Source organism: Homalodisca vitripennis, chromosome 7 (assembly GCF_021130785.1).
Source record: "Homalodisca vitripennis isolate AUS2020 chromosome 7, UT_GWSS_2.1, whole genome shotgun sequence".
Lineage (NCBI taxonomy): Eukaryota > Metazoa > Arthropoda > Insecta > Hemiptera > Cicadellidae > Homalodisca > Homalodisca vitripennis.
The window spans coordinates 36,932,341-37,004,429 of record NC_060213.1 but is presented as its reverse complement, the minus strand read 5'-3'; the positions used below and the strand labels follow the sequence as shown (position 1 = coordinate 37,004,429).

Here is a 72,089-nt window from a genome sequence, read left to right as displayed (position 1 = left end):
TATAAAATTAATACAATATATACTTGAAAACGCTATGGTATGTTTTATATATAATATCTTTTAGCTAGGTGTTAAAATGCGAATATAAGTATTAAAAAGGAGTATATCAATGCTTCAAATTCAAATCTTGTAATAAAATTATAATTTACATGTAATTAACATTTATTTGCCAATAGTTTAGAAATTATGAGTTTATTATTTACAATAATTAAAGTACTAATATAAATAGAAAAAAGAGGTTTCTTTACGAAATAGTTTGTGTTTATGATCATTTTGTGTTAAACATTCTATACTAGTCGTTGTAAACTTGGCTAATTCATAAATATCCCCCAAATATAGGATGATTTTAAAAAGGAAAAAGTGCTTAACGAACTACGAGTGGTGTAAAAACTAATGTTTAGGCCTATCAATTAACCTCATCACACATAGTGTAGGGTCCATCAATCAGAACAAGTTACTTTGGCTGATTTATTACTAGTACCGGTTAAACCTTCGTTTAAATGGCGTGGTTATAAAAAATAATCAAAAAATAATATGTTTTTAGAAAATGCAACAGTCATTCGAAAACGTATAGTATAATATAATTCAATTAAATTTTAATTAATAAAATTATAACAATATAAATTAACTGTAAGTTTTATGACTAATATAAATTTTTTTAATTAGGCAATATATAGCGACATTGCAAACCAATTTGTTATACCTACATTATCGCAATCGTATTTTATTAAGTTGAGTGATTTCAACTAGATACTCAGGTTCTTGAATAGTTATGGAAGGGATAAAGAATTGATAGGGTGGGAGGTAGAGTGATAACGATGTGACAAAACAGTTTGTCACTACAGCGCTAAGACTTCAATAATATTTTTCTTTTTACTAAGGGAGAGATAACGATGTAATACCGTAGTAAAAAGAATATTAATAACGATGTGAAAAAGCAGATTAGTTTACGTCTTCCATGGCATTTGTCACTTCAGGGCTAAGTTATCAGAAAGATATGCTGATTCTCGGTGGTCTAAAGAAGAGATAACAATGTGATACGGTGAAAAGTATGTGAAAATAGTGACAATAATTTGACAAAGCAGTTTAGTTTACATCGACACAGGCAATTGTCACATCAGGGCTAAGACATGATCCAGATACTTGGATTAATGGTTAACTAGATGAGAGATAACGATGTGATACAGTAGACAACAGAGTAGTGATAACGATGTGAGAGAGCGGTTTAGTTTACGTCGACACAGGCAATTGTCACATCAGGGCTAAGACATGATCAAGATACTTGGATTAATGGTTAACTAGATGAGAGATAACGATATGATACAATAGACAACAGAGTAGTGATAACGATGTGAGAGAGCGGTTTAGTTTACGTCGACACAGGCAATTGTCACATCAGGGCTGAGACATGATCAAGATACTTGGATTAATGGTTAACTAGATGAGAGATAACGATGTGATACAGTAGACAACAGAGTAGTGATAACGATGTGAGAGAGCGGTTTAGTTTACGTCGACACAGGCAATTGTCACATCAGGGCTGAGACATGATCAAGATACTTGGATTAATGGTTAACTAGATGAGAGATAACGATGTGATACAGTAGACAACAGAGTAGTAATAACGATGTGAGAGAGCGGTTTTAGTTTACGTCGACACAGGCAATTGTCACATCAGGGCTGAGACATGATCAAGATACTTGGATTAATGGTTAACTAGATGAGAGATAACGATGTGATACAGTAGAAAACAGAGTAGTGATAACGATGTGAGAGAGCGGTTTAGTTTACGTCGACACAGGCAATTGTCACATCAGGGCTGAGACATGATCAAGATACTTGGATTAATGGTTAACTAGATGAGAGATAACGATATGATACAATAGACAACAGAGTAGTGATAACGATGTGAGAGAGCGGTTTAGTTTACGTCGACACAGGCAATTGTCACATCAGGGCTGAGACATGATCAAGATACTTGGATTAATGGTTAACTAGATGAGAGATAACGATGTGATACAGTAGACAACAGAGTAGTGATAACGATGTGAGAGAGCGGTTTAGTTTACGTCGACACAGGCAATTGTCACATCAGGGCTGAGACATGATCAAGATACTTGGATTAATGGTTAACTAGATGAGAGATAACGATGTGATACAGTAGACAACAGAGTAGTGATAACGATGTGAGAGAGCGGTTTAGTTTACGTCGACACAGGCAATTGTCACATCAGGGCTGAGACATGATCAAGATACTTGGATTAATGGTTAACTAGATGAGAGATAACGATGTGATACAGTAGACAACAGAGTAGTAATAACGATGTGAGAGAACAGTTTAGTTTACGTCGACACAGGCAATTGTCACATCAGGGCTGAGACATGATCCAGATACTTGGATTAATGGTTAACTAGATGAGAGATAACGATGTGATACAGTAGACAACAGAGTAGTGATAACGATGTGAGAGAGCGGTTTAGTTTACGTCGACACAGGCAATTGTCACTTCAGGGCTGAGACATGATCAAGATACTTGGATTAATGGTTAACTAGATGAGAGATAACGATGTGATACAGTAGACAACAGAGTAGTGATAACGATGTGAGAGAGCGGTTTAGTTTACGTCGACACAGGCAATTGTCACATCAGGGCTGAGACATGATCAAGATACTTGGATTAATGGTTAACTAGATGAGAGATAACGATGTGATACAGTAGACAACAGAGTAGTGATAACGATGTGAGAGAGCGGTTTAGTTTACGTCGACACAGGCAATTGTCACATCAGGGCTGAGACATGATCAAGATACTTGGATTAATGGTTAACTAGATGAGAGATAACGATATGATACAATAGACAACAGAGTAGTGATAACGATGTGAGAGAGCGGTTTAGTTTACGTCGACACAGGCAATTGTCACATCAGGGCTGAGACATGATCAAGATACTTGGATTAATGGTTAACTAGATGAGAGATAACGATGTGATAGAGTAGGCAATAGAGTAGTGATAACGATGTGTGAGAACAGTTTAGTTTACGTCGACACAGGCAATTGTCACATCAGGGCTGAGACATGATCAAGATACTTGGATTAATGGTTAACTAGATGAGAGATAACGATGTGATACAGTAGACAACAGAGTAGTAATAACGATGTGAGAGAACAGTTTAGTTTACGTCGACACAGGCAATTGTCACATCAGGGCTGAGACATGATCCAGATACTTGGATTAATGGTTAACTAGATGAGAGATAACGATGTGATACAGTAGACAACAGAGTAGTGATAACGATGTGAGAGAGCGGTTTAGTTTACGTCGACACAGGCAATTGTCACTTCAGGGCTGAGACATGATCAAGATACTTGGATTAATGGTTAACTAGATGAGAGATAACGATATGATACAATAGACAACAGAGTAGTGATAACGATGTGAGAGAGCGGTTTAGTTTACGTCGACACAGGCAATTGTCACTTCAGGGCTGAGACATGATCAAGATACTTGGATTAATGGTTAACTAGATGAGAGATAACGATGTGATACAATAGACAACAGAGTAGTGATAACAATGTGAGAGAGCGGTTTAGTTTACGTCGACACAGGCAATTGTCACTTCAGGGCTGAGACATTACTACTATACTTGTATTAATGGTTAATTAGAAGAAAGATAACGATGTGATAGAGTAGGCAATAGAGTAGTGATAACGATGTGTGAGAACTGTTTAGTTTACGTAGACTCTGACACATGTTACATCAGTTACATCAGGGAAGAAGAAGAAGAATAAGAGAAACACTGGAAAAGGACCAGCTGATCAACCTCAAAGTGATGGATGTGGGCCTACTTCTCCAAACGTTAAAAACTGTGACACTAAAAGTATAATTAGTGCAGTGAAAAGTGCTAAACCGTGGAAACCACAAGTCTTGATAGGTACTGCTGAAGCAAAAACAGACTGCGGACTAACAGGGGCCAAAAAAAGCGTGGTTTCACATAGGTAAAGTATCAAAAAATACGGAAGTGAAAGACGTAGAAAGTTTCGTTACCAGGACCTTTCCAAACATTGATTTTGAAATAGAAAAGTTGGATACAAAAGGACTAAATAACAGTTTTAGGCTAGGTGTTGAGTACATCCATAAAGACCAAATAGCCCAATCCTCGCTATGGCCTAAAAACATTACTATTAAGCGTTTTTTATTCCGGAGAGCCAAACAGGATCAACTAGGTTAAGCAATTTACATGACTCCTGGAATAATAAAGACAGTTTTGTTTGTGTTTGTTTAAATGTACAGTGTTTGAGTACTAAATTAAATGCTCTTACACATTATATGGAAGAAGCTAGGCCTAGCATACTGTGTTTAACTGAGCATTGGTTAAGGTCTGAACAATACCAATATTTCTCAAAAATAGACACATTTTCCCTCTCTAGTATATATTGCAGAAAAAATTAAAAAAATGGTGGTTCAGCAATCTATGCGAATGAAGGACTAACTACTCGTGTTGTAGATCTGGAACATTTTTGTTTGGAAAAAACCATTGAACTCGCTGCTACTGAACTAAATTTTGTAGGTCTGCATAGGCCTATTGTTATAATTTCGGTTTACCGATCCCCGGATGGTGACTTGGAGCAATTCCTTCAGCTACTGGACAATTGTCTGGAAAGCCTATCACTGAAAAATAAAGCTATTATCCTGTGTGGTGATTTTAATATACACCTGGAAACAACTTCCAAGGAAGAGGCGGCCTTCACTAACCTACTGCGGTGTCATAATATCTTCATAGCAAACCGTAAACCAACAAGAGGAAGTGTCTGTTTGGACACCTTTGCCACAAACCTCGACCAGTGGGACTTCGATGTCAGTGTGGAAAATCCTCTCATTGCGGACCACTGCGCAGTCGTCTTCAAACTTAAGGCAAGATCCGTTATTGTGAGTAAGGTTGTACCTCCAATTTCATGGCACAAAAATTACAACTTTTATAAAAGGCACATTTCAGATGACAAGGTTCAACTCTTGCTTAGGGCTCTATACCAAATTGACTGGAACAGTGAACTGGTAAGAAACGGACCGGAAGTTTTTGACTCCCTTTTCACATGTATTTGTCATAAGTTCAATGAATTTTTTCCTCTTATTCCTACTGGTGCTCCTAAACCTAAAGTAACTCTGAGGCCTGCTGCGAGGAGTTCTGGCAAGAAATGGTTCACTAATGAGTTGAAACACCTTAAATTGCATGTGTTAATGCTGCATGACCTTTCTAAGAAAGTAACTCTAGCAAGCGTAAAAACCATTCTTGACACCCAGTACCGTAAGTATTTTAAAATTTACAGGGGTAAATTGAAGGCGGCCAAAATAGCCCAAAACGTCTCCTACATCGATTCTGCGCAAAATAGATGCAAGGCGGCTTGGCAAGTTATCAACCAAAACAAGGTAAAATCTCAACAATTTTCATATCCAGGTAGCCCTGACGATTTTAACACCTTTTTCATCAAATCAGTCGAAGATATTGTATCTAAGTTTCCGCAGGCTGCAGATGTGAGCCTGGACCTGGGTTTTTTACCAACACCTAACTGCACACTTATGGAATGGGAAGAGGTAAGCCCCAAATTAATTACCGCTTTAGTGAAGAACTTTAGGTCCTCCAAAAGTCAGGATGTTTACGGCATGTCGGGTGAAGTCTTGAAGTCCGTCATCGACGCTATAGCTGACCCTCTATGCAAAGCCATAAATTGCTGCCTAAGATTTGGTGTTTTTCCTGACTACATGAAAATATCTAGAACGATCCCCATCTACAAGAAGGGCGACCATCAAGAACTGGCAAATTACCGCCCGATATCGATAATCCCGGTATTGGCCAAAGTCATGGAAAGTGTCATGAAAATTCAGCTATTGAAATACTTTGAAGAAAACAACCTGTTCATGGTGGGGCAGCATGGTTTTAGGAGATGCCACTCCACTACTACGGCAATATTATCACTAGTTGAAGAAATAACCAAGGCATTTGAGGAGGGTGAATCAATGGCGCTTACACTCTGCGATCTCAGCAGGGCGTTCGACTGCGTATCACACCAACTACTGCTCCAGAAGTTGTCTCACTATGGAATAGGTTCTACGGTCCACAAGACATTAGCATCGTATCTGCTAAACAGGAAACAGGCCGTTCTTTCTGGTCGGGGATCTTGCTGGTCAAGCACGGAGTGTCTCAGGGTTCTGTTCTGGGGCCCTTACTCTTCCTAATACTGGTCAATGACCTGGAACTCGAGGGTCGCTCTCTCCTATTCGCAGATGACTCAACCTTAACAACAAGAGGGAAAGATTTAAACAGAGTGAGGCAGGATGCAATAATGTTACTGGACAGGGCAAAACAATGGTTTGAAGTCAACCATTTGCAGTTAAACCCAGACAAAACCCAGCACCTGATATGCACACTCAAGAGAGACATAGGCTCCCAAACCAATGATAACGTAAAATTGCTCGGTTTTTATCTGGACCGAAGAATGACGTGGACGGCACATGTTTCTCATGTCTGTGTCAAACTCTCCAGAGTGCTCTGCCTCCTCAGGAAATTAAGGAACCAGGTAACGGAACCCTATTTACAAACAGCATATCATGCACTCTTCCAAAGCCACATTATCTATGGACTGATACTATGGGGTCATTCTGGAGCCTGTGAAGACGTGCTGAAGCTGCAAAAGAAAGCTGTAAGAATTATAACCTCTTCAGGATACTTGGAGCACTGCCGGCCAATTTTCATCCGCCTGAATATCCTTACAGTCTACAGCCAGTACGTCTACAACTCCATCTTGCAGGTACGGGAGCAGTCTTTCAGTATTCCCTCCAGAAGCGACATCCGCGGCTATGACACTCGCAGAGGCCGGGACTTAAACATCGCACGATGCTGACTCTCCGGTACACTAAGGAGTTTCCCTAGGTATGGTCAAAAGCTGTTTAACTTGCTACCGATAAGTGTGAGACATCTTGAGCATACCAAGTTCAAGACAGCCTTGCATGAAGAGCTCATAAGGAGGCCGCTTTATTCCTTAAAGGAGCTGGAAGAAAAGCCACTGTTTGGGTGACCCACCGCCACAAATGTAAATATGTAAATATTGTAAATTTTATAACTATTTGACATGAACATTTTTACTTTTGACGCAGTCTATACGGGAAATCCGTCTATTGACGAAGAATACAAGTATCAAGTATCAAGTAAGTAAGTAAGATACTTGGATTAATGGTTAATTAGAGGAGAGATAATGATGCGATACAGTAGACAGCATATAGTAGTGATAACGATGTGAGATAACAGTTTAGTTTACTTCGACTCTGGCACTTGTCACGAAACGTGTTTAAGGAAATATTTCAAATAAATTAACGTCAACTAGTTATTTTCTTTTGTCCTTTGCGTACGAGTAAGTCATATGATATGTTATAATGAAAGTTGGAATATGTCTAAGGTATAAATGAATTTGTAAAGAAACAGAGAGACATATTAGAGAAAAGATAAAAGAAGTAATAGTTTATATATATATATATATATATATATATATATATATATATATATATATACAGGGTGTATATTATGTCTGGAAACACCCAAATATATCCTTTAATAATTTAAATATAAATTTGAAACCTCTTACAATCGTGATAGAGATTGGGCATCTACTTTTTGGAACAATGTTTTGTTATGTCACACCAACGGGGGACGTCCTGCCGAGGGTATCGTGAATATTCTTAATGGAAGCCTATACCTTGTGATACATAATTTTAAAGGTAATAGCTTACTGAATTGAATGCCACAAACCGCATCTCAAAGGAATTATTCTATCAGAAAATAGAGCATTTTTAGTATTGAAAATTTACTGATGTTCAACAATGTAATTTTAACATGGTTCTTGCCACAAAATGTGTTACACTAATTTTTTAGCATTTTTTAAATGTTCAATTAAAATAAAATAAACAATTTATTTTTAAGCTGGTTTCATTAGTACAAATTTACCAGTTTTTATTACAATGAATAAAACTTATGAGTCACTTTCTCTGATTACTTATGAATCTGTACTTGGTGTTTTCCAGTCAGCAGGAAGGTTTTAAAGAGACAAAGGTCACTAGCCTATGAGAAACATTATTGTGTTATTAATCATCTGGTCTACAGGTTTCAGTTTGTTGAGCATGGAGCTTTCACTAGACAGGTCTAAGCTTGGGAATTACAAATGGACAAAGGTCATATCATTCCTGTCGAGTTAATCAGTGTCTCTGAAGCATTGCTGTCAACAAGTTATCTAATTACAGTAGTTCAGTTTTTATTTGGCATTTTAATGGAATTGTCTGAAAGAGAACGAATTACTCTGTTGATGATGCGAGGATATGGCGATCGTCAAAGATCTTATCGGGAAGTTTGTAATTTGTTTAATGACACTTTCCCAGAAAGGAATCCCATAAGTGTTTCAACAATATCAAAAACTATTGAGCGTTTTGAAATGACAGGGAGTGTACGTAATCGGCCAAAGTCGGGTAGGATACAATCTGCAACAGATGAAGAACATGCACTAGATGTTTTGCAAACATTTATTGAAGACCCACATACATCGCTCAGAAAAGCTGCACAGCAACATGATATGCACCCTATGTTTGTGAGTAAGATTTTGAAAATTAATAAATACAAACCATTTAAAGTTCATTTAGTCCAACAGTTAAGTGAGGATGATTACGACAGAAGAGTTGAGTTTTGTGAACTTGTGATGCGCAAATGTGATGACAATAGAGATTTTCTGACCAACATACTATTTTCTGATGAGGCAACTTTTTTCCTAAATGGCAATGTTAACAGGCACAATTGCCGTTACTGGGCTAGTGAAAACCCACATTGGATTACTGAGTCCCATTCACAGCAACCACAAAAACTGAACGTATGGTGTGGAATTTTAGGTAACAAAATTGTTGGACCCTTTTTCATCAATGGAAATTTAAATGCCGAACTTTACTACAATATGCTCCAAAATGAAATAATCCCAGCTATTCAAATTGCATCAGGAGAATACTTTGATAATGTATGGTTTCAGCAGGATGGTGCTCCACCCCATTATGGGAGACAGGTAAGAGAGTATTTGGATTTAAGGTTTCCTCATAAATGGATTGGCCGAAGAGGAGAAATCGAATGGCCTCCAAGATCTCCGGATTTGTCACCAATCGATTATTTCCTATGGGGTCATTTAAAATCCAATGTTTATAGAAGAAAGCCTCATAATTTGGAAGACCTAAGAAACAGGATTATAGAGGAGATTGCTTTGATAACTGAAGAAATGTTAGGCAACTCTGTCGAATCATTTTACACAAGATTGGCTCATTGTCAAACCGTAGAAGGAACACAGTTCGAACAATTGCTTTGACACCAAATGCAGGTAAAACGTTTGTTGTAAGACATTTCTAACAGCATACATTATTTTTTATTTGTAATAATAAATCAATAACATAAGTATTTCCATAATTGTACTGTAATAAAAACTGGCAAATTTGTGCTAATAGAACCAGCTTAAAATGAAATTTTTGTTTTATTTAATTGAACATTTAAAAAAATGCTAAAAAATTAGTGTAACACATTTTGTGGCAAGAACCATGTTAAAATTACATTGTTGAACATCAGTAAATTTTCAATACTAAAAATGCTCTATTTTCTGATAGAATAATTCCTTTGAGATGCGGTTTGTGGCATTCAATTCAGTAAGCTATTACCTTTAAAATTATGTATCACAAGGTATAGGCTTCCATTAAGAATATTCACGATACCCTCGGCAGGACGTCCCCCGTTGGTGTGACATAACAAAACATTGTTTCAAAAAGTAGATGCCCAATCTCTATCACGATTGTAAGAGGTTTCAAATTTATATTTAAATAAATTATTAAAGGATATATTTGGGTGTTTCCAGACATAATATACACCCTGTATATATATATATATATATTTATATATATATATATATATATATATATATATATATATATATATATATATATTTATATATATATATTTATTTATATATATATATATTTATATATATATATTTATATATATAGATATATATATATAACATATAAAGTAAAATAACACTTAATGGTTAATATTTTTTCAACAGCAACTAATATATTGGAATGTTGTTAACTGTTACTTGTTTTATGTAATAGTAATATGACATTTACTGATTATCTACAACGTATTTACGGCACTTCGCTATATCAAATATTATGTTTTTCCAGTTATTTGCAAATATGTTTTTCATTTTTTTTAAGCTTAATACACTTAAAATTGTGTAGGAACTTGCACATGTACAGAATGCTTTTACACTTGATATATCAATTGTTATAAAATTATACTTCTACGAGGAAAAATGTTTAATATTTAAAGCCAACCCCCTATTCGGCGCTACTTTTCTCCTACCCCAAACTTTAAAAAAAGGCAAATAGAAAAGTTGTCTATGTAACATATCAAATTAAAGAGGATTAAATGTTTAACTCTTTGGTTAAAACACAAATCTAATAAGATAATTGGTATTTGAGATATTAGGATGTAATATATTTGTATTTTAAAGCTAGTAATTCAATTGTCATTTAAATTTTTTGCGTTGGTTATGAGAAGAAGGAAGGGTAGAATATAAGGTTAATTTTTCCTATATAAAAAATCCCTACATTGAAGTAGGTTTTTGTCACGATCCCGGATTATATGTACATGTTATGTTTAGTAAAAAATAAATAAATAAAGATGCAAGTTCAAAAACAATCCTGTAGTATATTACCCTGTAGTTATGCTTAAGTTGGCATTACTACTACTTCCCATTCTTAAAATTAAGTTTGACAGGTATCAGGCTGATTTAGAAAAAACAGTCTACCTGTTGCGGTCAGAATCATGGCACTGAACAATCTCATCACGACTTCCCACTATTCATGACCCTGTTAAATGAAAAACACCCCAGTCAATATCTAATGCAATATGTGTTTCCATGTACACATTACTTTCTATTGACAAGACGCAGCAATTTGAAAGATACTCAGACAACCAAACTAAATTAAATATCTTTCTGTAGGACTTAAACTTCCGTCAAGTTCCTTAATGACAAGAAATTTTTTCAAAAATATTTTAAATGAAACATAATAACTATTACATCCGTGTTTCCTGGGCAGTTGGGTTAAAAGTCGTGGAAGGCAATAATTAAACCTAAATCAAAATATTTAATTATTGGAAAATCTTAATTTGGTGGGATAGAATTCTTAAGCATAAATCACTATAATACGAGAGGAATAAACATAAAACAGTAATTCCATACGTTTAAATAATTCAGGCAAAATACGTGTGTAAACATAAGTTGCATGAAGCAAACCATAAACACTATTGTATTTTGTTTAATTCTTTACTTATACTATAGTAGTAAAGAATGGGAATTATAATAGGAATTCATTAGTTTTTCCCTATCACATTGTTATAAGAGGGGAACTGAATACGTTCATTTATTACAGAGCGGAAATAAATACGTGAGACTTCATAAAGTAATTGAATTGAATAATTATAAAATTAGATCACCGTAGCCTACCGAAGTTTAGTGACAGGCAGAAGACGTTCCTAATTTATATTCAGGGAGTGTGCGGTCAAGTCAGGCAACTTATCTAATACAACTTGTCTTGAGTTTGGAAGAGAAGGTAGCGATTAATTAAAGCTGTTATAACAAAAATATGTTTTTATTTGAATAAAAATAATAAGTTTTATTTTTATTTATCATCATCTATCTTTATTTTAGTTAGAGATCTATAAGGATCTACCAATAAGAATTTTCAAAAATGTAGACGCTCGAATATCTATTCTCGTATGCTTTGCTATGCTTTTCCAAAACAGTTATTTGAAAATCCCTCTTTACAATACAATAAATAAAATTATAATTACTCGTATAATTGTTTCTTATATTTTGTTTATATTTTATTATGAAACCCTTTTGAAACGATGTATCGATTCCAGAAACAGTAGCAGAAATGTTTGATTTATATAAGGCAGCCATCTTTAAAATCAAATTGGTTTCAGGAAAAAGCTGTATAGTAAAATCTTACTAGTATAATTACTAATATTTTCCATGTTAATGTATGATTTCAAAAATGTAGACGCTCCACATCTGTGCCTTTACTTAGTTATAAAAGAGCAAATTTAGTTATTCTAATATATTAAGACCCTACATGAGGTATATCCTACATAATATAAAAAATATTGTATTAATGTCAATTACACCATTTCAGACAAACTCATGTAATAGTTTATATTGTAAATTAAAAGATGATGGATATGTTACTACTTAAAAATACGATCGTGGTAATGCGTTTTGTTGATTGCGTAACTCTCCTGACGCTCTTTGTTTGGAGATTATTTTTGACGATGGAAGTATTTTGAAGGAAAAAGGATTTTTCCGGACATTTGCCATCGTTCAGTGCAACAAGAAATCGGTATCACTACGTTTCGAGATCTGCAATCTGATCTCTTCTTCAGGTAAAAAACTAACCTAATGCATAATTACAAACTAGGTTAAAATAAACAAATCATACCAAAGCGTTATGACTCGCCTAAGTCATGAATCAATATTCTGTAGTTCAGTTTTAATGATTAGTGTTGTGTAAACTTTTTTATCAAGTGCATGTTTTTAGTTAGTGAAGTTGACAAACAACATGGTGGTTGTGATTTCTGGCTTAGGCGTGCCACAACGCTTTGGTATAATTTTTTTATTTTAACCCAGTTTGTAATTATGTATTAGGTTAGTTTTTTACCTGAAGAAGAGATCAGATTGCAGATCTCGAAACGTAGTGTTACTGATTTCTTGTTTCACTGGACGATGGCAAATGTCCGAAAAAATTCTGTTTTCTCCTGACGTACTGAATACAACTATGAAATATGAGATTAGTTAAAGAATTGTTTTCTTATTATTTCGCATTTTTGCATTGGCCGTCTACATGTGAATATGCAGTACGGCTGCACACCTTACAAAGTATGAAAGAATTTAAAATCACTTTTTTGTAAATTAAAATTATGTTAAAAACTCCTTTTCTTTCTTTTGCTCTGTATGTGTGATTGTGATTGAACAGCCACCATCTTCAAACATTAAGAATACCGAAATCTGTAATGCTGAAATTTATTTTATGATAAAAGTTTCAAAAAGAGTTTATTATCGGCATGTGACATGTAATAACTGAGTTGAAAGAATTACACGAACGGCTGGGTCTTAAAACATTTAATTGGCTGAAACTAGCAACCAACTTATTGAAGGCATATACAAGTACGTTGCCATGTGCATAACTTTGAATCGAAAAGTAATTACAGAAGTTATCACATATACATTTTTACGTTAATATGTTAAACCCTGTATATAAAATATTATAAGATGGCAATTGCTTTAGCTTATTGGGAAAAAGTATAAATACAAATTTTCAAAACTCCATCTTGACCAGTGATTGTCAAATACTTGAAATCGATATAGCTTTGAATCGATAAGTAATTATATAATTTATCACATATACATGTCCACGTTAAAATGCTGACCCTGTATATAAAAGGTAATAAGATAATACTTGTTTTCGCTTATTGGGAAAAGTGTAAATACAAATTTAGGAAACTTCGTCTTGACCAGTTATTACAATACAAAAACTTTTATAGCAAGAGTACCTACATAAGTAATTACGGCAGTTATCGTATGTACATGTCCACGTTAAAATGCTATATCCTTTATATTAAAATAGTAAAAGATGATAATTGTTTGGATGATTGGGAAAAGTATTGGATAATTGTATAGACAATTATAAAAACTACAATTATTGTCCTGAGCTATACAATTATAAAAACTGTTTAGCTCAGGACACGTAAAAAAGTAATAGTACCGCTAAAACTCTCTCCAAAAAAGTGCTTCTTATTTATAGTATTTATTATTTAATAACAAACTGAGATACAATATTAAACCCCTTTTTGGAGTTCTTTATTTATATCCTAAAGACTGTAAGTTTATTAGTTGAAATGTGAAAGAATTAACTAAAAATAGTAATAGATATTTCAACCCGTGGTTAGTTTAACCACAAATAGTGAAGTTTAAACATTAAAAAATTCATAGGATTTATTTACACACGTCATTTCCATTAAATCCCATAAACACACACTGTAAGCTATGACACCACAGTAATATTCACTTCAGAAGCTGTCAAAGGACCCAGATTAGCTCTTGAGTATCCTCCATGATCCATTAGTGTCATGGTAATTCTAGGACATAAGTAACTGACATTAAAACCTTAAATAAAACTTTCAATCTAACTTTTGGTTAAATCAAACTTTGATTTAATTGAAAATTAAAATATATGAGCTATGATTGACGAAAGTGTAACTGGAAGATTTTACAGAAGATATAATGAAACATTTAACCCCTGTTTCTGTTAATAATATTAACGGTGACGACGTTATTATCGATAAATGTACTTAAAATAAGTAGCAAGCTTCAACTGAACAATGGTTGATTCTATTTTTCAACGTGACATCAAGGTATGATACCCATACCTGTGTTCTTTTAAAAAATACAGTAACTTTGGTTCAAAATCAATTCAATCAATTCAGTTCAATTTCAAAGAATCTTTATTCCACAACTTTGATTACGGTTTATACATTTACACACATTTGATATACATATAGGATATAATATACATTTCTTAAAATAAACAATAACTAAAATAGACAATAACATAAAGAGAAGTTAATTTGGTTGATTAATTTATACAGCTTTACTTAAATTATAAATACTTTTCTAGGTATCTACAAAGCTGTGAAATAGTAGAAATACCCCATAGGCAAGCCTGTTTGGAGTAGCCATCCCTATTATAAACAAAAAAACGAATTGGAGGATGGCTGAGCTACAAAACACATAACTTCAGATATAAAAGTTTGTGCATACAATTTCAAAACTAATAAACATACTTCGCAAAACAACTAATTGAATTATAAATACATTATTAAAAGTAATAAACCCTTTTTATAATATATAAAGTGCTTACAGACTAACAGCCTAACAGTTCCTAGAATACCCTATGCCAATTTATGACAAAGACATTTCTCTTAAGAAATTACCCTGAGAAAGCTTTCACAATCTGATAAACTTAAAAGGAACGATTTTAATTTTTTAAGATATACATTTAAGGAGACATTTTTATCAATATATTTAGAAATTAAATTGAATATCCTCGGTACACTCCACGAAAACAATTGTTGAACCATAGTTAGATTTGATTTAGGAACAAACACAGAATTGCTTCTTAATGTATAAGGTAAATTCCGTTCGTCAACAGTTTTTAAATTCGGATAAAAATATTTTTATAACTTTATAAATATACAAATTACGAAAGGGAAGAATTTTTAACTCCATGAATAATGGCCAAGAATTATCAGTAACACGGGAATTGGTTATGATTATGAGGAAGGACTTTTGGAGGATTATGATAGGATATAATGTGCTGACGTAAGTGCCTCCCCAGCATTCTAGTCCATATCTTAATCGAGATCCAACTAAGCCATGATATATGTTAATCAGGACCTTTTTTGGAAAAATGTTCCTTAACACGTAAAAACTCCTAACAGTTCTCACCATCTCTTTCTTTAATTTGTGTACATGGCTCTTCCAAGAAAGATTTGAATCTATGATTAAACCTAAGTATTTCATTTGAGTCACCGATTCCAACTTTAAGAAATTACAGTTGCTACTATTTTTACATTCTAAGACATGATAACATAGTTTATTTTCAAAATTAGTTTGCTTTTTGTATCAAAAACAATGTATTTGGTTTTTTCGCTTAATATTATAAAATTCTTATCGAACCAAAAACGCAAATAATTTAAATCTTCCTGCATAAAGTTGCAAATTACTAGTAGATTTACGATAGTACGATAACCCAAAAAACACTCATTTAATGCCCTCCACTGCATCAATTTTAGGTCCTTTGCAAAAATGGATAGTCATTATTATTGGAAGTTGTAAGTGACGTAAATTCAATTTTCAAAAATGTCAGAAATATATATAACATAAACCAATTTTGATATATTCTGATATAAGTAAAAGACAATATCGAATTTTGCTAAGCAATATAAAAATCATTATGGTTATTCAATCAGAACATAAAATATCCATGGCATTACTTGAGTGTCTTTTAAATCTGACCACGGAAATATGTGGTCCATTGTGTCTACAATAAAAACATTTTCTGTCTGGCTGTGAAAAGATTACAAATTTATGACAATAAAAATTATTCCATTTGAATGCCAGCTCATATATTATGTAGATGAGCCAATTAGATTTCGTAAACGAATAGTGGTTTTAAATTACTAATAAAATACATCCCCTAAATACATTGTTATAATTCAGGACAATACGATAAATGCCATGGAAAATTATGGCTTTAAAATGTGAATTTATACAAACTTAAATAAAGCTTTTTATAGTTACTGTTTTCCAGGCATTGAATGCTGTATTTTATCAATGAAAGACTATACATCTGTTACTAGTACAATAGCATCAGGAAGATATAGGGTTTAGAACAAGAGATTCTGGCTTTTTTGTAACTTATGAGGTTTCGGTCTATTGAAACCTTGGTAATAGCATTAGTTTAAATTTTTACGTGTACAATTTCATATGATTTACTCATTTTGCTTACAAATTTGATCTGCTAATTTCTTTTTGATATTATGGTCACCCATGAATGAAATCAATATAAATATTTTTGCTAACCCAACTAAATCATATGTACCATTGTCAAACTTAGTATTGTGTGTGTATGTATATATATATATATATATATGTGTGTGTGTGTGTGTGTGTGTGTGTGTGTGTGTGTGTGTGTGTGTGTGTGTGTGTGTGTGTGTGTGTGTGTGTGTTCATTAAATTAAAGCCTAATTTAATCTCAATAAATATTGAATCACAAAATGTACTTGCTCCGCCGGGACTCGAACCCGGATCTCTCACTTGCCGGGTGAATGTGCTACCACACCACAAAGCCCCCACTTTTTACGATTCAATTATTTTGTATTTGGCCGTATCTGTTACATATGCGTTTAAATAACTAAACTAACATATGATCTGAAGAACAAATACCTGTCAAATGACTTCTGTTTATATTCATTAAATTTGTATAGATGGCAATAGCCTAATTTAATCTCAATAAATATGGAATCGCAAAAAGTACTTGCTCCGCCGGGACTCGAACCCGGATCTCTCACAATTCGTTGTAACTAAAACTGTCCACGCATTTTCAAAAATGTATATGCTTATAATGATTTTTATCTTGTGCGGTTTCAACATTAAGTAATTTCAACACTCAAGTTTTTAAAAGTGTTACGAATTTATTAAAGGGTTAACATTGGAGTAATTGCCGCATCAGTAATTAGATATCTGAACTAATAATGCATCTTCAGTTTGATATTTAAATATGATGGATGGGCATAACTGAATTCTACCTTTCTTCTGACATATCTAGAAGGGATATTTTAAAATTTGCCGGAAAATTTCTTGACAGAAAGCCTAAACTATCAAAACAAAAAGGTGTAACATTTTGGATAATTCTGAATTAATAAACTTTATTAAATGGTTGAATAACATTATTGCCATTTCTATTCAAAATTTTATATTTTAAGCTTTTTTGTGGATAAGAATTTAGAATGAGCAGCGTGATAGGTAAGGGCAGTACTGCAGTGTATCAGGCCGCGGGCTGTGAGAACTGGTTGCTGTGCAGTATTCGTTGGACAGGTTTGCGATAATATCCGGACTCTGCTCTGCACAGACTTTATCTTATCTGAGTTATTTGTATCCTACAATTTTTTATATGTCAGGTAATTTTTAATTCTCCACCGTTACATACTATAATAACATTACAAGCGTGCTCTTGGAAACACTTTTATTTAACATTCGAAATTTTGGGGCTATGATTTCATTTAAATCTGTGTCGTAGTTTTTAAATAAAGTCTCAAATTTTTAATATTAAATAATTTTTTTAGAATTATTTAATTTATCCATAAACTTTTTGTTATAGCCTTTTGATATTTTTCTAAATTTTATTTTTTTCACTATTATATTGCTCTCAATCGTCTAGAGTTAAGTAAAACAATCAAACTGCTTTGTAAACATCTCCTGATTTTAAAATACATCTCTTTCAGAAACCATACTCAGTTCTCACTCTCATAATTTATTTCATTGGGTATATTTTGTATGGTAATATATTATTATTATTATAATTGACGTAATGAAAGAAGTTAAACTGTGGCCTATTATATTTAATTGAAAACTCGTTCGTGTCTTAACTAGAAACCGAATAAGATTTTAACTAGTAGATTATTATTTTGTCAATCTGGTAACGTTTTGTATCAAATAAACAAACTGTGACGAGCTATTCTGTACATAAAACCATTATTCACATTAAAATTAAAAACTTTCGTAATATTTGGTTATGCATTGGTATATATATATATAATGTTTTTCAACTTAAGAGAATAATAATTTGTGGAAAGTACTGAAGTATTCGCTAAACTTATGTAGAAGTGTTACCACCATTGCCACAACTATAAAACGGCCTTAACCATTACTGCAGGGCTGGCAACTGTCCAACTGTAAAATCAGAGTTGTGCATTCCTAACACATTCCTACTTCCTTAGCAATTAACGTTTATTGTTGGTGGGCAAATTTGTTCAAAATCCCCTTAATTAAATTTAAATTACTTTTTCACAATACATGCTAGCGACAAAATAAATAGTAAATTGAGTTATTAGTATGTAAAAACCATAAATGAGCAGTGGATTCAATAACCGCCTGTAGTGAAATGCCCGTAGTTAAAATCTATAATTCATGCATGTCCACACATTTTTAAGTTTTTTGATATATTTCAAGTTTTTTATATTCAAAAGCAAAAGTACAAAATATAAGTTTTTATGAGTAACCTATAAAAAAATTGGAAGTGAATTAAATTTAGTTTTTATTAGTTTTTGAAAAAATATGTCTTACACTTTAGTTTTAAGGAACACACACACACACACACACACACACACACACACATACACTCAATATCAGTCGTATAATTTAATTCCTTTTGTTCTTACTTCTTATGTTAAAGTTTCGGCAGAGCAAGCACTGTTTGTTCATTAATCTTTCTTAAAATAAATAAGGATAATGCAGGGAATAAACATTTATATATTCATTTCCTAAAATCATTTATACAAAAGCGTGTCATAGACTAAAGTTGTTCCAAAAACCCATTAAGAGCATAATTAAACCTCAGGATGACATGATCTCGACGACCTAAAAGGAATAACCATTTCCTTTATGTCAGTGAATGTCGTGTTTCTGTTTACTCCTGCTATTAAGGAAGATGTAATTTCCTCTCAGCAGGTCACCAGCTTTACAAAGTCATAATCTCTTTCTTCGTTGTTAATTTGCTCAATAAACATTATTTATACATTTGAAACATTGCTAAACTATGTGCTCTTTTATGGATATCCTTAATCGTTTACTACAACGCGTTATTATTATAATCATTTATCAACGTCTCTAACATATGTTGTTAGTGTAAAACCGATTTTGTTATATTTTTAGTTATTAAGGATTACCTGCAATGTACAATTGATGTAGTTCCTAAAATAACTAAAACGAAAAAACCATCCATAATACATTTCTTACTGTTACACTGATAAATTTTACACTAATCACTGTTACATTTATCACTGTTAACCTAGTAACTGTTACGCCATCGAGAAGCTTCACCGTTACCTTGTCGTGTTCAGCGAATATAAATGTATAGTGAGGCAAGTACAATTCCAGCAGAGAAGCCTTTTGTAGATTCAGTAGGAATTAACAGTGACAGCTTGTGTGCTTGAATATGATAAGGTGTGTTATTAGGAAAAAAGTGGACACAAATATGAAGAATATCTTTTTTTCAAACTTGAATTAAAGTGTGTCATTGACGATTGAAGGTTTCTAAAGGTAAATTAAAGTAACGTAGTATCGCAAGAAACCTATATTTTATGAACAGAACTCTAAACCCTTACAAGTATTAACTCGAGAACCTTTGTATATAACACATTAATAAATTATACGTTACTCCTTTGAAAGTTAGTAAGACATTTCTTCAAAACTTAAGTCAAGTTCCAAATACCGCTTCACACAAGTGAATAACTATTTATTTGATTTGTTGAGAGTTACCTTATTCCTTTATAATTCACCATTAGGAATTATAAATAATGGCCCAGAGCCTTTATTTATGTTGAGATTGAGAAGCTCCTTTCTGACTTCATCTTCACTAAAATTACAATGAGAGATAACATTGCAAGAGTCGACACTGTTTAAACTAGTAGGAGGTTGTTGTTGAGACGTGAACACCGAGGAGAAGAAATCAGCAAAAATTTCGCATTGTTCATTCACACAGGTCGATGAAGTGCCATTATAAACCAGAGCTGACGGAGTTCCATGGTTCTTCTTTAACCCATCAACGAAGCTCCAGAACCTGTTGGGATTAGAAGGAAGGATATTTTGGACATGGTTTATGTAATTGTCGAAGCATTCTTGAGAAAGCCGTTTACAATTTGACCTGGTGCGAGAGTAAGAATAGTATGTGCAGTCATTCAAAGTTCTCTTATATTGTAAGTGAAGTCGTTTCTTTTCAGTTACCAGTCTCTTCAACTCCGGACTGAACCACGGTGGGAATGATGATCCAACTTTAATCAAAGGTGTATGTTTTAAGACAGAGGTTTTTTAACGTTCAGATGTTCAGATAGTTAGGCAACAAATGTTAATATGTTACATATTTGAATTTCTTATGGATTTATTGAATTTGTTTCTTCTGCTATTTTCTCATCATCGTCATGGTTACATTTAAGATCAATGTAAACGTATTCTTTAACTCTCACCCAGTCACAAGAGTAGAGTGACATGCAACATCCTACACTTAAGGGTTCTTCATGCAAAAATGAAGCTTCATGTACAAATTAAAGTCGATAGGTCAGGCATTTTCTAGATATTGTGCGGACAAACATAAATATAGATAGGCAGACAAACAGACTGATAGACACTAAATCTTAGCCAATGATCTATTTATAAATATTTAATTTGTTCATATAGATTTTGTTATATCTTCTGAATTAAGTACCAAATAAACAATAATTACATTTTGTATGTATTTTTGCTATCTTATTTAAGGTAATATAATATTATAACTTTTTTAACACTTTAATTTTTATGTGACTAATAACGCGTATTTATTTCTTATATAAGTCAAGTTTTAAAAATTAAAATTGTAACAGTTAAATATTGTATGTAGTAACTTTTATTTAACCCAGAGAATATCAATTTTTCAGGAAAGAGTAATTTCATTTCACTTAAAAATCCAAGAAAGGTGCAGTTTAATGTCAGACAAAGGAAAGTTTTCTTTGTCAATAAAATATATGGCAAAGCACTCTGTACTAACTTACTGACCTCTAGACTGGTATAATCGAAATATTTAGTGTCTGTTGAATAAAACACAAAATTTTGACCTTATCGAACAACTAATATAAGACCACAGAACTCAGGAGTATATAAAATCTCTTACACGAGTGACGTAGTATATCGTCACTTCTCATTAAAAGTTGGATTGAAGAAGTTGGCACGGCTCTTACGGTAAAAGGTACTGAGTTATGAACTTAATCTCAGTTCGCTTAGTAACAATTTTTGTCACTCATGAGCGTTATTATATAGACAGTGGTTTTGCTACAAAATGTATTTGCCCAAAAAAGGATAAAATTACTGTTCAATACAGCTTGCTAAGTTGCTATTCAGTACGTAATTCTTGTCAAAAAACATAATAAATTAAATGTAACAGTACTGCCACTTAAATAAATTATGTAAAATGTGGTATCCACAAGTATGTCCACCAATCATAGATAAGCATATAATATTAATATTACATTTCAACAAGAAATATGAAAAAATAAACTATTCTAATCAAAAAAAGTCTGGTTACAACCAGCAGTTAAGAAAATTTAACAATTTATTAACCACACTAAGAGTATTCTGTTATCCATCTTTAATCAAATTGTGATCGCTAAGCTTTGCCATATAGAGTCCTTAGACGGCTGAGCGGGCAAAAGAAATATACAAGGCCATATAGATTTGTATGCATTGTTAATAATTTATTATTCCTGATTTAATTTGAAAATATAAAGCGTTATTATCTGTTAAAAATATTTAATACATTTTTCTAATGTATTTATAATAATATATATACTTAGAAAAATATTTACATTTCTTTTATGTTCCTATTGATTACAAGCAAAAACAGACAAATACATCGGCGAGTAGCAGAAACGGGCAGAAGCCAATTTCAATTTAAATGCCTGGTTTTATTTTAAACTAATGTTTAAGGCTTATTATCTAAATTAATAACTTTATATTTATTATTCATTGTTTCCATAAGGCTGTAAAAATGAGTAATATAATTTTTGAATTTGGTTTTATTTTAAACTAATGTTTAAGGCTTATTATCTAAATTAATAACTTTATATTTATTATTCATTGTTTCCATAAGGCTGTAAAAATGAGTAATATAATTTTTGAATATGACGTATGATATTTTAGATAAACACTTATTGTTTCCACTAAAACATTTTTAAGTCTGTTTTTTCTAGACACCTCTAAAATAGATTTATAAAATATATCGACCACGTTAACATAAAAATTATTCTCAATATATGCATTTTTCAGAAGGATAAACACGTTTTACATACTTCACAGTTTCAAAACACTGTTTTATTTCTGAAACATGAGCCTTTCTGTATTTACGCTTAAATAGTGAAAGCTACTTTAGTCAATTTATACATAATACAGTAGAACCATATTATCCATAGTTGTAAATATACAAAGCTTCTTAATTTAAAATGAACGACACTTGTTCTTTATAATTAACACGCCTGGACTTGAATTTTTGCACTGCTATATTATGACAGCCATTTTCAAACCTTTTTGATGCACCAAAATTTATTTCATTGACGTCCTAACTATTTTTAGTAGTTGGGAAAAAAACAAATAGACCAAACAACAACCAAATTTAACAAATTGAACCTTTTTATCTATACGATTAAATTTGTCGATACGATCACTGGAGTTAAATTCCCCCTTATAAATTCGACCTGGCTTCTCTATTGTGCACTCTTCACACCATTTCTCTCTTACCTTTATATCATGAGCAAGGTTATGGTGAAAGAATATACAGCATACTTTTTTCATACTTACAAACACCAAGATGTAGCTGTCAATTAAATGTATGGGTATATTTTACCTGCACTGTTACATTTATTTCTAAAAAAAACTCTTACCTTGTCCAAATAAGAATTTTTAGAATTCGCACAACTTCTAATGCTATTATAAATTTTTGTAATATACTGCTCGTTGATTTAGTGTTATTTTAATTCTGTGTAAAGAAGGAGAACAGTTAGTATTATTTACTGTCCAACTACAAACAGTTGTTTGCTTTATTTCTTATCTTTACTTATATTATTTACATTTTTTTTACATACCTTAAGACCTACATAACAGACAGCCTGCACCCAAGTTCCCTGATTTTACCCATTTTATTTTAAACGGTAATCTAGGTGTTATAAACCTTATTTTGAAATCTTTCCTAATTTTCTAAGTAAATATTCTCTTCTCAACGTAGCTCCGAATTTTCCAAATTCAACTATTTCTTCATATATTTAATCTAAATTAAATTTATTTATAATACTACGAAAACTGCGACAATATGGATTGCAAGGAGTGTAAAATATTACTATACTATTTGACATTAAATGAGTTAAACTCTAATGAAAACATTAAAACCTACTTTTTAAAATAAAAAATATTTTAAGACTTTTTTAAATCAAAAATTATTTTGTGTGTGTAACATTAAGAAGAATGACGCAGCGCTAAGTGATTTACTTAGTTACACCAGATATTCTACATTAACATAAATTTACTGAATATCCTTGTGTGTTCGAGCATGTGGAAGTCAGGTTTTATAAAGGAATTTCCTTTCTGATTAAATACAGTTCTCCACATCCGGTTCCTGTACCGTGACAGGTAATTCGTGATGTGCACCACTTCCGGTGGATGTGAAGCGAGAAATTGCATCCTAACCCAATGACTGCATTTCCTCCACTTGTATGTGTATAGAAAAAATACTGACTGTATGTGTATGATACAGTTATTGTATACAAGAGCAACAATTAGTTTAAATGATATTTCGGGCAGAAAATTGCAAATATGAACAATATACTTAATAAGAAAATAATAATCTGTTTCTTTATGCAACAGGACTTATAGACGTGAAGTAAAATTTATGAAGTTAGTATTGACTGTTTTATGCGAACCAAAAATAAAACTCCTTATTGAACGTTATATTATAATTATTAGTAAGACTTATATAAAGTTAGCATGGCATGAGGCTGTCGTCTAAATACACTCTGAACGTACTTTGAAAAACAGATTTCCTAACAATAGTATTTTAAAATATAAATTCTGGAATTCTGCTAATTTTACAGGCTAATGAACTGAGATTTTGTTAAGAGAAAACAAACAATTATACTTTATAATTGTAAATATGCACTTCTAAATGAGTTATTGTACGTAACGTAAATATATAAAGTAACGTCATTAGTAATTTAAAATTAGCAGGTATTTCAAAACTTGTAAGGCAAATGTTACGAATAATTTAAAAATTATAATTACTCAAAATTACTATATCAATTAATACTGCTTAGTAAAAGTAAAACATAGGTTTACTCTTTTGATCATGGAAATAAGCGTAAAATAAAGAATTATTTTAGCAAAAAATATGCGATTTATGTCTTACTTTTCATATTATTTAACAAACAGATGCCGCAGTACGAAATAGTAGTTCCCAAAATGTTACGGTCATTTATAAAACATATTAAATATTCATTCAAAAAAAAATATATTCACAAATACCAAAAGACAAATGGGAAGTCAGTGTATCAAATTGTTTTTTGGACAGCCATTTTATATTATCCTACATTTATTGAACCACATACATACATCTGCCAACCTTTGTTAAATGTATTGGCTGCGCGTTTAGCTAAGTATCTCCCCCCAGGTGCTGATGAACGATATCCAATTTCTCTTTGTGTGTACGTACGAAAAGCGTCGAACAATTTGACTTACGGAGTTAAAATCTTTTATAAAACTTACATCGTCAGAAAAACCCATCTACTTGTTATTGAAAATGGTAAATATCGGTTTATTGGAAGCCTTGTTTTCTGTTTGTCTCAAAGTTAATATTATTACATTTTTGTTATAGGTAAATATATAACGAGACGATAATACAAATGCAGAATACACAAATTAGTATAATGTTAAGATTAATCATAAGACATATTTCAATAAGTCATTGACGGACTTTTTAAGAGTGCTCGATTCAATGCAAATCTTGAAGATTCTAGTTTAACATGCAATATCATTTTTATAACAATCAAAATTGTTAACGTCTTCTTTTACTGTGTTATGTTTACTGGGATTAGTGTTAAGAGATGGAGTATGGATTTGATCTCATGTATGGTAGTTAAAGGTGTCTATATAACCACCATAGTACCTATAAGTATGTAAATTTCTTGTGTATACTTATATGGAAACTTATGTGTCAACTGGAAACTTTCCTGAAAGATGGAAAAAAAGTATTGTCATACCACATCCTAAGATTTCTGCCCCTAAAAGTCCAGAATTTTAAAGCCTATTTCGATTTTACCGGCTATATCAAAGATATTGGAGAAGATTGTAACTCAACAGGTTGTGGAGTTCATTGAAATAAACAAGATACTACCAAAAACTCAATCTGGCTTCAGGAAAAATCATAGTACTTGCTCGGCTTTGGTAAACCTATTTAGCGATTTGATAGACACTAAAGATGCAGGAAAATGCAGCTCATTAGTCTTGCTTGATTTTTCACAAGCCTTTGATGCGATCAACCACGAACTGCTGATAGCTAAGATGAAGTCCTACAGTTTTGGTGAAAATGTAATTGAATGGATTCAATCTTACATGAATGAAAGAAGCCAGGTGACAAGGCTGGGGAGTGAGACATCATCTCCACTTTATAAGCAGCGAGGAGTGCCTCAGGGCAGTTGCCTTGGCCCAGTGTTGTTCAATTTTGTACACCTCTGATTTTCCCAGTTGTGTGCAAAACTGCAAAGTGCACCTGTATGCGGATGACTGCCAGCTGCACTTGTCTTATGACGCTTCCTCCGCTGAGGACGCTCTGTTTCGAATCAATGCTGACCTGGAGGAAATATTCTCTTGGTCGACTGCAAATGGTTTGAAGCTGAACGTAGACAAGTGTAGTGTTTTTTGCATATAGCACCACGTGATCTGTAGAGACACTGAGGGAGAGAGGTGTGGGTGGTTGTGCTCGGGGGTGCGAGTTTGCAAAGTCCTGCGACCAGGTGAAAACACTCGGTGTCGTACTTGACAGCGAACTCTCATTCTCCGACCATGTCACGCATGCTACTCAACGCGCCTTAGGGCGACTAAGGGGTCTCTACAGATTTAGATTATTGCTTCCCGAGTCTGCTAAATTGCAGAATCGTGTTGTCCTTGGTGCTCTCTGTATTCTACTACTGCTATCCGGCGTATGGGAACAGCATTTCAAAGGGTGATATTGCCAGAATTCAACGAGTTCAAAACTCGGCTGTGCGCTTCGTGTTCTCACTCCGCAAATTCGAACACGTATCACCCCAACGAGAAGCTGCGAAACATAATGCCTATGGACACAGTTTGTAGAGTACTGTCCTCATGTATGGTCCACAAGATCCTTACCATTGAGGAACCTCAGTAACTCAGGGAAAGACTACTGTATCGGGATCAAGTGTCACAAAGGGCCTCTCGACATGGAGGAAATCTTAATCTTCCAAGAGTAACTTTAGAGCTCGGAAGGAAGAGTTTATCTCTTATTTCGGACCAAAGGTGTACAACGACCTTCCTGATGGCCTAAAAGGTCTTGTAAATATTGTTAAATTTAAGAAAAGGGTTAAAGAAAGATTTTGTACATAGGAACTAGCATAATAAGTTATGTGTTTCAAATTTAAAATATTCCATTATATGATTAGCTCTGTTAAGTTTAGTCGTTTAGAATGTTTGTGTAGTAACTTGAGTAATTCTGTAAAACAGAAATGTAACTGAGAAACGCTCCAATAAAAAGGCATTTTGATTGATTTGATTGATTTTATTGATTGATGTTTGCATATTCCTAGGATAATGTTCTAAAAAATATAGTATATAAAATATACTTAAATTTAGCCACCATTGTATTTGTTTTTCCTGCATGTGAATTTACGATTATCCTCTATCAAAAGACTTGGATGAGGTCAAGTCTTTATAAAAAATCAAACAATTTTAAATTAAATACACGTCCTTTCTGCAACAAGTAAATATATTATTTACCTTTTTCCCCATTAAAATATATATTTCTTTATACCAACAACACGTAAATTATGTTCATGACGAAAATATGAGAATAATGAAAATTGTGACTTTAATACAGAATGAAAAACATTTAATATCTTAGGTTCCTTGCATTCTACATAATTATAAATATGGATAGATTGTACGGAGTCGGGTAGATTTGATTGGCCCAACGTAACCCCCATCTATAACCCAACTAAACTTGTAGTAACATTATGTTAAAAATTCGTTTATAATAGCGTACGTCAAATGGTATAAAGAACATATGGATTCTGAGTATTAAATTGCTTGCATCATTAAAACCTTCTGAGTGTTGTCGTTTAAAACAATACAGAAATTATATAAAGTGCAATCAAACTAATAACAAATCGCTAAACAAAAAAAATTTCATTAATAAAACAAGGTAGGATTAAAACACACAATGTGTCGCATAACAGGCTTCGCTGAGATTGTGGGCACAATTTCACGTCTACAATTCATTTTATTCCACTAAAGGTGGTATACTATGCTACACTTTAAACGTTACAAGTTTGGAGTAAGTTTGTTTACAAATTTATTTATTCTGCTTTTCTCGTTGTCATCACAGTCACCTACAAAATCAGTATAGGCCACATATTTTCGCTAACGCTCAGCTAAATTCGATGGAGTAACATGTATCATCGTCTATCATCATCAAACTCAGTGTTGCCTATATACAAACGAAGCTTGATGCAAAATTTCAAGTCTATACTTTAGTTCTTTCTCGAGAAATCGTGATGACAGAAAGAAACTAAATCTTGTCAGTCTCTCGAGCAATAAGCTTCATTAACGTTAAAGCTAATACGCAAAGAAAAAGACAATTATGGCACAGTCTTGGAATACAATTACATGGACCGTAGTTTTCAGAATGAGTTTATAGTTTGGTAATTATCTAAAATTGTTACTACCATTAATACATATTACAGTAGACATACATTATTACACATTATATTATTGGAAATTTCAAAAATTGTTCCGAGAAAGGAGTTTTACATTTAATCGGTCCCCTCAATGAACGCGCCAGAGATCTGAAAGGTGGGAACTCGTGGAATGTCAGCAATTTTGCCGCCTACCATTGTGTTCCACTAATGAAGGGTAAGGACTGCCATTGCGTGCCTGCAGTTATTGTAGAGTGAGCTGTGGATAATAGTGCTCAGCTTTCTTACGGGAATTTTAAAATGAACATTTTTACGATATTTATTATTATTAATTTGTATTATTTTTATTTTTAGTTAAAGTTACTTAAAGTTATATCATATATTGGGTTAATATTATGTTTATGACCAACAGTATTTTATTAAAATCATGCGTCATTATGACAATGTTATTGAAAACAAAGAAAGATTATTATTGCGCTTACAAGGTGGATTATGATAATTCTTAAAAAAAGCGTGATTTAAAAATTTAAAGAATAATAATAAATTGCGAAATATTTAATTTGATTTCTCTTATCCCACTAACCCGTTAAACACTGAGAGAACCAATAAGGTACATCAATCACATATTTAAAAATACCTGACATATAAGAATTGCTAAGCATTGTTCTTTAAAGTCACGGACAGGAGCTTTCTGTGTCCATTTAATGTAATTCTTGTACTCACGTGAATGGTACAAAGTATTGTTTAGGGAACCGATCTAACACACCTATACATATATATGTATCACCTATACACCAGTAGTGAATTTATAGTATACAGTATAAGGATATTTGTAGCAAAGATGTGATCTTATTTAAAAGCTAATTAGGAAAGGAATTTATTAATGAGTAAACCAATCATGAAATACGGCAATGATGCAATATAGTGGGCGACCAACTTCCGTAAAGCACCAATATGTGGTATAATGATTAACATTCATTAGCGTATGTTTTGACCTCATAATACTCGACATGATATAACAAATTATAAATAATTTTATACAAAAGAGCATAAATGTAATATTTTAAACTCTAGATTAATTTATTAAACTGTTTAGTTTTACATATGGATTATGATTTGATTATATATATATAAATTGTGGATATCTTAGAAAATGTTGATGGAAATAATAGGGGTTAATTGAATTTTTATACCTATTAGATACTAAAAGGATAATAAGATTTTGGATATTTTCCATCGTTAAATTTGAAAAAATGTGTAACACAAGTTTCGAGGATTGAAAATCATCCTCTTCGTCAGATATCAAGTGTCTTACATAAAAAAGAAGAAAAAGAAATAAAAATATAAAAAAAAGGATACATCATCCAATAACACAAAATGTAAAAAACACAAGCAACGAAGTAAAACATTTTTCTAAACCTATATTAAATTATATTTTTTTAGTCCTTTTAAGAGTATTTCTCTCTTAGTTTAAAATATTTTTTGTAATAAAAAATTCTTGCCTTTAGTTTCAAAACCTGAAGCCAGTTTTATGAATATTTATTTGCACTTTTACAAAAGAATTTGTGAGGGAAACATTGTTTAATTATCGTTTATAATTAAAAAAACATCTTTACGATTAATCCAGAATTTCTGTGTTGTACATGTAATACGTAATATAAAATTAATACAATATATACTTGAAAACGCTATGGTATGTTTTATATATAATATCTTTTAGCTAGGTGTTAAAATGCGAATATAAGTATTAAAAAGGAGTATATCAATGCTTCAAATTCAAATCTTGTAATAAAATTATAATTTACATGTAATTAACATTTATTTGCCAATAGTTTAGAAATTATGAGTTTATTATTTACAATAATTAAAGTACTAATATAAATAGAAAAAAGAGGTTTCTTTACGAAATAGTTTGTGTTTATGATCATTTTGTGTTAAACATTCTATACTAGTCGTTGTAAACTTGGCTAATTCATAAATATCCCCCAAATATAGGATGATTTGAAAAAGGAAAAAGTGCTTAACGAACTACGAGTGGTGTAAAACTAATGTTTAGGCCTTTCAATTAACCTCATCACACATGGTGTAGGGTCCATCAGAACAAGTTACTTTGGCTGATTTATTACTAGTACCGGTTAAACCTTCGTTTAAATGGCGTGGTTATAAAAAATAATCAAAAAATAATATGTTTTTAGAAAATGCAACAGTCATTCGAAAACGTTTAGTATAATGTAATTCAATTAAATTTTAATTAATAAAATTATAACAATATAAAGTAATCGTAAGTTGTATGACTAATATAATTTTTTTTTAATTAGGCAAGATATAATGACATTACAAACCAATTTGTTATACCTACATTATCGCAATCGTATTTTATTAAGTTGAGTGATTTCAACTAGGTTCTTGAATAGTTATGGAAGGGATAAAGAATTGATAGGGTGGGAAGTAGAGTGATAACGATGCGACATGTTTGTCACTACAGCGCTAAGACTTCAATAATATTTTTCTTTTTACTAAGGGAGAGATAACGATGTAATACCGTAGTAAAAAGAATATTAATAACGATGTGAAAAAGCAGATTAGTTTACGTCTTCCATGACATTTGTCGCTTCAGGGCTAAGGTATCAGAAAGATATGCTGATTCTCGGTGGTCTAAAAAAGAGATAACAATGTGATACGGTGAAAAGTATGTGAAAATAGTGACAATAATTTGACAACGCAGTTTAGTTTACATCGACACAGGCAATTGTCACATCAGGGCTAAGACATGATCAAGATACTTGGATTAATGGTTAACTAGATGAGAGATAACGATATGATACAGTAGACAACAGAGTAGTGATAACGATGTGAGAGAGCGGTTTAGTTTACGTCGACACAGGCAATTGTCACTTCAGGGCTGAGACATTACTACTATACTTGTATTAATGGTTAATTAGATGAGAGATAACGATGTGATACAGTAGACAACAGAGTAGTGATAACGATGTGAGAGAGAGCGGTTTAGTTTACGTCGACACAGGCAATTGTCACTTCAGGGCTGAGACATTACTACTATACTTGTATTAATGGTTAATTAGAGGAAAGATAACGATGTGATAGAGTAGGCAATAGAGTATTGATAACGATGTAAGAGAACTGTTAAGTTTACGTAGACTCTAACACATGTTACATCAGTAAGATACTTGGATTAATGGTTAATTAGAGAAGAGATAATGATGTGATACAGTAGACAGCATATAGTAGTGATAACGATGTGAGATAACAGTTTAGTTTACGTAGACTCTGACACATGTTACATCAGTAAGATACTTGGATTAATGGTTAATTAGAGGAGAGATAATGATGTGATACAGTAGACTGCATATAGTAGTGATAACGATGTGAGAGAACAGTTTAGTTTACTTCGACTCTGGCACTTGTCACGAAACGTGTTTAAGGAAATATTTCAAATAAATTAACAACGTCAACTAGTTATTTTCTTTTGTCCTTTGCGTACGAGTAAGTCATATGATATGTTATAATGAAAGTTGGAGTATGTCTAAGGTATAAATGAATTTGTAAAGAAACAGAGAGACATATTAGAGAAAATATATTAATATAAAAGAAAAAAGAAGTAATAGTTCATGTATAAATTTTTTTAGGTAAAATTTGCTTTAACAGTGAAAACTAACTATAATATATATTGAAGTGAAATAACCCTTAATGGTTAATATTTCTTCAACAGTAATTTATATATTGGAATTTAGTTAACCGTTACTTGTTTTATGTAATAGTAATATGACATTTACTGATTATCTACAACGTATTTACGGCACTTCGTTATATCAAATATTATGTTTTTCCAGTTATTTGCAAATATGTTTTTCATTTTTTTAAGCTTGATACACTTAAAATTGTGTAGGAACTTGCACATGTACAGAATGCTTTTACACTTGATATATCAATTGTTATAAAATTATACTTCTACGAGGAAAAATGTTTAATATTTAAAGCCAACCCCCCATTCGGCGCTACTTTTCTCCTACCCCAAACTTAAAAAAAGGCAAATAGAAAAGTTATCTATGTAACATATCAAATTAAAGAGGATTAAATGTTTAACTCTTTGGTTAAAACACAAATCTAATAAGATAATTGGTATTTGAGATATTAGGATGTAATATATTTGTATTTTAAAGCTAGTAATTCAATTGTCATTTAAATGTTTTGCGTTGGTTATGAGAAGAAGGAAGGGTAGAATATAAGGTTAATTTTTCCTATATAAAAAATCCCTACATTGAAGTAGGTTTTTGTCACGATCCCGGATTATATGTATATGTTATGTTTAGTAAAAAATAAATAAATAAAGATGCAAGTTCAAATACAATCCTGTAGTATATTACCCTGTAGTCTATTATTATGCTTAAGTTGGCATTACTAATTGCTACTACTTCCCATTCTTAAAATTAAGTTTGACAGGTATCAGGCTGATTTAGAAAAACAGTCTACCTGTTGCGGTCAGAATCATGGCACTGAAAAATCTTATCACGTTTTCCCACTATTAATTCATGACCCTGTTGAATGAAAACAACCCAGTCAATATCTAATGCAATATGTGTTTCCATGTACACATTACTTTCTATTGACAAGACGCAGCAATTTGAAAGATACTCAGACAACCAAATTAAATTAAATATCTTTCTGTAGGACTTAAACTTCCGTCAAGTTCCTTAATGACAAGAAATTTTTTCAAAAATATTTTAAATAAAACATAATAACTATTACATCCGTGTTTCCTGGGCAGTTGGGTTAAAAGTCGTGCTGGAAGGCAATAATTAAACCTAAATCAAAATGTTTAATTATTGGAAAATCTTAATTTGGTGGGATAGCCTTAATTCTTAAGCATAAATCACTATAATACGAGAGGAATAAACATAAAACAGTAATTCCATACGTTTAAATAATTCAGGCAAAATAAATACGTGTGTAAACATAAGTTGCATGAAGCAAACCATAAACACTATTGTATTTTGTTTAATTCTTTACTTATACTATAGTAGTAAAGAATGGGTATTATAATAGGAATTCATTAGTTTTTCCTATCACATTGTTATACGAGGGGAACTGAAATACGTTCATTTATTACAGAGCGGAAATAAATACGTGAGACTTCATAAAATAATTGAATTGAATAATTATAAAATTAGATCACCGTAGCCTACCGAAGTTTAGTGACAGGCAGAAGACGTTCCTAATTTATATTCAGGGAGTGTGCGGTCAAGTCAGGCAACTTATCTAATACAACTTGTCTTGAGTTTGGAAGAGAAGGTAGCGATTAATTAAAGCTGTTTTAACAAAAATATGTTTTTATTTGAATAAAAATAATAAGTTTTATTTTTATTTATCATCATCTATCTTTATTTTAGTTAGAGATCTATAAGGATCTACCAATAAGAATTTTCAAAAATGTAGACGCTCGAATATCTATTCTCGTATGCTTAGGTATGCTTTTCCAAAACAGTTTTTTTGAAAATCCCTCTTTACAATACAATAAATAAAATTATAATTACTCGTATAATTGTTTCTTATATTTTGTTTATATTTTATTGTGAAACACTTTTGAAACGATGTATCGATTCCAGAAACAGTAGCATAAATGTTTAATTTATATAAGGCAGCCATCTTTAAAATCAAATTGGTTTCAGGTAAAAGCTGTATAGTAAAATCTTACTAGTATAATGACTAATGGTTTTGCATGTTAATATATGATTTCAAAAATGTAGACGCTCCACATCTGTGCCTTTATGTAGTTATAAAAGAGCAAATTTAGTTATTGTAAGATATTAAGACCCTACATGAGGTATATCCTACATAATATAAAAAATATTGTATTAATGTCAATTACACCATTTCAGACAAACTCATGTAATAGTTTATATTGTAAATTAAAAGATGATGGATATGTTACTACTTAAAAATACGATCGTGGTAATGCGTTTTGTTGATTGCGTAACTCTCCTGACGCTCTTTGTTTATAGATTATTTTTGACGATGGAAGTATTTTGAAGGAAAAAGGATTTTCCGGACATTTGCCATCGTTCAGTGCAACAAGAAATCAGTATCACTACGTTTCGAGATCTGCAATCTGATCTCTTCTTCAGGTAAAAAACTAACCTAATGCATAATTACAAACTAGGTTAAAATAAACAAATCATACCAAAGCGTTATGACTCGCCTAAGTCATGAATCAATATTCTGTAGTTCAGTTTTAAATGATTAGTGTTGTGTAAACTTTTTTATCAAGTGCATGTTTTTAGAGTTAGTGAAGTTGACAAACAACATGGTGGTTGTGATTTCTGGCTTAGGCGTGCCACAACGCTTTGGTATGATTTTTTTTATTTTAACCCAGTTTGTAATTATGTATTAGGTTAGTTTTTTACCTGAAGAAGAAATCAGATTGCAGATCTCGAAACGTAGTGTTACTGATTTCTTGTTTCACTGCACGATGACAAATGTCCGGAAAAATTCTGTTTTCTCCTGACGTACTGAATACAACTATGAAATATGAGATTAGTTAAAGAATTGTTTTCTTATTATTTCGTATTTTGGCACAGTGGCCGTCTACTTATGAATATGCAGTACGGCTGCACACCTTACAAAGTATGAAAGAATTTAAAAACACATTTTTTGTAAATTAAAATTATGTTTAAAAACTCCTTTTCCTTTTTTTGCTCTGTATGTGTGATAGCGAAGTTAAAACTTTTCCATTTTAAATCTTTGAATAGCCACTATTTTCAAACCTTAAGAATACCAAAATGTGTAATGCTGAAATTTATTTGATATTGATAAAAGTTTCAAAAAGAGTTTATTACCGGCATGTGAGATGTAATAACTGAGTTGAAATAATTACACGAACGGCTGGGTCTTAAAACATTTAATTGGCTGAAACTAGCTAACCAACTTATTGAAGGCATATGCAAGTACGTTGCCATGTGCATAACTTTGAATCGAAAAGTAATTACAGAAGTTATCACATATACATTTTTACGTTAATATGTTAAACCCTGTATATAAAATATTATAAGATGGCAATTGTTTTGGCTTATTGGGAAAAAGGTATAAAAGTATAAGTGATTTTCAAAAACTTCTATAGCCTTAATCGATAAGTAATTATATAATTTATCACATATACATGTCTACGTTAAAATGCTGACCCTGTATATAAAAGGTAATAAGATAATAATTGTTGTCGCTTATTGGGAAAAGTGTAAATACAAATTTAGAAAACTTCGTCTTGACCAGTGATTACAATACAAAAACTTTTATAGCAAGAGTACATAAGTAATTACTGCAGTTATCGCATGTACATGAAAACTCTCTTCAAAAAAGTGCTTCAGATTTATAAGTATTTATTATTCAATAACAAACTGAGACACAATATTAACCCCATTTTTGGAGTCTTTATTTATATCCTAAAGACTGTAAGTTTGTTAGTTGAAATATGAAAGAATTAACTAAAAATAGTAACAGATACTTCAACCCGTAGTTAGTTCAACCACCAATAGTAGAGTTTAAACATTACAAAATTCATAGGATTTATTTTCACACGTCATTTCCACTAAATCCCATAAACACACACTGTAAGCTATGACACCACAGTAATACTCACTTCAGAAGCTGTCGAAGGACCCAGATTAGCTCTTGAATATCCATTCCATGGTCCATTAGTATCATTATAGTACCAGGACATAAGTAACTGACTTTAAAACCTTGAATAACAATCTTTCTTTCTAACTTTTGGTTAAATAAAAATTTAATTTAATGACAAATTAAAATATATGAGTTATGATTGACTAAAGTGTAACTGGAAGATTGTATAGAAGATATAATGAAACATTTAAGCCCTGTTTCTGTTAATAGTATTAGCGATACAACGTTATTATTGGCAAATGTACCTAAAATAAGTAGCAAGCTTCAAATGTACAATGGTTGATTCTATTTTTCAACGTGATATCAAGGTATGATACCATACCTGTGTTCTTTTAAAAAAATACGGTAACTTTGGTTAAAAAATTGCATGTGATGCCCTCCACTGCATCAATTTTAGGTCCTTTGCAGAAATGGATAGTCACTATTATTGGAACTTGTATCTGACGTAAGTTCAATTTTCAAAAATGTCATAAAATATATACCATATAAAGAAGTTTATGAAACTAATTTTTTATATATTCTGATATAAGTAAAAGACAATATTGAATTTCGCTAAGCAATATGAAACATCATTATTGTTATTTAATCAGAATATAAAATATCCATGACATTGCTTGAATCTCTTTTAAATCTGACCACGGAAATATGTGGTCCATTGTGTCTACCATGAAACATTTTCTGTCTGGCTGTGAGAGAATTAAACATTTATGACAGTAAAAATGAATGCATTTGAATGCTAGCTCATATATTATGTAGATGATCTAATTACATTTCGTAAACCAATAGTGGTTTTAAATTACTATTAAAATACATCCCCTAAATACGTTGTTATAATTCAGGACAATACGATAAATGCCATGGAAAATAATGGCTCTAAAATGTGAATGTATACAAACTTACATAAAGCTTTTTATAGTTACTGTTTTCCAGGCACTGAATGCTGTGTTTTATTTATGATAGACTATACATCTGTTATTAGTACAATAGCACCAGGAAGATATAGGGTTTAGAACAATAGATTCTCGCTTTTTTGTAACCTATGAGGTTTCGTTCTGTTCGGAATTTTGGTAATATCATTAGTTAAAATTTTTACGTGTACAATTTCATATGTTTTACTAATTTTGCTTACAAATTTGATCTGCTAATTTCTTTTTGATGTCATGGTCACCCATGGATGAAATCAATATAAATATTTTCGCTAACCCAGCTAAATCATATGTACCATTGTCAAACTTAGTATTGCATATATGGAAATTATTCTTCGTGCGTGTTTCAAGTCAATAGGTCAGTTCGTTTTCAAGATATCGTGTTGACAAACATACAGACAGAATTGAAATTTGCCAGCCCCTCAAGTGATGGTCTTCTAAAAAGTGGATTTGACAGCTCAGGCAAATATAATTGCATCAAATACAAGTTTCTTAAAAACCTATGTTGTCAATGAAAACAAATCTTAGATTTTATACATTTTTAAATATATCCATTTTTATTCTTAAAATACAGTGGCACACAACAGTGTGCTAATATATTTATGTAGCTAATAACAGAAAAAATATTGCTGCGAATTTTCTGCTGTCTATTATTCAAGAGAATGATCAAGGAAAAAACAGAACAATATTCTAATGCGTATTTAAATTTCAACATGGACCTGAAGTAAGTTGAATAATTTAGACATCAGCTTAGATTATTCTCTAGCGTGAACTGTTGAGGTGTGCACCTTTCGCCAATGAGTTGTTTGCGTGTTTTTCGATGATAAAAGTGTGCGAATGTACACCAGCGAGGAGAGGTTATGACGTAGTAAACACTGTAATGTACAACTGTGTTGTTGATGACGTAACAAAGGCCACCTCCACTCTCCAAACGTGACTAACTGAAGTTCTATTAATAAAAACCACTTTATAGAATTTCGTGAATACGAAAGAGAATGCTTTATTATATGCCAAGTTTCTAATACATAAGTTAGGTAAGAAGACTAGCTGTCTATACAAGTGGCGATGGCTAAAACAGTTGAAAGGAACTGATTATATACAGTAGTCGACTGACGCTAGGCGTTTTAGTGCAACACCTGTGGGAAAAAATATATACTACACAAAAATTATTACAAAAAAAAAAAAAACAAATTCTTTTACCGAATGACTTTAATTTACTTAGACAACATATAAGATATTTTTGACCTAGGAAAACGAATGAGTTTCCTAAATTTTTTTTGCCTCAGGCCTTATAAATATTCCTTCTAACGCAGCACATACACCTAAACATCTAGGTAAACTAGATAGTATGGTCATTGCTACTTCCAACATAAAATATTTAAGTTAAAACAGATTAACATTAACAGTAAATTATAAAACAGGAACGTTAATGTTAGTATTTTTTAAGTGTACAAAAAGAGGAGAATGTGATTCACCTTTGCATTTGAAAGTCATAATTGTAATAAAATGTTTTCGTACTATTTCAAGTGGATATAAAGCTATGCTACTAGCACTACCCCAAAATTTTATACCGTAAATAAATACTGAGTGTACAACACATAGTAGATATCAGCATCAAAGTTTCAGGCAGAAAGATTATTAAAAAGTAAAACTTTCTAATACATTGCCGCAACTTACATGTATGTAAAATTTTAATGCTTTATCAAAAGAAATTATTTTAAAAATTAACTAACTTAGTTTTATTGGGATTTACTGCCATGTTATTATTGCAAGACCATGCCTTGAACACCCGAGTACCTTTCTTAATATCTTCCTGTATGTTGAACCAGTTCACATTTGTAAATTAAAGAGCAAAGTCATCAGCAAACCGATTTAGCTCTTCCTTTGTTTGGCTCAAGTAATAAATCATTTACAAATAATAAGACTAGACTTAGTACAGACCCCTGTGGAACACCTTGTGTTATGGGCTTTTCATTACTGATTGAATTCAAGATATGTATTTGCTGAGTTATGTTAGGTAGAAAACTTTTGAAACCGTTTAATGCTACTAGTTCTACTTCTGAGAGTTTGATTTTTTAATAGGAACCCTGCAATCTAGTATATTAAATAGTGTAAAAAATCTCAGAAATTTCCAGATAATTTATTATTATTATTACAAAGTAGGAGTACGCCACATCTCGTGTCTTATAACAAGCTTAGCTGAAGTAACATGTTTAAACCTACGTCTCATTTAATTCTGGGTATGTAGGATGAGCAGATACAGACAGGTTATAAAACAGAAAATAAATTTTAATATCCTCCTGCAAATAAAAGAGAAATTAGGTAAGATTATTAAGCGATAGGCTTCAACGAATATCAGCCGATTCTATGGTTGGATATACACTATCATAGATCTCATCCTTGTCTATGTAAAAATTAATTTCATGCAAACCTAAACCTACAGATAAGATTTTGCAACATGTTACATTTACATTTTATTCCATTTCTACGTCTTATAGCAGTGTTCTAATAATAAATTTTACGGCTGAGCTAGGGAGGGTACTACAATTCATGAGGGCGCTAAAATAAAATCTTGCCAATTTCTGCATTTACTCTCACTCTATTATTTGTCTTGTTAGACTATGAATAAAAATGGTCAAGTGTTGGATTCTCATGTGCTAATCGGGTTCTTTACACATTTATTAATTCTGCTATTTCCTTATTATTATCATGACCCGTACAATCAATATAAGCATATTTTAACTTACGCTCAGCCTATTGCAACTACCTTCATGGTGGAATATCTGAGTGTTTTTTTTTTTTTCTACGTTCATAGCGCCCTGAATCCAAAACTACCATAATCCGCAAATTTATACATATGTATTTACTTTATATACTGTATATATGTATGTATGATGTGTAGAATAGCGCAAGATGTGTACACGATAATTGTTTTAATTTTTAAAGAATCCAGACTATATTTTATATAAAGGGAATATCTGCACACAGTTAGGATGAGTTCATTATTCAGTCTAAAACAATAAAAATATCTGTATATGATTGTGGACTTTCGTATTCAAGGAAAAATTTTAACTCATCCAATGCCAAACATTACCCAAAATCAAATAGTTATTAAGAATATATGGTAGTAGTAAACATCATTTTATTCTTTCACTTTTTCATGTTCTCTAAAGATTTTAATATGGTAACTCTTACTTCAATAGTACTGTTATAGGCATACAAGTATCATTATATCGAATTCGTTGTAACTAAAACTGTCCACACATTTTCAAAAATGTATATGCTTATAATGATTTTTATCTTGTACGGTTTCAACATTAAGTAATTTCAACATTCAAGTTTTTAAAAGTGTTACGATTTTATTGAAAACGCTAACATTGGAGTTATTTCCGCATCAGTAATTAAATATCTAAACTAATAATGCATCTTCAGTTTGATATTTAAATATGATGGATGGGAATATCTGAATTATACCTTTCTTCTGACATATCTAGAAGGGATATTTTAAAATTTGCAGGAAAATTTCTAGACAGAAAGCCTAAACTATCAAAACGAAAAGGTGTAACATTTTGGATAATTCTGAAATAATAAACTTTATTAAATGGTTGAATAACATTATTGCCATTTCTATTCAAAATTTTATATTTTAAGCTTTTTTGTGGATAAGAATTTAGAATGAGCAGCGTGATAGTTAAGGGCGGTACTGCAGTGTATCAGGCCGCGGGCTGTGAGAACTGGTTGCTGTGCAGCAGTATTCGTTGGACAGGTTTGCGATAATATCCGGACTCTGCTCTGCACAGACTTTATCTTATCTAAGTTATTTTCATCCTACAATTTTTTATATGTCAGGTAATTTTTAATCCTTCACCGTTACATACTATAATAACATTACAAACGTGCTCTTGGAAACAATTTTATTTAATATTCTAAATTTTGGGGCTATGATTTCATTTAAATCTGTATCGTAGTTATTAAATAAAGTCTCAAATTTTTAATATTAAATAATTTTTTTAGAATTATTTAATTTATCCATAAACTTTTTGTTATAGCCTTTTGATATTTTTCGAAATCGTATTTTTTTACTATTATATTGCACTCAATCGTTTAGAGATAAGTACAACAATCAAACTGCCTTGTAAAAATCTCCTGATTTAAAAATACATCTCTTTCAGAAACCATCAACTCAGTTCTCAGTCCCTTATAATTTATTTCATTAGGAACATTTTGTATGGTAGTATATTATTATAATTATAATTGACATAGTTAAAGAAGTTAAACTGTGGCCTATTACATTTAAGTGAAACCTGCAGACTTAAAACTATTAATTAATAAATTATGCTATCGTTCGTGTCTTAACTAGAAACCGAAATAAGATTAAAACTAGTAGATTATTCTTTTGTCAATCTGGTAACGTTTTGTATCAAAGAAACAAACTGTGACGAGCTATTCTGTACATAAAACCATTATTCACATTAAAAATTAAAAACTTTCGTAATATTTGGTTATTCATTGGTATATATAATGTTGTTCAACTTAAGAGAATAATAATTTGTGGAAAGTACTGAAGTATTCGCTAAACTTATGTAGAAGTGTTACCACCATTGCCACAACTATACAACTGCCTTAACCATTACTGCAGGGTTGGCAACTGTCCAACTGTAAAATCAGAGTTGTGCATTCCTAACACATTCCTACTTCCTTAGCAATTAACGTTTATTGTTGGTGGGAAAATTTGATCAAAATCCCCTTACTTAAATTTTAATTACTTTTTCACAATACATGCTAGCGACAAAATAAATAGTAAATTGGATTATTAGCATGTAAAAACCACAAATAAGCGGTGGATTCAATAACTGGCTGTAGTGAAATACCCTAGCATTTTTACTGATGATAACAATGCTAAAAACTGGTTCAATTTTACGCCCTTATTTTCATTGGAGCGTTATAATATGTGTCTCATTTAAAATCTATAATTCATGCATGTCCACAAATTTTTAAGTTTTTTGACATATTTCAAGTGTTTTATATTCAAAAGAAAAAGTAGGCTACAAAATATAAGTTTTTTATGAGTAACCTATAAAATCATTGGAAGTGAATTAAATTTTGTTTTACTAGTTTTTGAAAAAATATGTCTTACACTTTATTTTTAAGGAAAAATGATTTCGTTACACACGCACGCACGCACGCGCGCGCACACACACACTCAATATCAGTCATACGAGTATAATTTAATTCCTTTTGTTCTGACTTCTTCAGTTAAAGTTCCGGCAGAGCAAGCACTGTTTGTTCATTAATCTTTCTTAAAATAAATAAGGATAATGCAGGGAATAAACATTTATATATTCATTTCCTAAAATCATTTATACAAAAGCGTGTCATAGACTAAAGTTGTTCCAAAACCCATTAAGAGCATAATTAAACCTCAGTATGACGTGATCTCGAAGACCTCCAAGGAATAACCATTTCCTTTATGTCAGTGAATGTCGTGTTTCTGTTTACTCCTGCTATTAAGGAAGATGTAATTTCCTCTCAGCAGGTCACCAGCTTTACAAAGTCATAATCTCTTTCTTCGTTGTTAATTTGCTCAATAAACATTATTTATAAATTTGAAACATTGCTAAACTATGTGCGTTTTTAAGGATAGCCTTAATCGTTTACTACAACGCGTTATTATTATAATCATTTATCAACGTCTCAAACATATGTTGTTAGTGTAAAAACCGATTGTGTTCTATTTTTAGTTATTAAGGATTACCTGCAATGTACAATTGATGTAGTTCCTAAAATAACTAAAACGAAAAACCATCCATAATACATTTCTCACTGTTACACTGATCAATTTTATACTAACCACTGTTACATTTATCACTGTTAACCTAGTCACTGTTACGCCATCGAGAAGCTTCACCGTTACCTTGTCGTGTTCATCGAATATAAATGTATAGTGAGGCAAGTACAGTTCCAGCAGAGAAGCCTTTTGTAGATTTAGTAGCAATTAACAGTTTCAGCTTGTGTGATTGGATACGAAAAGGTGGGTTATTAGGAAAACAGTAAACACAAATATGAAGAATTTTTCAAATCAGAATGGTTAAAGTGTGTCATTGATTTTTGAAGGTTTCAAAAGGTAAATTAAAGTAATAGTATTGCAAGAAACCTATGTTTTATGAACAGAACTCTGAACCCTTACAATTATTAACTCGAGAACCTCTTGTATATAACACATTAATAAATTATACGTTACTCCTTTAAAAGTTAGTAAGACATTTCTTCAAATTTTAGGTCAAGTTCACAAATACCGCTTCACATAAGCGAATAAATATTTATTTGATTTGTTGACAGTTATCTTATTCCTTTAGAATTCAACATTAGTCTATTTAAAAACATCTCCATTTATAGATTACTGAACCAAATTTATGAAATAAACAAAAGAGACATCAGTAATATAACCAAAAGAGCCAAAAATGTGCTCGAACTCCTCCATTGTCTCCAATACCTACTCCCATGAGCCAGCGTTGATAGCAAAGTAAACCGGTATAACCTGCTGCAAGATAACCACCTCCAAGTCAAGATGTTTTATTTGATTGGGTCTATCAATGATACACCTATCTTGTGTTCTGTTGTACTTATCTAGATATCTCTTAATGCTCTGCAGCATTCTGAGGCACGGGACGAAGTGGTTACTAAATCATGGAAGAAAGATTTACAATATTTCACACAATTTCAAAATCTATTACTTGATTTACCATGCAGCTTTCTATTGTAAAAGACTTATTTTTTAATCTCTCCTGTTAGACATCTCTTGGCTCAACCTTTCCCACCATAGTTGTTATATGTAAGACTTGGTTGCTCTACCGCCCCTTGGCATCGTGTCTAAAACAGCGATGTGCACTCAATTGTACAGCCTTGTCCAATGCAATAATAAAAACACCCCTTCATCTATATTACATTGGATAGCTTCTGAGTAAACTTTGCAGAGCTCTTATCTAGTTTGGGTGTCTCTGATGTTGAAAAGATGTAAGACATTTGTATTACACGTCTTCATCACCGATTTGTATTTTAATATCTTCGGATTGACATTAGTTCTGTGACGATGCCATACTTCAAACGCTGCACTGGACAGATGGTGAAGTAGAGCTACATTCAACATTCATATTGAAGTAACTATACGCGTTTTTAGTTATTAAATCAAATTCCTATTAAATCAAACATATTTTATGTTACTTCTTTGTCAATCATAACATATTAGATATTCGTTACAGTATTGTGTAATTACATATTGTATACGTTAGCCGTATTATTTATATAGCAAGTAAAGATATCTGGAGAACAAAGAAGAGAAAACCCCACCAGATATTACGTATACTTGGAAACAACATAATATATAAAAATAACTACTTTGGAAACAGATTATAAAAATTACGTGCCAAATGTGTCACAGTTAGAATCAAATCAAAGTGAAGGACGTTAAAAAGTATCCGATTTGACTTTCATCCAAATACTGATTCATAAAGTTGGCGAAGTCATATGACATATTCACGTCTGCTCAGAAATTTAAGTTTTTCAGACAAGTGAAAGACACGATCCTGTCTGGAGAACACTAGATTCCATTCAGACCATGATATATGTATTATAAGAAAACAACCAATTTGTTAAGAAAAAATATTAAAACCTATAATTTTCTTAAGTTACATTTGTTAAAATCATTACTTCAGCAACAAATAAAAAACATGTCAATTCCTGAATGTATGACTCATGAGCATACAGTATAAATTTGACAATTTTTATCCTCAGCAGTTTTTTTTCTTTTTTTAAAAAAAGTCTAAATTTTCTACCTTGAATGCATATAATTTTATTTTAACAAAAACATAAATATATACTGATATTAGAACGTAGGAAAGTATACACAATGGGATATTATGATAGGTATAATGCATTGTTAATCTGTTCTTCCAATCTGAGGCACAGTGCGACATGAACAGGTTACAAATTTACGTTTTGTACATGTTAGGTAAATCAACTTGTGTATCGCAAACATCCATCTAAAACGATTTGGTACAAGGAAGTTGCTCGTCTCAGAAGAACAAACTGTGTAACGATATGAATGTCCTTAATCAAGGTTGGGTTGTTGCCTTATGGCTTCCGGTGTTTTTTTAACTAACGGAAGTTCCTCTCGTGAAACAGCTTTTTCAGGACATTTATTTATAAATATACTAGAATAAATCGTGGAATAATAATTGTTACATTCCATTACAACTGTATTACCTTTTGCCACATTTTACCAATTCAATAGGATAGTGTGCACGATCTATTTATATTATACTAAAACCTTAAGTTCATTAAATATCATAATCATAATATGACAATCTGTATGATAATATAATATGATAATCATAACATTATTTGTGTAATGTTATATATTTGTAGGAGTACCTAATAAAAGAATATATCGTATAAAATTAAACTAAGTGATTTTTAAAATGATTAAAGGATATATTTGTTTACCAAGCGAAATAAGGGCTAAGAAGACCTCTCTAACAGTTAACCTGGGAATCAAAGGATACATTTATTATATGATTTTCTCGTTGCCATCATGGTTACCCATAAGTCCAAAGTATAAACTCTTTATTTCATTCATTAATTGAGTAATCATTCTAAATTATGTTTATTTTAATGACATATCATGGGAGTTTATATTTAAAACTTCACCTCAATCTAGTGATAAAAATTTGTTTAATTTAAGCATTGTATTTTTTTCAAAGATACTGTCAGTTTTGTCAGAAGTTAGGTTAGCCACGGCCTGCAATTACCACAGCCAGCATTATAATATTGTATGTACCTTTATTAAGCACAACCTGAAACTTTCCACAATTATTAAGCACTAAAAAAGATAATTTTCCGTTACGTTCCGTCGAGACCTTCGATACTGCAATGCTTCGAATGTTTATCTACTATGTATACATCCCAGGAATTGGAGAAGATCAAGTTAGTAAAAACTATTAACCCTGCAACACTCGCGCAAAAAAAATTTCAGTAGTACTCGCGTGGGGTCAATATGACCCCATCTTGGTTTTGTTTTGTTTTTATTATATCTATGACTATTTTTGGACTTAATCTATTCTTTTACTAATTCTGTGTTGTTTTATAGAAAATAAATGATATTTTTGGAAAATAAAACCAGTTAAATTGTAAATAATATAATTGAACATAGAAAAGTTATAAGCTACTAAACATAGAATAAGTGTAGGCTATACGTATCGGTAATAAACGTATAAGAGTGACAAAAGATCAGTTATTCCACACAATTATTACACACAGTCATCGCAAACAACTTTCATGTGCTCCTTGCAAACATATTTGTAGCACTCTTCACAGATAAATGTTGTTTTCCTGTCTTGAAGTCGAGGGCAGAAATTGCATCTCCCTCTCGCGGGGGGTCTCTCTCTTGGGGCTACTACTTCTTCTTCAGGCAGAAACTTCTTAATACTTGATCGAAGTTCTCTAGGAAGACTCAGAATCTGTACTCTTATTTGCATGAATGGCCTTACAAGACTTAGGCCAATTTCTTCCAAAAATTTTCTTCTGATTATTCTCCTCTCAAAGTTGTGGTTTGATGAGTGAATTACCTGAGCATTTATGCCTACAGTATTCAACAAACAGAAGAAGATCACTAAAGGCCATCTACGAGTTTTCCTTGATACAGAATATAAACTGCACATTTGATCATTTGTGTCCACCCCCCCCCTTTGTTGAATTATAAAATGTAATAATCTCAGGCTTTCTTTGTTCACCTGTCGTTTCATCGATTGTTGGTGCATCATGCATTGATGACAGTAATATTACATTTTTGTTTAACTTTGGAGTGTAGCTTACCATAGTGATTTTGTTATCATCAAAGCCAAACAAACATGAGTGTATTGGCTTTTTTGCTACAAACTCTGGAGGTATTTCACCCTTGTTTTTCCTGAGGGTTCCAACTAATGTTATTTTTTTAGCCAATAGTTCATTAGCTAACGGAACACTAGTGTACCAATTATCTGTAGTTAGGTTTCTTCCTGAATTTTCTATTGGCTTTATCATTCTCATAGTAACATCTTTTGCTGCATTTAAAACCTTAAATGGGCCCTCATGCTGTTTAGCGGCATACATTTCCAAGTTGAATGTATATGACATTCTTGCATCAACCATCGCAAATAGTTTGATGCCATACTTGGCCGGCTTGTTGGGGATGTATTGCCGAAATTGGCATCTGCCTCTAAATGCCTCAAGTTTCTCGTCCAGAGTCACCAAATGACCAAGTGAATAGTACTTTTGGAAATTTTCAACTAAGTCAGTAAAGATTTCTCTGATAGGTGCAAGGTTATCAACTTTTATTCTTTGATCTCTGGTTGCGATGCTATCAAAACGTATAGCAGTCAACAAAAATTCAAACCTCGGGAGACTCATTACACAGCAAAATAATTCAAAGCCCAACCCATTTCTTGCCCATAAATCTTTCAAGTTGACGTGTGAGCTTTTCTTCATACCAGCTAAATATAAAAGACCAATTACAGCTTTTATTTCAGCTAAGTTAGTACTTTTTGCAACACGTTCCCTATTATAACCACCTCTCAGTTGATCAATTTTTTCATTTGTATAATCAACAATTTTGCCTAGAATTTCATCAGTGAAATAAAGCTCAAAGGCCTGTATAGGTGTAAGAGCATTTTTACCTGCTGGTTTCACTCCTGGTGCGTGCATTGCAGGTATAACGTTCCGATCCAAAACTCGAACATTTTGACGTGGCGGTTTGTTCATCCACAATGTTAGTTGATTCTTGCCAATATAAAAGCGTAAATCTTCATCCATTCCATCATCTCCATTTACTTCTAGTTCATCAGCACTTTGTTCACTTTCACTATCTTCGTTATTTATTTCCACATTATCTTCTTCAGAATCGCTCCCACCAAATTCTTCCTCAGATTCTGATTCATTGAAAATGTCATTTACAAATCTTTCAAACACCTCCCCGGTGGCCATATTGCCAAAAGAAACACTAACAATAACACCAGTTATCTGTAGGATAGCATAAATGATGCTTAATCACACAAAAAAAGACACAACTTGTGAAAAAAATTAGTTACACTAATACTCGCGTGGAGTAAATCTGACCCCAATCTCAAAAGTGAGGTTATGGCTGTCAAACGCTAAATAACAAACACGTGTGGCATTGTCGGCCTTCAACTAGGCTAGGAACCCAACAGCTACTGAAAACAACAAGGAATGGGTGCCAACTGCTGAGGAGTTATGAACGAAAATGCCCGCGTGGGGTCACATTTACCCCACGCGAGTGTTGCAGGGTTAATTCAGTAACCTGTCCATTTAAAGTTCGTAAAAGATTAATTTTTTTATTAATTTATTCGTAGAGCGTAGTTTGACACTGTATAAAACAATTTTCTTTGGTTAATGGAGACTAAAAAGGGATGAAACTAAAGATTATCCACTACTTGTTCATTCATGTCATGTGTTAAGGCATATACCTGTGTATAACTCCTTTTATAAATGTATAGATCTAAAGTATTATATTCGTTAGAAAGGCTAAAAAGCCAATCTACCAAGTAACCGTTTAAAATTTTATTCATCACTAAAAAGTATTTTAATATGTTTTTATCACTAAATTTGTATTATTACTATGCTCTAGATGGAAGTATAATTCGTTCCTTTCTGTTGTGATAGTGATTCTAACAGGAATATTTAGGGTCATTTAAAAAACGCGAAGTAAACAAATTATTTAAATACTCATGTAAACATTTCCGTACACAGGCGTGTGTATTATAAGAGGAAAAGGACGCAATAAAAGTGTTCTCGGAGTTTTTACTTCCCTCGACTGTCGTGCACATTCCACACCCGTGGGAATGTTGAAATATTTCCGCTGTGTGCGTTTTATTTGTGTTGAGATTTTTCTACCGTAAAAAATTATTGGTGTTTCTCTTTTTAAAAACCCTTTTCGGCTCATTTGGATAAAGGTAGATTTCACATGTGGCCGTCGTGTCAAAAAAACAAACTGAAGATGCATTATTAGTTTAGGTTTTTAGTTTGTAACATTTGAAACATTTAGAAACTCAATAATATTGAAACCATAGATGACAAAATCGTTATAAGCTTGTACATTTGTTTTTAAAAACGTGGACTTAATATAAGTAAAAATTAATGCAAATTATGTTTATAAACATATTCACTTATACCGCTTCAGTTGCATATTTCTAAATCTTTGAACGGCCAACATCTTGAAACCGTAAGAGCATGAATAAATGTTTTAATTTTGAATTACTTGATAGTTTTATGAAAAATGTTATGTTGCGAAATAACTAGACTCAACATTTTGTTCGAATGCCCACATCTTGAAACGCTTTATTTGTTAAGACTGGATAATGAACTTAACCAAAGTATGTGTAAATACTGCCCTGTACCATATTTAATCGAAATAGAGTTCGAGTAGTTATCGTTTTCCCAATTATTCCCGCAATTTTGCATACTACTTAAATTATTGTAAGCCTGCCGTCTTAAAATCTTACGAAATACCAAAAAAATATGTAGGAAAAGACCTAAGAAACATAAACGTAACGTGACCTGAGAACTCTGAAAACATTTTCGTTTTCAACACAACGTATAATATCTTATATAACTATTCCTTTTGAAAATGTTAAAACGGCAGCGATCATTAAACCTCAAGAGATAACATAAATGTTAAAAAAAACAAGTGTAAATGCGGAAAATATTTATAAAAATATAGAATAAGGCTTATATAGGTAATTAGTTAAGTAAATATTCTGCAACGAATGGGAATTGACACCATCTTGAAATTTGTTGTTGGTGTTTAAATGGCAAAATAACTCAATCCAAGATACTGGCTAATATTGGCTTAATATTGCATTATTAATAGAGATGTTAAAAATGACGTCATCGTGTTCTCAAGCTCGTGTTATATTGCATACGCCAAAACATGCATAAATACATCTCGTAATTACTTATAAAGATTAATTCAAAAAGAACGCCGGTATTATTATATAAAATTAAGAGATTTATTTTAACATAAAACTAAAAATAAATACGTCAATATGTTCATATAACATTCCGATTTCACGTATGAAAAATAATGTAATTCATGTGGCCTTCTCTACTGAACTGTTGCGCAACAACTCTATGAATGAAATTGAATGAAATGAAACATACGCACGACGTTTCCACTCTAATTTCGCCGACAACTCCCCGAATTTCCTCCTTTAATCCACTGATGTTATGCATGTGGCCTTCTCTACTGAACTGTTGCGCAACAACTCTATGAATGAAATTCATTACGACCGCACAACGTTTCCACTTCCATTTTGCCGACAACTCGCCGAATTTCCTCCTTCAATCCACTGATGTTATGCACGAAGTTGATGTTTAGAAAGTTGATGATTAAAAAGTTTATCGGCAACACCAATGACTTCACATAACCTAAAAAATTAAAGTCACAAGGTGTCAAGTCACACGATCTTGGTAGCTATTGATGGACGAATTCCGAGAAATTAATTGACCCCAGAAACAGCAGTTCTGCTTATTAACAAACTCACTTAAGTGGAAGTTTTTTTTGTTGTGATTTTGTTTGCGAAGCTGTCATCCTCCTGATGTTTTCTCAATACTTAGTCAACTGAGTGCCTTCTCTTCTGATGATCTGCCAGATAATCAGATAATATAAAATTCAGTTTATGCAACATTTTAAAGTGGCAATATTAAGATGAGTAACGAGGAATTCTCCGTAAATAGGAACATCTTAAATTCAATTTTTGAGAACGTATTGATGTCGCTAGGGTAACAGCCACACTGTACCAACCAACACAATGTTCTGCTCAGTGTGGCTGGAACGACCACGTCCAGAACTTTTAAGGTCGAATGGTAAACCCATCTCAAGAAAATGTTTCATGAGTCTGCGAACTGACGACACATTCGGTGCTTCATTACGCCCTACATTAACACAAAAGTCACCTGACACTAGCTGCGTATCTCTCTCGACTCTGTTTTGACGATAAACACACGTTGCGCACAGTTAAACTTATTCATGATTGGACACAGAATGCAAGAACTAGAGCATGTCAGCTGCATCAACAATCGGAATGTTCTCGGAAATAATAAAGAAGTAAAACATTGTTGATAACCGATAAAAGAGATTTTATCAGCCGTTTCAAAGCCGGCACTCTTATTTTGAATCACCCTATATATTCCGTATATTGTATATAACTATGTATCTATATAATTTTCTTATTTTACGGTTTTGAATTGTTGGGTAATGATCGGAGAAATGCATCAAATTTCATGAAAATTCCGCCACTTGTTTGATAAAATACTAAATGTCACTAGACAAGGAAATACCTTTGAAGTAGAAGAATATGGAAATATGATTAGGTTTTGTCAGTAATTCTATTCAACCACAGTAATGACTTAGTGGTTCAGAACGCAAGTATTTGTATTATTAGAAATAATTAATAACTCTTAATAAATAATTAGTATACTAGCAAAATAGTACAAACCAAATTATTCACATTTTAAAAATGCCTTCAAAGCTTCAATATTAAAAAGCATAAACTCGGATGGTATTTATTTACAATACCGTGACCATGAAAAATGGACTTTTTTTCATAGGTTGGGCATTTATAGCCAAGTATTATTATCACAGGTGCATATAAACTGGGGGGAAAGTATATTATTGTATTATATTGATGCCTTTCGGGCATTATTGCGTTAAAAATGGAAAATAACCGACAAAATTTTGTCGAACAACACTTGGAGGGTTAAGGATCAGGGGCATCACGTGATCTGGGATTCGACTTTTGCAAGCTCGAGTTAATTTTTTTTCTAAAAGAGCAAGCAGTGCGCAGCACTGCGCAGCGGGCAGGCATCGTTGACAGAATTAACGTACTTGTCAGCATCATTTCAGTAAAATTGCCAGAGATACTGTCAAAAACAGAGTTTTCAAAAAATCGTAACTCCTTTGATTTTCGTTGCCTACGAATTTTTTCTTCACTATTGTTTTCAGGAAAAATTGTAGTTTTCAGGGGAAAAAAATGAACATACCTTTCCATGGTCACGTTATTGTAAATTGATACCACTCGGATATTTCGACTTAACGTATATTTTTAATTGAATCTTTATGGAATTAAAATCTAAAAAGTATAGTAAATATTTATTACATATTACCAAAAAATGCAAATAAAATTCCTAGAACATCAACTAAAAATATTAGTCATAATTATTTTGTGAATAACACGTGGAAATTTAATTCAGAATTAACATACTGGTCAAATATATTGCTCATGTCAATACAAAAAGGTATGAGTATTAAAATCAAACTAATTCGTCATGCTACTCAATTTCGGTTGTCCCTGAATCTTTAAATAATAAATTCAGTTTATCAAGAAAGAATACTCCTGACTCACAGTATTTACCTAGAACTGATTGTTCTTCCAACCCCATGCCTAAGGTTTATAAAATTTAAAAGTACTAATATTTTGAGAAAAATAACAGATAAATAAATATCATTATAGTGTAGAACTATTTTAGATCTGACCTTTAAGGTACAGGTTATATGTTCGGCCCACTGGACATTTCGGCTACTGAAAACTACTAAAAATGTACTAGAAATGTTATGTTATAACAGAGAGCTACCAGTTTAGTTTTCCGGCATTAGAGCCTCCGATGTATGTCTTAAAATAAGTAACCAAAAACTTTATGTAAACATGGATCAAGGATAAATTCCAGGAACAGCATGAAACAAAAGTACTATCACAGGACTGACATTAAACCCATACAATGAAAGAGTATCAAACATATGAAACATATAAAATGTAATTTTGTTTTCAAAACTTATTCTTCTTAGTTTGGAACACTTAAAACCAATCATTAGATATGTAAATAAATGTTATATCGGCGTAATATAGACGTACACAAATCCTTATAATGGCGCCTTAGTCTCTTTACATAGCTTTCTGACAGTGATATAACCATTATTTATGTTTCTGGCGACCAGTTTTAAGTGTATAAAGCAAAGTGTAATTTAATTTGAAAAAAACAGTAGTTTCATATTTTTAAACTTTTTGATAACTTCCCGTTTTGACCTACACTTTTACGGTCGCTAGCAATCGAATTCTTTCTTTGAAAAAATTCCTTTATCGACTTCAAGAAAAACCAGTTTGAGTGTTTATACAATGCTAATTGGTTCTTTACTTCTAGACTACAACATGGTAGAAATCAGTATCTATGAATGACGGCACCTCTTGTTAACTGAGAGAACTATTTATTTCAAGTTCATGTGTCAGTGTAACAATTCAAGTCTTTGGAGTAACCATTGCGCATTCAGCTCTTGGAAATGTTTTTAAAAGGTTTTTACGGTGGAAAACACAATATTTATTCATGTTCAAAGGCACACTCGAAAGGATGGAATAAATCTGGCAAAACATTGCTCAAAGCGGTCCAGCAAAGAGTGTGCGATAAGGGAGATTTACCGCCTAATCGTGTTTGTCCCGACAAATCTAAGCAGCGGCTATACAGGTTTTGCCATTTGTCATTATGCTTCGTTTTATCAAAGATTTATTTGAGAGCTAATTAATTGTCATGCACGATCATCGCGATAAAAACTCAAGATTTGATAAGATAATATTTTTGTCTATTCTTAACTGCATGTTCTTTAAAACGATGTCGTATTAAGGGGACCCGGACAGTCCTATTACGCTAATGTTAAATTGTGTATTTTGTGGATCACTTTCTTCAAAATCCATTAGAGATAACCAAATGAAATTTTTACCACACATTCTTTGACATTATTAGTACACTTTAACACAGGGATTTAAAAAAATACACATTTGTTTTAAAAATTTAATTTTTTTTATATGCTGCTAATTTTTTACTTAAAATTTCACATATAATATTTTATAAAATATTAACTAACGTGCTAATTAACAAATGCTCGTGTTAAAGTGTTCAAATAATAGCCTAGAATATGTGGTAAAAATTTCAGTCTGATATCTCAAATGGTTTTTGAAAAAAGTGTTCCACAATGTAAAAAAATGCAACTTTCGGGAATCGCGATTTAAAGTAATGCGTACCATTTCAATGTTGTAAAAAAACAGATTTTACTTACAAATTGTGTTTAAAACAGGCCAGCCCCATAACTTGGTTGTCTGTGTCTTCTTCCTTGTCCTCCAGCTTCCTTTTAGATTGCCTCTTGGTCTGCCTTGCCCTTTTCTATAATTCAGCAAAAGCGCGCATTGAATTTCGAAGCCTCTCGGTGTCTAGTAATTTCATTGTAGAAACAGTGTTTTTGCCAATTGAAATGCCCAATTTCTGTAGGACCTTACATTTAGTAATCTGTCCGATATTAAAAGTTGAAACGGCTTCATAAACTCCAAAATGTAAGGTCTTTATACCCACAAATCCAGTTTTTGGGAGGCGAGCCCATATCACACTATTTACACTTTCGTTAGGGTTTTAGGTCTTTTTGTGTAAACAATTTTTCAAGAGATCAGGATCTGACAGGCTCCTAAACAAACACTGGCCTAATAAACTCCATAATAACTGAGGGGATATTATTTTTATGTTTGTATGTCTCACCAGTTACAAGAGATCGGTGATACTTGCACCAACTTTCAGCGCCTTTTGGGCAAAGACCATGTTGAGGATTTTCATCACTGGATGACTTGTGATGAAATAAAGCCAATATTCCTTGCTTCATCTCTTCAACTGTATTGCTCCTCCTTATGGTTTGGCCATAATAGGCCTGGAGCTGGTCTATAGCACTTGATGAAAGGCGGTTTTTACTATTCAGTGGTTTACCATCAGCAAGTTTTATGGAATTATTATAGGACTTTTAGTTTGCGTAGCCTAGTACCCATCCGCTTTTGTATGTGTCCAATACACTCTAATTTGTCTATTAGGACATCTGCTCCATAAGGCATCATCTCTTTTACTGATAAAGTAATGAGTACTACAACAAATAAGTTGCGTTGCTCAGCTATGAGGTGTTGTTTCCTTGCCATATTTACGTAAACACACTTTCGAATTTATTTTTTTATGAGTGCTAATAAAATTTAAAATATGAAGTGTTGTATATCAAAATGTTCACAAGAAAATTGTCTACAAAAATAAATAAAAAAGTGAAAACGTAATTTTTACCAAATTTTTACTGTCCGGGTCCCAAAACATATTTAAAATTAAAATTATATTTAAAACAAGATGTTATTTTATCCATTATAGTTCTCATTGACGCATAATGTTTTTATTAATTAAAATACAAGAAATGTATTATTTCATTAGTTTTTTTTTAATTTACCCCTTCTTAGCTAGAGAAATCGTATTTTAAACCATTAAACTGTAATCAATCAATTGTTTAATACTATAGCATGGTTCCAGATATAAAGTAAGCTTTTCTTTAAGGTTGAATCGAACAGTTTATCGGGACTATCGTGTAACCAATAAATTTCGGTTACCATTTAGTATATTGTGCTGAAACTGTGCAATATCATGAAGGGACATATTAGCAAAGTTACCTCAAAGGGTTAAAAAGTAAGGAAGTCGACCCCAAGGCAGAATCAAAACTACGATGACTGTGAATAAAAGAGCTGTTAAATTTAAATGAGTATAAAATACAACCTAATGCTGAATTAAAGAGGTTTATAATTTCAATCCTAAAGGATTGAAAAAATTGCTGCAAAAATTGGATGAGCGTATTTATTTATTTATTTTTATTAATATATTTATTAATTTATAACGCAAGTTTGATTTATATACTGGCCTCACCAAGTACTTAGTGCTTATCGGTGAGGACTATTGTTCTAAAACAAGTAACGTCAATTAATATAGTTAATAATTATATCATAAAGGGCAAGAATCAAGTTTAAGCGACTGACAAGTGTCTGTTTTTGACCACAGACAACGTGATTCTTAATAAATAACTTTATAGAGGTGACGTACAAGTAAATATGATTAAGTATTACGTACATCACAGATACAAACTCAGGTTCACGTTTTAACAACTGATAGGTATGTTTGGTCTTGACTACAGGAAATGTACTTCTCATAACGAATAGTTGTGTTGCTATCTAATATTTGAGTTAGACTTTTTATAGTAACCAAGTGAGTTCAATCCAATGGGAAAATATAATTTAATAACAAACTTTTATTGAGGTGGATTCTTTTTTAAGGCTCTATTACATGAGAAAGTCATAATAGCTGAAACGCAGATCCAAGATTGTGAACATTTTCATAAATGTCTACAAAGCGGATGTCAGATTTGAGACGGCCGCTCTTGCCTATATATCAGTTTTCCCTTGTAAAATAACCTAAATAGGTAATTTTGCGTATTCTTCATTTTTACATTAGTGTGACACATTCTGAAATATATTCTTAAACAATGCCTGTTCAATATTTGTATTGTATTTGTTTTAGTACTGCATTTTGTTGTTAAGGATTACTTTATCAATAGATCTAAGACATTGCTCACTAACTTTTATATTTACACATTTATCCACGGCTTCACTCGCAATTTCCTTTCGAATAAAAAGTCCGTATTCTGATCTTCTGATCCATAATCGAATAGTTGGACTTTTACTTTGGAAAGCGGTGATTTGGGGCTCTGAATTATAAAAATGCAACAACTTTAATAACTAGTCTACCATCAAAATACTAAATTAAACATCTCTACTTTCTACGTATTTAATTGAATAGCCCAAATTATTTCCCTGCTTAGCTCCAATACTTGAACCAATTAAACAGAAGTAGAGGATTCCGAAGTCTAAGTTCGTAGCTTTCTTAGGACAATCTCTTATGAGTTAATACGATATTTTTAAGTAGGCATGAGCCCAATTATGTATGAAACGGAAGTAGGGATATACCAGGTACAGTTTTTTCAGTCTAATTCAATTTAATTCAAAAAAAGACTTTATAAAATAATGAACTAAGTCTATACACATCCTTTCAATTTCAGTCAGTTCTACATATATGCGTGGGTGATGAACACAACATTTATTATCTTTATGTCAGTTATAAATAAGTTTCACATCCTGAAAATACCTATTTATAAATCACAAGACAAACTTTTGAAAACTGAATTAAATTAATGGAATTATATATTATTCAATGAATTAACGAAAAGTAAATGTGTGTGATAGTTGCAAACTACATCCAAATATAATATAATACAAAAAGCAATAAAATAAACGTGAGCTTCTAATACACACACTATTTAGTTGTATGGTTATAAATCAGAAGATTAGCGTATTTTTAGTGGATGATGTGTGGATAAACCTATGAGAGCAAACCCACAAACACACAAAGAACTTTACAAACTTTCCTGAATTACTAATAATATTTCCGATTTAATTCTCTAAATGTAAATTTGCCTACTTCACAGGCTTCTCGGCTTGCTGTGTTTGTTTGTACCTTCGCTAATCGTCTTTCAAAAGTATGCATGTTTATAAACCTATTAACTTTTCAAAAGAATTAGTTAAAATATGTGTTGAAATTGTACTATATAACAGCCATATATATTATTTATACTGCTTGTTACGACTTAGACTATTTATTTATTTATTTGGTTTGTAAATGTTAAACTGTATTGTTTACCAATGCAATAATTATTACGTACTATTGTTATTACTGAATTATTTATTATTAATTATTTATTAAATAGTTATTTATTGTTTGTAGCCACTTGGAATGTTTATTTATTTGTTATTAAATGTCATATACTATAGTTTATTAATTATTTGTTATTATAGTTTATTAAATGGTATCACATATCAAACCGCCTACAATATATATTTATTTGTTATTTCTTGTCAATTTTTATTGCTTGTTATTTCATTGTTTTTGTGCATTGTGAGCAAATAACTTTGCAAAGGAATTTGCTTTAAAGTGTATTAAAGTTGTACTGTTAGAAAGTTACATATATTGTCTAAACTACTTGTTGCACATTTGCATAATTTATACATAGACTATTTATTTATTTGGTTTGGGAATGTCAGATTCTATTGTTTACCACTGCAATATTTATTACTTATTACCGATATCACTGCATTATTTATTTATTGATTGTAGTTACTTGGAATTTTAATGTATTAGTTATTAAATTTCAAATTATATTACTTGTTATCACCTACAATACAGGGTGAGTGGCTCTTGGTGTGACAAAATTTTTTGGGTTGTAATGGATAGCTTGATACAATGGTGGTTATAAAAAAGTCTAACTCCAAATATTAGGTCTGAAATGAATTATTTTCAGTTTTTCTAAAAAAAACCGTGTTTTTGTACGTACATGTGATATTTCTCAGCAACGTATAGACATATGTGAGCAAACTACATCATTTTTCGATTCTCCGTTTAATTTTTAATTTGAAAAAGTTATCGGTTCAAACGGTAAGAAAAGAAAATTAAACTTCAGGTCGATTAAAATGGCAAAGTTACTAAGTTTCAGAAAAACTTAAATATCATTGAACACTATCTTTTTGCCAAGAATGTGTCAAGTGATATTAAAAACTTTTCCATTTAATAGGCTTTCAAACTGAAAATTTAACTGAGAATCTAAATATGATGTAGTTTGCTCACATATGTCTATACGTTGCTGAGAAATATCAGATTTACGTACAAAAACACGGGTTTTTTATAAAAACTGAAAATAATTCATTTCAGACCTAATTTCTGGAGTTAGACTTTTTTATAACCGCTATTGTATCACATTTACATTGCATTATACCCCAACATATGTTGTCACACCAAGAGCCACTCACCCTGTATATATTTATTTATTATTGATTGTAAATTTGTAATGCTTGTAATATCATTGTTTTTAAAAAGAAGATTGAACTGAACTTAATTGAAACCTGAGTCAGTCCACCATATGCTCTCACTTTCCTATCCCTGTTCGCTTTATCATGCTATTACTTTCGTTTAGTCTAGGCCTGTTCAGTAAAAAAGGATGTGATGGCCATCCTACGATTTTCTGGAATAAAGTTTGCATAAAACGTCTGGTATATTGCTTTGTGGTTTCATTTCTTGTGCTCATGAGTTCACTGACATTTTTTGTTGAAAGGGAACCAGTTTGTTTTACTTATGTACACTTGTTGTCCATTAGGTAAAATGTAGAGTAAACTAATTCGTTCTTTACTGCTGGAATCTTTAAAAAAAGTTTAATTTTAATATTTGTCACTACTATACAGTGTGTCCCAAATATAGCATTCACACTGAAAGGGTTTTGGAACCTATAAGAAATACAGCAAAGATTAAATCGACAAACTAATACACAACAACAATACTAAAAATTAATATGGTCTAGTTCATTAATGGTTGCGTCGTTCACTCGCTGCGCTCAAAAACTGCCTTTGATCGAACTTTTAATTGTCACAACTCTTTAGTTAGAATCTAGATTTAACATTTTTTGCATGAAATTTCTTATAGTTCTTAAATATTGTGACACATTTTTCAAGACCAGCAAGGCAGAGGTGTAGGGGTCGAGTTAATTTTTAAATGTAACAACCCATTTTTTTATTATTATATTTCTTTCTTATTTGAAAAATACCATGTTTTTTACACTGTCCTAGTGGTTTTCATCAAACAATTCATAAAAAATCCGTTTTTGTATGATTTTTGAGGAAATCTTTATTATGCTGCATATAGTGTTAGAATCAGCTGTTTAGTGAAATATGGAAAATATCTGATAATTTCAGTCTAAAAATAGTTGGTACTGACATTTTTATTACTGATTAACGCAATAGCATATATATTTTATCACATTTTGTACTTTAAATTTTATGATTTGAATACAATTTAACGGATATTATTTAGTTTTTTAACATGCTAAAAATGTGTAGAATAGTTAGAATCAAAACGTAATTGAAAACGTTGGAAAATATTTTATTGCGTTAAAACAATAATTATATTAAAATATAACATGATCCTTGTGGATTATACTACTTAATGCTTCTTAACATACATTAAACAAGTAATAAGACGTTTTAATTTGTTTTAAATTATACAGGGTAAAGTATTACGTTTTACTAAAATGTGAAAGATATTGTTTTTTGTGAAAATGTCTCGTTATAGAACGCACATTATAGTTTCCTATTTTATTAATTATTGCGTAATGAAATAATGCAACCATATTGAACATCTCAAAGGTGAATAAAATAGCAACAAAATCTACTTTATCTGATTACAGTGGAAACCACGGCGAGAGTAATGTTTGTAATTCAGGAAATGGGACGAGCGTGAGCAAATCTTTGCCACTCCTGGAAACGTTGTTATTAACTAAAAGCCTCATTCCGTTAAGAGACCGTATAATGCTTTGGTACTTGTGTAATTGTTGCTTTGTACATTATGTATTATATCTCAGTTTTTGTATTAAAAATTAATATAATTTTAAAAAACGTACAAATAAACTAGAAAAGTACAGTGAGTTAATTCATGACGCAAATGTTTTTACCCAAAAGCTTCATTTCTCTAAGATACCCGTCATTTATTCTTTGACATTGGTTTAACTGCTTATGTTTGTATTTTATTGCAGATTAATTTAATTTTTTATTTTATAACAAGTAGAGCATAAAAAGTGAATTATATACCTTAGTTTTATAACAATGAAGAGAATGGTTTTACCATGGTTTTAAATATTATATTGTGAACGATGCCATTCCTTACAAAAATCTCGTAATTAATAATAACCGTACTATGCAATATATTTATTTGAAGTGACATGATCATTATATATTAAATGAAATTGGAAAATATATTTCAAAAACAAAATACAATGTGTAAGTAGGATGTAATTAAATTATTTTTCAAAATAAAAAAAAAAACTGGAAAACAATAAGGAAAAAATTTAATGTTAAAGTTAATGTACTCTTGATTCTTTATTAAAGAAATATGGAATACACATAATGGTTTTGTAATATTTTTCAAAAGTGAAAGTTAATGAAAAAACTCGCTTCGGATGTATAGAAGGAAATCAACATCGAGGACGAAGCTCAACGTTACACCGGATAAGCCTTCATCAGGCGCTGTGAATAGTTTATTAGGCAAGCGTACTTTCCTCTTGGCCTTTTGCATTAGCTTAGCTTTTCTTTCCTATCCTCATCTCCGTATGTCATGATTTAATGTGATCGCTTTACACTTTTTTAATGCACGCAATTAATAAACACTACATATTGAACTCGTACACCACTTGGAGGACCATTTAGGCAATAATCGTTCATTTATTATTAATATGGAAAACACAACACTAAATTGTTATATAAGAGATAAAACTAAAATACAAGTTCTTAAAATGTCCTTTGGTTTCCAAGCAATACAATAAGCTTTTCAGCTTACCCATTTAGAGTTCTTCCAAACAAAATATCATATCTGACTACCCATATAACACTAATGAAATACAAGCAGCTGAGATGTAATGTAAACTGTACAACAGACATACCGTACTTCATTAATACGGCTTGTTTACCAACTTGTGTTCATTGTAAGCAACAAACACACTACACGTAGCTTTACTTACAAGGTAGGTACGCTATATCATGTGTCTGGTAACCAGCTTCACTACATTTTGTGACAAATTTCAAAATATTTTAAGGTAGCTAGGCCTTAAATAATAAATCTATAGAAATAGTTATCAATTAGTTGTTGTTTTAAACAGTTTTGCTGTTGCCAATATTTAAAATAACAGATTTAATTAGCGAGACAATAATACTCATAACCATAACAAGTATATTCAGCATAATTTATAAACGGTATATCTTGAAACTGTTTACAACTATATTAATATATTTTCATATTTTTGCAAACTCTTTTATACTGTATATAAAATGAGTGTCGTAATTTGTCATATCATAACATAAAAAATAATATGTAAATACAATTTAATATTTAAATTTCAAATGTTATAAGCAGCACTTCTTAAGTTTCCATCTAAATAACAATGACCACTTTAAAGGTGTCATCATACAAATTATCAGTCATACATCCTTTGATAATGTTGCTATAATAATCCTTATAAGCCATTAGTTTTGATATATGACAAAGATTAGAAGTGTTATGTAAATGTTCCTTTTATTAAGTTATTTTAATAGGTTTTTCGGTTTTATAATAGAATTATACTTTATGCTTATGAAAATAAGTTGGTTCTTCGATCAACTTTTAGAAACGTTGGGTAAATCTTCAAAAAATTCAGCTTTATATATATAAAGCAGAGAGAGAGATATATAATTTCTTTTATTGATAATTTCTTTATTTTTCCTGCCCTGGTTTAGACCAATGGTCCACTCTTCCACCAGGACAGGCTCCATAATCTATACAAAGTTTTAACTACAATATTCAGTTGTGGCTTAAACTATATGTTACAGAAATCATGTTTACATTTACTCAATAACTATTAACAATTACATTTATATCAGATATTACAATTCAACATCTATAAATATCTTTCTATACTATGTTTAGTACTACGTCTATTGCACAAGAAAAGTTTTATTTATCGTTATACTATTAGTTTAACATGCTTTTCGAACGTTTTAGACTTACACACTACTCTTTTTTTTACTTCAACTAATATTGGTAACTTTATATCGGACTTCCAGGCTGTCTAGATTTATTATACAATAAGCTTCCAATATGCTTTGATTACAGTCTAGCTCCGTCCGCCGAGCTGATAAGGTCGCTCAGCTGCGTAGCTTATCTACTCTCTACCCGTGCACGCCGCGTCGTGTCGTTTTGTCACGCGTTCCATCAAGTAAACTCTCAATCTGTGTTTCTTTATTTTATGTTTGTTAAAGCTTTAATATAAATAATGTCGATCATCTGTTGATGTCTGTAACCAAATTTTGCGTGCTTGAGGAAGCTGAATCCGTAATAAGATGTGCCGGACGGTGTGAAAAATATTTTCATGTTGTGTGCGTTTAAAGACGACTTAGCTGGAAGAAAAACTCGTTTATCTCGTGACTGGAGGTGCAGGGACTGGTCGTAACACGTCATCAGCTGCCAGCGGCGCCAATTCCGCATCAAGGCACTGTTCTTACCAAGGAGTTCTTGGTTTCGAGTTTTGGACGAGCTCAAAACCGAGGTCTTCGGAGAATTAAAGATTTTCAAAAAGGAGATGGGCGATCTCTCCACTTCAGTTAGCTTTGTCTCTAACAAACTGGATGAGTCAAACAGCCTGATGAAGGAAATAAGAACCGACCTTGCCGCCATGAAGAGGGAAAAAACGAAGAACTGCGATCTCAAAACCGTCATCTGACCTGTGAAGTAGACGTTTTGAAAGGAAAAGTCAGGATGCTGGAACAGTACTCGAGGAAGGATAACGTAGAAGTCAGCGGGCTACCTGTCACCCAAAAAACGAGGACGTCTTCGATGTGGTGAGGGACCTCGGAGCTGCGGTGGGTGTGACATCCAACAGCAGGACATCTCAACAGCGCACCGTGTTCCTTCATACCAGAGAGACCGCATCCCGTCACTGGTAGTGAAGTTTGTGAGTGAGAGCAACCCGGGACAAACTCATCGAAAACTACAGGCAGAAGAAAACGGTAAACGGACTGTAGGTCCACGTCATAAAACTGTCGGGGTAATTTCTTACCTGCTTCTGAAGGGGTGGACAGTGGGTCCCCAGGCCGGGACGTGGACCTACTGTCCGACTCACGGGTTTCTTTTGACGAGGGTTTGACAGGGGATCGCCGTACTCACACTACAGCACTTGAACAAATGTTTTCGAGATCTATACTCTATAACTGCTAAATATTATTCAGTAAACTACTGCCTTTTTACTAGTTCTTTCTGACTCGCTACAGAAGCAGGCCACCTACAGAAAGATTGAAACAAAAAGCTAAATGCATAAATGACGGGTTTATTTTCTTAAGTGTATTGTTAAGTAATACACCATTCATAACTTAAGAATTGCTGTAACGATTATAACGGTCTTTTAAAACAACTATTAAAGTATCATGCACGGAAAAATCAGGTAATTAGAACAAGAATTTTTATATAATACGAGTCTGTTAACATTAGTTAACAGTTGTGTTAAAACTGTTCTGTTTAAATATTATTTTATGATAGCACAATCATATGTGTAATTATTTTACCACTATTTTCAATTTATTTATATTTGGTGTTGAAAGCATAGAATTGGCTTGATAGTAACAACTACTTATTAACCTTTTCTGTAACCACTGTTGAACACATAGTAAGAAAAATATTCAGATAAGAAAATTTAAAAGTTTTTGGTAAAAATCTACTCTTAATTGTACACTTTAGCAAGTATTGAGTAATGCAGTGTTTGGTGAGTACTGTAAAGCTTCTAAATTGCGTATGAAACCGCAATATCTGTTACAATTATTTTGTACAAATATATATCAGAGGAGTAATAAATAAATAATGTAAAAAATATGTTTATTTTATGCGTCAATGCTTAAAGGACTTCCTTCTTTAGAAATTAATTTACTTTACGTGGATCTAATGTCCACATAAATATTTCCCATGTAAATATGAAAGGGCCATGTCATCTCACCTACGTGACATCAACTAAAATATAATAGGTCAAATGCCTTTAAATACTGTCCCTCGCTGTAGATGTAATGATACAATTGTTTAAATCCTAAATTTGCTAAAATATGATATCACTTTTGTAAGATAATAAAAGGATTCTCATAAATGTTTGTGGTTTTGCACTTGTAATTATGACAGGATTAAACTTGTCATAGCAAAACCGTAAATACCAAATAACATAGCAATTCACTGAGCAGAACATGTTACAAAAAAAGGTATACAGGTATTTATTGTTATCAGCTAGGTTTCTAACTTTGTAAATGTACAGTTTAACTTAAAATAGAGATTATAATATTTACTGTAAGGCTAACAATAATAAAACACACAAAGATGCGCGAGAAACTTAATGTTCATAATATTTCTGTTGAAAAATATTATTTTTCCTCCTTTTAAAATAGTACTATGGATATACCTAAATACATATATGAGTAATATACGTTGTTTTAATGTATCACCTACCTGGACTTTGGGCAATAGTCTCACTTATTAAAGTTGTATAAGTTATTATTTTCTTCAATAACAGTATCCGTCGGTAAAAGTAATTTTCTTCCAGAATTATATTTAATTTGTAAGTCGAAAGTTAACTTACATTTTAGGTTAATCTGGTGTTACTATTCAATCCAGCATTTATTTGTAAATTGTAATTAATCGTGTGTTGGTAATTAAAAAATAAGAATTGTTAATATGAGATCATAATTAATTTTTATAACCTTTTGTAAAATTGTCAATACTGCAAGTTGTTTTTTAATAAACATAAAGTTCGTTGTTGGTACAAATAATGAACAAATTTCCCTAATTGAGTTATACCTATTTTAAAAGTTTAATTTTTAATATATCTTACCTCCTGATACATGTTAGTATTCTTATATACTCGCACTCTTTTGTGTAAGCTAATATGTCTCTGTAGACAGCTTCATTGAATTTTTGGTTTATAGACCAAGAGCCACTATTTAAGGTAATAAAATATTTTGTCTATGAATAGACAAAAAGTCTATCTATAGACTTTTTTTTCAAAAGTTGTATCTATTTGAAGTAATTTGATACAATTATAAATGTGATATATTAAATATGGCCTAAAGTGTTGTTTTAATTAATAATAGCAGTAATAAAACAATAAACTATCCATTTCAATTTAACGTGTACTATGAGTGACGTGTCTACTCGCATATACCGTATTACACTAACGATGGACCAAGATGAGGTATAATTAAAACAAAACTTACGGTATATGTTTATCATTCATTAGGATATTGCGGAAATTACTCAGATAGTAATGTAGTGATGTATGGAATTGTTCATATTTAATCCCAATTAAACAACCCACTTCATATGTGATACCTTGAGTTTTAGTTTGAGAAAGCTGTTGTTTATATTTACTGCCTAAGCAGTACGCTGTGCGTGTGTAGTGGAAGTATCACTCACAGAATGAAGAATTAGCGCAGGTAGAAAAAATTATTATCAGTTTTGAAAAGTAGGACAGTTAGTCCACGCCGACACCCGTGGACTAACTGTCCTACCCTGCAGAAAAGTGACGTCAGCCACCCTCGTCAAAACTAGGCGTGGACCTACAGTCCTACAATCGAAGAAAACAGCGATGACAGGCAGAGACGTCAACCCTGCTTTACCGATGCAAAGGATTTACATCAACGAACACTTGTCGCCGGATAATAAGGTATTCTTGTCAAAGTTGAAAACAAAATGTAAAGAAATAGGTTTCATGTACGCATGGTGCAGGGACGGAAAGTTCTTTGTCAGAAAAGTGTCAGGGTGAGAGATACATAAAAATAGACTCGTACAAAGATTTGGAAAAGCTCAAGTAAGCAGGCTCAAATATCTTGTAAAGCCTTTTTGATCTGATAAACCTTAAATATTTGGCGCTAACTTCTTTTTTTCTTTGGTGTTATTCAATTATTTTCCCCCCAACAAACTTACAGTAAACTTTTTATTTTATTTTTTATTTTCTAAACACCTAAATGAGTTTTGAAACATCCAATCTATCGATAAACGAAGACTTCAACTCCTTTTTTACGCCAAATAGCAGAGTAGACAGCCTCAGTTTTATTTATACCAATATAAGAAGTATAAGAAGAAATTTTGACAGTCTCTTAGTAGAGTTAAGCAGCTTAAAATCACAAAGTTAATTTCATAATACTAAGCGAAATCTGGATCAACACTGAGGAAAGTCTGCTTATATAACATTCCTGGCTATAATACTTTTGCTTCATTGCAATGATAGCTATAGAGCGGGAGGAGTGTTATGTTTTGTAGACAAGGACTTGGGTTGTTTATCAGCACAAGTAAATATGACGTCAGCAGACGCATTACTTCTAAATATTAGTTTTTAAGAAGTCCTATTTTAAAACTCTTCTGTTTGTACAGACTTCAAAACATACACGAAAATGTATTTTTACAAGAACTGTCGCAAGAATTGAATCATTGAAAAATAATGTTATTATTGTTGGAGACATTAATATCAATTTAGCTAGTAATAATTTCACTGTAAACACATATCATAGCCTGATGAACAACAATGGTTTTATCTCCTTAGTCAATTCCCCTACCCGCAACACCATTTCAACTCAAACAATTATTGATCACATTTTTGTAAGAAATCGAGATTTATCACTTTTTCAAAGTGCTATTTTTGACAATCCAATAACCGATCACAATTTTTTAGGGCTAATCTACAACTCCTCTAACCACAATTTGACCCGGGATTCTACTGGAGTTCAGTCAAACAAGAGCAACATAAATTTCAATTTAGTAAAGACAAATTTACAGCTGGTAAAATTGGGATAATTTGTACCTTGATCACAACGTGCATAGCTCTTTTTGCAAATTTTACAATATTTTAACTGCTGTTAATTGAAAAAAGTAGTAAAAAAGTAGTTAACTGCATTAAGTTAGTAAAAGCTAAAAGTATTAGTCCATGGATACTCTCGGTATACTTGAAAAAAGTAGAAAAAAAAACGTAAAATATTGTACAAAATTTTTAAAAAAGAAGACCCTATGACAAGAGCTTTTCAAAATTACTTCATGAAATTTTGTAATAATTTGAAAAATGTAATTACTGTTACAAAAAATGAATATTACACATTAAAGTTTGATAGTTGTAATAGAGATACAGCCCAAACAGTGGAAAATAATCAACCATCTGACCAACAGCGTATCTAACAAAACAGTTGATAAGATAGAATTAGCAGACGGAACAGTAGAGAACGGATCCAGGCATTGTCGCTGATGAGATAAGCAACTTTCTTATCTCAGTCCAGTCCGGCCGGCCGACCTCTGTCCCCGCTGTGAAACCTCCCGCCTTTACACCACTTACCTACAGTCTTTCTTTATAATGCCTACAAACGAAGATGAAATCAAATCCGTTGTCAAAAGTTTTGAAAAACAAAAAATCTACGGGTTTTGACAAAATAAGCGTACAATTACTGAAATTTATTATCGACGAAGTTGCAGCTGTATTGGTATACTTATTTAACAATAGTTTTATAAATGGAATTTTCCCCGAAATTTTTAAAATTAAGTCACGTTGTTCCTTTTACTAAAATCCAACAACTCGATTAAATTAGACAATGTAAAGACTTATCAGCCTGCTTCTGTATTTTCTAAAGTCCTAGAGAAAATCATGGTAATTCGTCTTGAAAAGTATTTGAACAATTTAAATTTCTTTAGTCCCGCCCAGTTTGGGTTTATTAAAGGAAAGTCAACTGAAGATGTTTTGATAACTGTCACTGAAAAAAATCTACGATGGTATAAATTCTAAATGCAAAAATCACAGGACTCTTTATAGATTTTAAAAAAAGCGTTCGATTTAGTTGACCACGACATTCTTTTGGTTAAATTAGAGGCGGTGGGAATCAGAGGAACCGCTTTGAGCTGGTTCAAAAGTTTCCTCATTGAAAGGAAGCAGCAGGTAAGAGTAGGAAATGTTTTTTAGCACACCAAGGATAGTGGAGTCTGGTGTTGCCTCAGGGTTCAGTTACTTCTGCTGTTTTTTTTCTTGTTTTTATAATTGTTTTTTGTTGAATTTTAAACTTCAATGGAAACATATATGCATTTGCCGACGATTTAGCACTATTCTACTCTCACAGAGATGAAAATTGCATTGGTGACCTAATAAATAAAGATCTCTTATTACTACGGGAATGGTGCCTTGTAAAACAAAATGCAAGTTAACGCAAATAAAACTAAATATATTAAATTTCGACTTTTATGGTTTTGAAATACCCTTTTCCTATAAAATATCACAACGCAACGTGTAATCTGCAGATTTGTGACTGCCAGGCACTTGAAAAGGTTGCAAACATAAAATATCTAGGAATCACATTCGATGAAAGATTTAGTTTCGACCAACATATAATAAATTTACACAAAAAATAAAGACTATCAATCAGAAAGTTTTTACTTTTTGAGAAACTTCTGCAGCACATTTTTATTAAAATCTCTGCATCTCGCACTAATAAACTCTCGATTGCAATATGGACTAATATGCTGGGGTGGAACTTATAAATACTTAATTGATAAACTTCGAACAACCCAAAATTATTTTCTGCGCATAATTTTGCATAGACAAAAACGAACATCTTCCTTTCCCTTTTTAGACAACTTAAAATTCTACCAATTCAATACATGTTCATTTTTAAAGTATTGCGACTCTTTTATATCAGGAGTGGTAACATAGGTATTGACCATGTTCACTACAAACACTCGCTTTGCGCTCAACAAAAACTACCGGTTGCCTAAAGTAAACAGATCAATTTTTCGCCACTCTTTCCAGTACTTAGGTCCTAAGTGTGTACAACAAGTTACCCTTGATCTTAAAAAATATTATTAATTTTAAAATTTTCTGCAAAGAAGTAATAATTTGGCTTCTTTCAAAACAGGATATTGGTTACCTAACCTCAACAATGTACTAGAAGTTTCTTACCTGTGAGGGATATATATATTTTGTTTTCATCAATTATTTCATAATTTTGTTAGCAAGAAAAGAAAAGAAAAAAAGAAAAAAAAAAAAGAAAAAACTTTTTGTTGTTAAAAATGGTTCAAAAAGGCTGTTTTAAACATATGGTTCTACAAGTGATTGTTAAGTTTTGTTAAGTTGTTAAGTTTTTGTTAATATTGTATTAAGTACTTTATGTATTGTCAAATTTTTCAAATGATAATAAAATACTTATAAAACTGTTTTATTTTTCTAACTTTTTAGATTCCATAGATTAAGTAAAAAAGTTTTTTTTTATTAAAATACGTGCTTACTAGTAACTGTTGTTTCCACTATTTTTTTGTACTGTTGTTGTTTTCTTTGTAGGTATTCCTTCCAGGGTTTGTATCTGTTTATTTTGTTAGATTGATTGAAACAAGCAATAATTTTGATCAATTATTTTGTCATGTACAGATATCGCAGATGGCGACTTTGTGTTTATTTTTTAAAGTGACTCATAAGTTTAAATGTTTTTGTAGGTAATGTAATTTTTGTTTCAAAACTGGTCACACTATTTATAAAAGTGACCAGTATATTTTCCAAAACAATGAAAGAATTGTAAATGTTTGTTAAAATTGGAAATAAATCATTTATTCACTTATTTCATTTATTCACATTTCAGAAAATGCATATACAATTTTTTTATTTTTTTTTTAACTGATATATTTTACTACAATAAACTTTTGAAGTTAAACATCATTAAACTATAAAAATTGAACATAAATAAACTATAAAAAATAAACAACTATCTGAGCAACAAACTAATACACTTTTTTGTTTTACTTAAACTAGTATTGGTAACATTTGTTTTTATCGTACTTCCAAACTGTCTAAAGATCTACCATACAATAATATTTAAATATGCCTTTAGTACATTTTAGCAAATTTATACATAATTTTATCAATTTTTTTAATTTTTCTTTATATATATATATATATTTTTTTTTACTAAAATACACTTTGAAAATTCAAAATCATTAAACTATAAAAATTAAACAACAATCTGAGTTAACAAACTAATACAATGCAACCACAATAACAATACAATAATTTTATCACACTCTAACATAATATTTTCATTAAATATAACAACCACGACACAAACCATTAACAACATTACATGCAAAAACAACTCATATCTTTTCAACAAATCAGTTTTTAACCGTTTTTTAAATAAATTTATACTTGGTGCAGGTTTAATTGTGTTATGAAGGCCATTTAACAATCTTATACTCTTCACATGAAATGATTTATTGTATATAACTGTTCTATGTAGTGGAAATTGTAAGTTCACATTACCAAACCTTGTTTCCCTTGCATTTACATGGTTCCATACATGCATTTTGTGCCCTTTGCAATTTTTGCAACAATTCATCATTAATATCACAATATACAGCATTTGCATAATCAAAAAAAGGAAAAATAAGCGTAGATACTAACAATTTTTTTATATATACGTTAGGTTTAAAACAAAGCCTTTTAAGTCGATATAAACTTTGGTAAACCTTTCTATGGATGTAATTGACTTGTTCTGTCCATGTCATTGTACTACACATTCTTATACCTAAATTAACAACTGATTGCTCATAATCAAGTACCATACCATTTATTGTTACAGGTAAAATAACATTCAAATTCACATTAGATAACATCCTTGATGTTCCTAATACTATTGGTTTGCATTTAGATGCGTTCAGACTTAACCCATGATCTTTGCACCACTTACATAACATAACTAGGTCTGCATTTCTCTGGTTCACAGCGTTATCAATAGTATCTAAGGAGCAGTGAATGTACATTTACATGTCATCGGCATAAAGCATTGTCCTACAAAAATTTACAGGTTCATCAATTTGGTTTATATACAGGGTAAACAACAAAGATGACATAGTTAACCCCTGAGGCACCCCACCAGGGTTATGTTGCCATTCAGATAGCCCTCCACAGCAAGTTTTTACTTGTTGATGTCTATTAGTCAAATAAGAACTAAACCAACTACTTACAATGTCTCCAAAGCTGTAAGATTCGAGTACAGATAATAAGAGTTTATGGTTTACACACTCAAAAGCTCTACTAAAATCCAAGAGCATCAATATTGTTAATTTGCTCTGATCTATGGCGTGTCTAATATCATCTGTTACTCTCAACAAGGCAGTCTGAGTACTGAAATAGGGTCTGTAACCTGATTGGAATTTATACAAAATATTATTTGCACCAAAATATGCACTGACCTGCTTATAAACTATCTTATCAAGTACTTTTGCTAAAACGCACAAAATATTTATGGACCTGTAGTGTTTACATTCTAAAGGATTTTGAATCTTTCAATTTCAATTCAATTCAATTCAATTCAAAAAGATTTATTTCCAAAAATTTACAAAAATAAACTTTACAAACATTCAAGGAAATTGACACCCACATAGGCTGAAGCCTGTGCGTGGGTGCGAGCCTTTAATGTAACATAATATAATGTACAATATTGAGGAGGTTCAAA

The 72,089-nt window shown here is 31.8% G+C and overlaps 2 protein-coding genes across 2 annotated transcripts; one reads left to right on the top strand and one right to left on the bottom strand.

The window, feature by feature from the left end:
- Window positions 1-3,018: 3,018 nt before the first annotated feature.
- Window positions 3,019-6,234, top strand: LOC124366677. The gene is made up of 2 exons (XM_046823278.1): window positions 3,019-3,052; window positions 4,571-6,234. Exons 1-2 carry the CDS (start codon window positions 3,019-3,021, stop codon window positions 6,232-6,234), a joined length of 1,698 nt encoding a protein of 565 aa, XP_046679234.1.
- Window positions 6,235-26,728: 20,494 nt separating this feature from the next.
- On the bottom strand, window positions 26,729-55,073 carry LOC124366676 (piggyBac transposable element-derived protein 4-like). Its single transcript, XM_046823277.1, has 4 exons — window positions 54,926-55,073; window positions 50,879-51,009; window positions 46,897-48,078; window positions 26,729-26,812 (listed from the first exon to the last, which is right to left on the bottom strand). Exons 1-4 carry the CDS (start codon window positions 55,071-55,073, stop codon window positions 26,729-26,731), a joined length of 1,545 nt encoding a protein of 514 aa, XP_046679233.1.
- Window positions 55,074-72,089: the final 17,016 nt, after the last annotated feature.

Bases quoted from the DNA above. Each gene is read 5' to 3' on its own strand.
- LOC124366677 (XM_046823278.1), top strand. From the start codon at position 3,019: ATGTGTGAGAACAGTTTAGTTTACGTCGACACAG. The intron at 3,053-4,570 runs GCAATTGTCACA...TAAATTTTGTAG, and splicing joins TTTAGTTTACGTCGACACAG to GTCTGCATAGGCCTATTGTT.
- LOC124366676 (XM_046823277.1), bottom strand. From the start codon at position 55,073: ATGGCAAGGAAACAACACCTCATAGCTGAGCAACGCAACTTATTTGTT. The intron at 51,010-54,925 runs GTACTAGGCTAC...GTGTTAATGTAG, and splicing joins ACACATACAAAAGCGGATGG to GGCGTAATGAAGCACCGAAT. The intron at 48,079-50,878 runs GTTGGTACAGTG...GCTATCCTACAG, and splicing joins CTGAGCAGAACATTGTGTTG to ATAACTGGTGTTATTGTTAG.